Raw genomic sequence first — 72,089 nt, 5'->3', positions numbered from 1 at the left:
TGACCCTATAGGACAGAGGAGAGCTGCCCCATAGAGTTTTCAAGGAGCACCTGGTGGGTTCAAACTGCCTACCTTTTGGTTAGCAGCTTTTGCACTTAACCACTACGCCACCAGGTACAGCTTGGGAATCCCTATGGGTCAGTTCAACAATGTGACATGGAGTCACTATGAGTCAGGATCGAGTCAACAGCACCAAACAACAACAACAACACAAAACGCATCAGCTCTATATACTCTTCCAGTATTTCTAAAAGTTCTTGGGTGTGTTTGTGCTGTCATACTTCTAACTACTACCTGCTGAAAACCTGTTTTTGTGGAATGTTATATCTCCACTCTCTGCCTTTCGCCCATGCCTCCTGTCTTCTTTCTGCCCCATATCATCTCATGTGTGAACACTTGGCTGCTTTTTCCTCCTCCAAAATATTATCACAACTTACTTAAAACATTTCCTGAAGTTTTGATGTTTAAAAGGGTCAGGGATCTTACAGGGATTGCAGCCAATGTTACGAAAAATTTTGTGTATAAATTCTTTGAATGGGAAACTAATATGCCTTGTAAACTTTCATCTTGTAAAAATGGTATGGGGGTGGCGTCTGGCCGCCTTTAACTTCACAAGGGGGAAGACAAATCAAGATCAACAGTCCAAGGCTGATTCCTATGAGGCAGAGGTCAGACATACCTCCTATCTCTGCCTTCTTTACCAATTCTGACACCAAACATCCCTCCCACGGCACTCTGTACTTCTCTGCTGGGTTCGATAATTCATTGCAAGGGCCATACAGATCTCGCAGACAATACTCACGATTATGGGGTTTATTACAATTCAGGTTCAAGAATGCTCAGCATACAGTTCTTCCATCAGGACAGCCTCTTCTCAGCTGTGCTCACAGGCACGCCTGTCCCTGGCCCTCTGCCTCTGTCCAAGGGCACTCCAACTTCCTACATCCGTGGCCTGGGAAGCCCACTGCAAGGTCTCTCCTGCCACTGCTTCTCTGCCCTTCTCTGCCACGACTTCTCGCCTTCCTCAGGGTTACAGCTCACTCTCTGTCTCCAGGAGCTTCTCAGCACAAGGATCCTAGATCCAAAGGACATACTTTCCACTCCTGGTTGCTTTTCCTTGCTGGTGATAGGATCCTCTTTCCTGCCTCTGGGGTTGCTCATTTCAAGCCCAGTGATATGGCAAAACCGACCAATGCCTTTAGTGGGCTACAATAATCCTATCTGCACAGTCCTGCCCAGTCACTTGGATGGGAGTTACAAGACCATAGTGAGAAAGGCCACACGATAGTCATCCATAACACTGCACACATAAAGTATAATAAAATGTTTAAAGAAAAAAAAATGGTCAGGGAGGAATATATCCTGGCACAAGGCATAAAATAACTAGCAAATTGATCAAATTGAATATCCTTCTGCTCTCCTCCCAAGCCCCTCTGTCTGATTGAATTTCTATTTTTGTCTGTTTCTGTTTTCACCCTGTCACCGTGACTTAGTGCATACTCCTCTCTGCCCTGTAAACCTTTCCTAATTTTCTTTCTTTTACAAGTTTTAAATGCACCCATAAGTCCTTCTGAAATTTACTCTTCTGCCTCAGGCTTAAAGAAGTAATGAAAGAGTAGGCCAATAAAACATCCTTTCTCCAGTAATGAGGCAAGACTAGAAGAATTTTGTCCATTTCAGATTGCATGTTTCATTTATGAGCAGGAAAATAGAGCAAAGGTTTACCCTCCTAGCATCACTGCCTGGCCAGCCTTTGGTCCCCCAGTTCTCCTACTTGAGGTATCTTTGTGCACAAGCTGACCCCACTAAATAAGATTTGCACATTCGGCCCTTTTGGAGTTCAGACCAGTATTTTTCTTTGATCCTGCCTGCATTTCTGCATGGGAATGTGGCAGAGCTTTAGCACGTGAGCATATTGGTCTGTTTCATAGGCATCTTGTTCACATACTATAAGGAATGTAAGCCCAATTACAATAATTGGCACTAGCTGACATCTTATAATAAAATATACATGGAGAGTATAATTAAGTCTTACTACTATTACCCACTACCCACTCCCTTTTCCTGAATGCAAAAGCAACTGCTATTATTTCTTTTGATAGTGCAAAATTTTCTTTCCTGTCATATACCACTGTGGTTATAATTGCAAATGGGCCTAATGATGAACAGAAAAACATCCGGCACCTTTAGTAATATCTGATTAAGAGTAATGCAAGAGGCCTTGGTGATCTCTAGTTGGCAGAAAACTGTGGTGTGCTTTGGGTAATTTAGATTGCACTGAAAGATCTACAGTAGCTACAGAATTTCTTAAACTAGCAGCCTCACCATCCATCAAACATAGAGATGAGGGGACATTTAATTAAAAAAATTTGAATTTGGTAACATCTTTTTAACTGAAAAAATGACAACAATACTTGTACTATGCTATGGACTGAATTGTGTATCCCCAAAATATGTGTTGTAATTCTAACCTCTATGCCTGTGGTTAGAGCCCTTGTGGTGCAGTGGTTAAGAGTTTGGCTGCTAACCAAGAGGTCTGCAGCCGCTCATTGGAGACCTTGTAGGACAGTTCCTCTCTGTCCTATACGGTCTCCGTGAGTCGGAATCAACTAGATGGCAATGGGTTTTTTTATGCCTGTGGTTATAATCCCATTTGGGAGTGGGTTGTCTTTGTTGTGTTAATGAGACTGGATTGGTACAGGGTCTGTCTTGAGTCAATGTCTTTTGAGATATAAAAGAGATTAAAAACAAGTGAGCAGAGGGAGATGAGGTATGATAGATGCCAAGTCACATGGAGCTCTCCAAGGAGCCAGAAAGCAGAAGCTGAAGAGACAAGTACTTTCCTCCATAGCAGACTATTCCCCTAGAACCTGTGCTCTGAATTCAGAATTCCAGCCTCTTAAACTGTGAGAAAGTAAATTTCTGTTTGTTAAAGCCATCTACTTGTGGTATTTCTGTTATAACAGCACTAGATAACTAAGAAACACTATATTCTCAAAATACTTCTTGTTCAATATGATAATTTGTTTTATATGCCAAAGGCTTCCATTCTTGCCAAAATGGTGAAGGCTTCCTATTCTTGCCAAAATGGTGAATTGGTGAACTAACAGGCTGCCAATTCCCAAAATCAACTCTGGAGAAATAACAGAGATAAAAAGGAAATAAGTATACAAAGAATGCGTCACATCAGCGTGAGATCCCCTGTTGGGTAGCATGAAGCCTAGGTTGAACTGGTGAGTAGAGGGCAGTGGGTGGGGCAGAGGTTAGTGAGCGGTAGCAACCTGAGAAGAGGACTTCAAGGGAACTAAACGAAAGCACAGACTGAAGGAAACTTCTGATCTTTCCTTTCCCATTTATTTTACCATTTTATTTTACCACTTGTTCCTCAGAAATCTGTGGCAGCCATCTGAGCTACTTGTTTACTGTGTCCATGACTAATACCAGAGAAGTACAAAAGTGCTACTAAGGTAAGAAGTTAAAGAAAACAATAAATGCTCCGTTGCCCATTACTCATTGCCACCCCGTCAATTTCGACTTATAGCAACCCTATAGGACTGCCAATAATGTTTCCAAGGCTGTAATCTTCACAGACGCAGATTGCCACATTGATTAAGTGGCCCAATGCTTAACTACTGTGCTGCCAGGGCTTCTTAAGAAATAAATGGTAGGATGGATATAGACGAAGAACAAATTAGTTAGCTGGAATACTGCTTTGAGTAACTTCCTCAGAAAGCATGAGGAAAGGATAAAGAGGTAGAAAATATAACTGAAATGCTAAGGGAGAACAGAAGAAAAGCACCAGCATCCACTTAATGGAGGTCCCAGATGGAAACAAAATTGAAGAGGTGAAGAACCAATATACATAAATTTCACAGAATTAAAGAAAGATATATAAGGCCTATTTTAGTCATCTTGTGCTGCCATAACAGAAATACCACAAGTGGATGGCTTTGACAAAGAGAAATTTATGTTCTCACAGTCTAAACCCTTCTCACAGCCTAGTTGGTTACAAGTCCAAATTCAGGGCTTCGGCTCCAGGGAAGGCTTTCTCTCTCTGTTGGCTCTGGAGGAAAGTTCTTGTCCTCAATCTTCCCCTGGTCAAGGAGCTTCTCAGGTGCAGGGACACCATGATCAAAGGATGCACTCTGCTCCTGGTGCTGCTTTCTTGGTGGTATGAAGTCCCCAACTCTCTGCTTGCTTCCCTTTCCTTTTACCTTTTGAGAGATAAAAGGTGGTACAGGCCACACCCCAGGGAAACTCCCTTTACCTTGGATCGGGGAGGTGACCTGAGTAAGGGTGGTGTTACAAACCTAACCTAATCCTTTTAACCACAGGCAAAGATTATGATTTATAACACATAGGAAAATCACAAAATGGAGGACAACCACACACAGCCTAACAAAATTGATACATTTTTTGGGGGACATAATTCAATCCATGACAGGGTCTCAATTTGAAAGGGCTTGTAGATTGCCATTCAAGTTAAAAAAAAAAAAACAACAAAAAACCAAACCCGCTGCCATCGAGTCGATTCCCACTCATAGTGACCCTATAGGACAGAGTAGAACTGCCCCATAGAGTTTCCAAGGAGCACCTGGTGGACTTGAGCTGCCGACCTTATGGTTAGCAGCCACAGCGCTTAACCACTACACCACCAGGGTTTCCGGCATTCAAGTAAGATAAGGAAAAACAATCACACTTAGACAAATTATATAGAGAATTTAAGAATATCAAAGTAAAATTTCCAGAAAAAAAGAGAAGATCATCTGACAAGAAGTAAGAATCAGATTCACCCTAAACTTCTGGGTAGCAACTTTAATTATAAGAAGACACTAAAGTAATATCTTAAAAGAATTTTAGAAAGAAGAACTTTGAACTAAGTGAGGAAGAACTATCAGTTGAATAAGTCCACATTATAAAATACATATAATGCCATTGTTAACATAAGAAATTGTTAACATAAAAAGAAGCAGTGAAATTGAATTTAACAATAAGTATTACTGGAATTGAAATGCTATTCGAAGATCAAGCCTCAGTATAAAAGGCTGGCCTAGATGGTTTTATTGGTAAATTCCAAAAATCTTTCAAGGAATAATTACTTATAATTTTATACAAGTAAATAAAAAGAGAGAGAGAGAGAAAAAAGAAGATAAAACTCCCAGCTCATTTAAAGCCTAAAACCTGGTATCGACAACAGTGGTTAGGAGCTATGGCTACTAACCACAAGGTTGGCAGTTCAAATCTACCAGGTGCTCCTTGGGAACCCTATGGGGCAGCTCTATTTTGTCCTCTAGGGTAGCTATGAGTCAGAACTGGTTTCATTTTTGGTACAATAGATTACTACCATGCGTCTGTTTGTCATACTGTGGTGGCTTGTGTGTTGCTGTGATGCTGGAAATTATGCCACTGGTATTTCAAATGCCAGGAGGGTCACCCATGGTAGACAGGATTCAGTGGAGCTTCCAGACTAAGACAGACTAGGAAGAAAGACCTGGTGACCTACTTATGAAAAAACTGGCCAGTGAAAACCTTATGAATAGCAGCTGAACATAATCTGATATAGTGCTGGAAGATGAGCCTCTCAGGTTGAAAGACACTCATAATACGACTGGAGAAGAGCTGCCTCCTCAAAGTGGAGTTGACCTTAATGACGTGGATGGGGTTCAGCTATCGTGACGTACATTTGCTGATGTGGCACTACTCAAAGTGAGAAGAAATAGCTGCAAACACTCCTTAATAATTGGAACATGTAATGTACAAAGCATGGAGTGCCAGAAGAACGAAAAAATGCTCCTTCGAAGTGAAGATGGCGAGACTCCGTCTGACATACTTTGGACATGTTATCAGGAGGGACCAGTCTCTGAAGAAGGACATCATGCCTGGCAAAGTAGAGGGTCAGGGGAAAAGAAGAGGCCCTTCAAGGCACTGGATTGACACAGTGGCTACAACAATGGGCTCAAATATAGCAACAATTGTGAGGGTGCTGCAGGACTGGGCAGTGTTTCGTTCTGTTGTACGCAGGGCCTCTATGAGTTGGAACCAACTTGAGGGCTCCTAAGAACAACATAATAGATTATAAGAGTCCCTTAGTTGACCAAAAGGTTAATAGCTCAACTACTAGCCTAAAGATTGATGGTTCAAACTCACCCAGAGGCATCTCAGAAGAAAGACCATTTCCTTTTATTTTCATTTATTTAATTGCCACTCTTCCTTTCTACTGTTCCATAAAGATTTCCCCAATTATTCCAGGCCATGATGGCCTTTGCCTTTTTTGCCTGGGATTTTATTTTCTTAGTTGGATTAGAAACTCCCAGAGGGCAGTGGTTGGACCTCATATCTCTTGCTCAATCCAGCACATTTTAGATTCTTAGGCAGTGTTGTGATGGTGGTGGTTTCTCATTGTCTCTTTGGGTGAGAACCGGGGATCGTGTGGGCCTTGGCAGATAGAGATTGAGCATGAATCCTTACTCATTGCAACCCAATAGAACAGAGTAGAACTTCCCCACAGGGTTTCTAAGGAGTGCCTGGTGGATCTGAACTACTAACATTTTGGTTAGCAGCCGAACTCTTAACCACTACTCCACCAGGGTTTCCCTCCTGGAGCCGGTGTGTAATAAATCCTGGGATCTGGCAAAGTCTGTGGAGGCACATCAGCATCTGGTCAATGGTCTTTATTGGTCACCTTAGAGGGAGTTGAATTTAGACCAGGAATTGGGATCACTATGTTCATTGGGGACTGGTACTAGGTCAGAGTCATCCTTGAAGTGGTGGGCTGAGAATCTCTGGGGAAAGTGACTTGAAGCGTGAGAAATTTCTGCTTTAAGGGGCTCTTTGAATGGGGGAAAATGGATTGATCTAAATTCTTTGAAAAATGAGGTTTTGTTAAAACGGGTTCATGCAGTAGGTCAGGAATGCAGAGAAGTTCAAAGGAAGTTCCCTTTGTGAGCAAGACTGCTCTGTGTTCTTGTATCAGCTAATGTCATCATGCTCTGATCTCTTGGCTCTCTCCACACCTTGATTCCAGAGCTGTTGCCAAGAATTAAGGGAGCATGTTGTGATGATATTCAGGGAAACAAAACTGCCCAATATTTTGTTTAGTTTAGAGGACAACAATACTCCCATCTTGAAAAATAAGCTACTCTCTGCCCATTAACACATATGACTGGGGCAACAGTCTCATGACCCATGGACATACATTCCTGACATGAATAAGGATGGCAAGACAGGGAATTGAGAGCTTCTAGTGAAGGATCTTAAATCTCCCCTCAGAAAAATCTGTCTTTGTTCTTCCAACTTACATATTATTTTGCTGAGTAAGACTGGTTGTAGGGTTGAGAAGTATGGGGAACCAAGCCTTGCCCTTTGTACATAGATGTGGTTCTCATGCAGTGAGATGCTCAATCTAAATATCTGTGTAGTAGTCTACCCTGTTGCTTGTCTGGCCTGGTAATCGAGTATTTTGGGGTGAATGGAGCTTTGGTAGAAGATACCCTCACTCCTCATGCACGTAAACCTTATATGGTATGAGGCTTAGCTAATCACCAACCAGATCTTCATCTGTCCCATTGTGTGTGAAGCTGTGACTTCATCACCCTGATCACCTAGGTGACAGAGCTGGAGCAGAGAATTCCATGTCCTCTCCCAGATCCTAATGGCTGAGGCTGAATCAGGGGCTAGTTTATTCCCAAATGGTGTCCCTTGGCTCTATGTCCTATTTGCTATGCTGTTTGTATTTTTTCTCTTTGTCATGTTTTCTCCCTTTTTACTTGAGATTGACCAACATATAAAGAAACGTGAGTACTGTGATGGCCTTAGGGCACTGGGGACCTATAATGAGAGTGTGTGTGTATGAGGGAAGGAAAAGGTTTTTATTATAATGTGGGGACCATTAAACAAGGTTTCAATGACCCTGAGCTAAGAGTTCTTGGAAATCATTGGCTTATATATATATTAATGCCCCAAGGGGACATACGTCAGGACTGGGCTAGGAATTCCTCTCCTGGTCTACCTGTGGAGATGAAGAAATTTTTGGGCTCTGACTGGGCTGAGGATAACACCTAGGTATAATGATATGGGAGTCCTGAAGAATCTGGGGATACAAAAAGTAGGTTCTAGATGTTGGTCTCTGACTCAGACCACTTTGTTTTAGTCTTGCTCAGATGCAGGTATTCTCTGTGTAATACTGTGTGTAAGGACGAAGAAAACAATGAGATAAAGAAGGACCAACTTGGAAGGCCAGGTGAGTACATTTTGCCCTTATCATCTAGATTCTTCAGGCCATAAGCTGGCAGCTCAAGTCAGTTCCATGGTCTATGTGTTGGGTATCTGGAGACCCCATGCCCAAATCTGGTCTCAGTGAGACACCGTCCCCTCATATTCTGTACATGACTCCTCCTTCCTCTAAGCTTAGCCCAAGAGTGCTGAACCTTCTCTCTAGCAAGAACATTTTTCAAGTACAGGTTGGGTCTGAATCCTCATCGGCTTCCGTGGGTAAGAAAAGTTTCTCTTTTGTTGTCTATAGCTGTAATGTTTCTCTTCCTGTCAAAGTTCCCTCTGAAGTAATTCAGTGGCTGTTAACATTTTCATGTTAGACAGTAAAAAGAAAGGTGGCTCTGAAACTTTTCCAGGTAGTGCTTATACATTTGATTTTGTGATAGAGGTAACGGCAGAACTCTAGAGACAGCTATTTGCTATTAGGACAAATAGCATGGGGAGATTGAAAGTCCATTTTTTTTCTGGGTGATTTTCTGACCATCTGTTGACCATAATTCTTGCAGATGTGTGTATGCGGGGAGACTTGTCTCTCCAGTTAAAGTCAGCTCTGCCCTCCTTTGTGCTGTTCTATGACTCCCTGGTAACATCACAGAAGGGAACACTAGATTCAGGATTCTCTGTGTCTACCACATCACTCCCTCGCTATGACTTTTAAACGTCTTTCTTACAGATACTCTGACCAGGTTTCCCTCACACAGAATAGAAACAGTCTTTAAAAAGTTATTGTGTGTCTTTGAAACGGGCAAAACATGTTGAAAATAAATTTCTGGATAAATAAATATTTCAATTTGGGAACTTAAAAAGTAATTCCGGGGAAAAATGATATTACGTATTTGGATTTGTTACATCCCCAACACAACCAAAGTTTATGGTCATTGTAATCGTAGACAATGAGAATGTATAGTCCAACACTGCCGTTATATAAGTGATAATATTGTAGTTGGAAAAATTATTTGCCCAAAATTTATTATGAAGCCACTATAATTCCCGTCATTTGTGCAAATGTCTCCACTTCTCCACTGCATGCTCTACTTCATCAATCTGCTACTGTTCTTGCAACCCTTTTTTGCCCTGTTGTTGTTTTAGGTGCTGTCAGGTTGGTTTCAACTCATAGCAACTCCATGTGACAGAGTACAACTGCCTTATAGGGTTTTCTAGGGTATAAATCCTTATGCAAGAAGATTGCCAGGTCTTTATCCTGTGGAGCTGGTGGGTAGGTTCGAACTGCCAACTTTTTGCATAGGAGCTGAGTGCTTAACTGTTCACTACCAGGGCTCCTTTGTTTACCCTTGTTGCTGTTGTTACGTGCCATTGAGTTGGTTCCCATTCATAGTGATGTCACGCGGAACAGAATGAAACACTGCTTGGTCCTGAATCCACAAATCAGAAGAACCCTGAGTGATGGTTACAAAGACACTGAATGGGTGGCTTTGTCTGGAACTTTTCCTATTCCAGCAATGAGTGGGAGGGCTATCTACCTGATGGAGGGCTAAAGAGAAACAGGTTTCCTGTCCAGGGACTCTTGTAAATGACCAAGGAAAAGTGAGGTGAGCATAGCTATCTTTTATGAGAGCTCAGAATCTGGGTAGGTTCTTAACTCTCTCATGTTTCAGCTTTGCCCTTTTCAAGGCATTTCTCTGTATTCTCACTGAGAGTGGGTAAACCCTGGTTTTGTGGGTTATGCCTCTCCCCCCACCCTCCTTCTCAGATACTGATGCCCACATTTTGTGCTACCGTGACCATATTTCCCAAATTTGAATGTTACTTCTTTGGAATGTCAAATGACTTTTTGTGCTAATTCTGCATGTGAACTAAAGTGTGAAGAAGCAGGTGAGATGGTAAAATATGGATTTTTTTTGTGAAAATTTTTTACTTTATAATAACAATTGCACCTACTAGACTAATTTCCTAACTGGTATGTAGTTTCTTGGGGTTAGATATTGGATGTGAGAAGAGCATTATCTCAGATGTCTTTATAAACTCATAGAACATTAGAGCTGATGTAGAAAATATCTGCAGATGAGAAGACTCTTCTGTTCTTTCCTGTGTAAATGAAAGCTATGGGCTCTTTGGTGAAAATTGACTTTTAGAGCTCTGGTAACAATCTTCTTTTAGGAGCAATCTATAAAGTCTGGGATTACCTACATAGACATTTTGGGAATTAGGGCAAAATCACAAGAAAGAGTTGGTCTGACATGAATGCTGTGGAGCTGAGTTTTCTTCCCTTCCATTCCTTGTGTATTCTGCTTGATATGTAGTGGATGATCTCTTGGGACATTTCCCAGACTATGGGTCATGGGTCATATTGTCCTCTCCTGACAGGATTTTTCTAAGGTGTTTTATGATGTACTGAACTTTTTACATTTATGTTGTTTCTGCTGTCTAAAACGGGCGTTGCCATTCTTCTGGGTTGCAGGTATAAGCAAGCAATTTTCTTTTTGTTTCAGGCTGTCCTGTGCAGCCCCTGAGGAGAGAGGCTTTGGGAGGTAAGAAAGATGATATGGAAGAAGACTCCTCACTACAGGTGCGGGTAGCAAGAGAGTCCCGGGATTCTGAGGCTGACATCTGTACCCCTGGACCATCAGTTTGAGAGTGGCGGAGCCTGTAAAGAATCCCCTGTGACATCATATTCTAAAAGGAGAGGGCTTCTGAGACCCTCATTTTCTATGTTTATATTGAAAGAGCAAACGATAATAAATATTTTAAGACTCTCAGAAAAGTTCTGTGTTACCAGGAATTCTTTGTTGAACTTCTAGCTTCTTTTGCTCAATTATCTTTGGTCAATCCAAATCTCAGGCAAACTGCCTACATCCATGAGAAATCCGAGGTGAATGACCTATTTTATATTCTCCTAAAGCAACACATGGATTCATTCTTACAGGTGAAGAGAAAATCAGGGTCACTTTTGTTGTCGTTGTGTGTTAGTGAGTCAATTCCGACTAAGCAAATACTGAATTCGGGACCATAGCTGAGCTCACCTTTCTCAACCTCAGATGATCACTCTGCAAAATCACTTGAACATTCTAAAATGTTCTGTCTGGGTTGCATTGTTTTTCTCATGTAAGTGTCATGTTCTTTCCTTATCCTATACTAGAATATGGTTTCATGGAGACTGATGAGTGGGGAAGGAAATGCTCTAGATTTTCTTATTTTGCCCAAAGTCATAGCCCAAATAACATTGCTCCTTCACACCAAGTTAAACAATTTTTTTTTTTGAATGCTTAGTTGCTTAATGTTTATTTGAAAAATACTTTTATCGAGTTTTTGGTGAAAGTTTACACAGCAATTAGGTTCCAATTTAGCAATTTCTACACATATTGTTCAGTGACATTGGTTACTTTTTCCACATTGCATCAGCATTCTCATTATTTCTCTTCTGATTGTTCCATTTCCATGATTCTGGTTTCCCTGCCCCCTCCCCACCCTCATCTTCTCATCTTTGCTTTAGGGTAAATGTTGATCATTTGGTCTCAGTTGATTGTTTTATTTGTTAATTTATTTTTAATTTTTTTTTCTTTTGTAAAAGGAGCACAGTACTCATGAAGATATTGTTTTTTATGAGCCAATCTGTTATTTAGTTGAAAGGTGACTTCCGGGAGTAGTTTCAGTGCAAATTTTGAAGGGTATCTCAGGGCAATAGTCTTGAGAGTTCCCCGGGTCTCTGCCATTCCAGGAAGCCTGGACTTTTTATAAGATTTTGAATTTTTTTCTGTAATTTTTTAAATGTTTACTTTTAAATCAAATAATACGTTCATATAGTTTAAAGAGCTAAATTGTTCTAGATTTCTTTATTAAGAAAACAGCACTTAATAGCCCTCATCCCATTTCCTTCTACCATAGCAAATCTTTTTAAAATTAGTTTTTACTTGTCTTCTCCCACTTCAGGTTTTCTTTTCATGTAAATCCCAGCATATAATTCTCCTTGGCTTACACCTGGATCACACCACTTGGTTCTGAGCCCCACACACATGGGCTGTGGGGAGTAATGGTTTCCAAGGGGAAAATTATGGGCTGGAGAGAAATGAATGTGTTCTAGACAGCACAAACGAAAGTTCGCTCTAGCAAGATGTTTAATTTGACACAGAATTAGACATAGCTTTTTTTTGACCCAGTCTGGCATGGAGATTAAGTGCTACGGCTGCTAACCAAAGGGTCCACAGTTCGAATGTGCCAGGCACTCCTTGGAAACTCTATGGGGCAGTTCTACTCTGCCCTACAGGGTCACTATGAGTCAGAATTGACTCGACAGCACTGGGGTTGGGTGGGTTTTGGAAAGTGTAGCTTGGAGCCCTGGTGGTGCAGTGGTTAAGCACTTGGCTGCTAACCAAGGTCAGCAGTTCGAATCCACCAGCAGCTCCTTGGAAACCCTAGGCGGCAGTTCTACTCTGTCCTATAGGGACTGGCTGGCAAGGATTTGGTTTAAAGTGTAGCTTGAGGGCCTGAAGACAGCCACTCTCTCCTTCTACTTGCATGTCTACCCAACAGATAAAACCTCTTTCAGAAAAATAGAAGGGGAGGGAACACCTCCCAACTCATTATATTAGACCATCATTACCCTGCTACCAATATCAGACCAAGATATTCAAGGAAAGAGAACTAAATATCGATATCTCATATGAACATGGAAACAAAGATCTCCAATAAACTATTAGCAAATTAGATCCAGCAACATACAGAAAGGACAACACATCATGATCAAGTAGGGGTTTATACCAGGAAGGCATGGCTTGTTCAAATTTGAAAATTAATTGGTATAATTTGCCAGCTAAAGACAAAAACCATAAATTTTCTTAGTAGATGCAGAAAAAGCATATGACAAGTTACATTATCAACTTATTAATACTTTCAGTAACTAGTGTACTTTTGGAAAGATAAGAAAGAAGACAGTTTCCATAAAAAAAAAATTCCATACTTGGAATTAATTTCTAAAGGAACTGAATCTTACTGTAGTGTGTGGTCCATGCTAAACCCTCCTGACCCAGCACCCTGAGGAGTCATTGTGAAAAGCAGCAATAAAAGCCACTAGGGGAGCTCTGTCATAGGATTACCAGGTTTTCTGCTGAAGTAACCAGAGAGCTCCCCTTTGCACTAAATAAGCAACTGTGCTGCATTATCTCTTATCAATCCCTCACCATTTCTGTCTTCTTTTATTTTCCCTGCAGGACCAGGGCTGGGGTGGGGGTGTGTGGGGCTGGGTGGGGGTGTGTGGTAGGGGGTGGGGGAGTTGGGGGTGGGGTGGGGTGAGGTGCTGAGTGTCTGAGAACTACACTTCCCACAGTCTGTTACTGGAAGAATCTGGGTTGGGTTCCGCCAAAGAGATCTATTCATGGGAGACTTCATTTTGTAGGGGCCTTTGTGCTTGTCCTGGAAATTACTAGCCTTGGTGTTGTCTCATCTGTGACATTTAGCAGTGTGGTTTCCTGTGGTTTTCGAAACTTCCTGATGAGGATTTAGTAAGCACATAATTTCCTGTAGTAAACCCCTTCCTGCTTTAAATACCTAGAGGGCTTTCTGTAAATGTCCTTTTGTTGTCTAATAATTATAATAATTTGTGACCAAAAAAATAAAAAACTGTGGAAATCCCAGTTCACTCTGATGCTGGTAAAAATGTGTGGTTGTCTATTATTAAGACTATATTCAAAATGGCCGTGGGATACTGGTTTCTTGTGTCTGTATCTGTTTCATTTGGATGTATTGTACTTTGTCTGTCTGTATATCATCTTTTTTCTTTGTAGGCACCCCTGCAATTTCTGAGGGTACATATGTTCCTTTTTAAAATTTTTATTTTTTTCTGCTCTCTTTTTCTTTTATTAATTTTTGTTGATTCCTTTAAATGTCCTGATGCTTTAAAAATTTTAAGTCATTTTTTCCTGTTACTCCATCACTTTATGCAAAAACGAATTAAAATATTGAACAGAGTTCTGTATAAGGAGGCAAGAGCTTTTTTGAAGCAGAGGGGTGTGCTGGAGTCATTGAGAATTTTTAGGCCTGAAACATTCACCACCAGCAATCACGACCTTTCTGTGGAAGGTATTCAAAACAAAAACAAAAAACAAAGCCAGTAGATATTGTTTTAATGATTATCTTAGTAATGATAAGAGCAGAGTAGTATCAATAAGTGTTTTATGTTTCAGCTTCTAAACATGAATTTGTATCTCAATACAAAGTTTAAGAATTTAGGCTGGGAAATTTTAAATTTCTGAGAGTCTTCCACAGGTAAAGCAATAAAGGCAAAGAGGCCCCTTGATCCCGTGTTTCCATGCCCTGAAACCAGGAAGACATTTTGACCATTTTCTTTTAATTTTATTTATTAATTACTACTCTTCCTTTCTATTGTTCCATAAAGATTTCCTCAATTATCCCAGCCCATGGTGAACTTTGCCTTTTCTGCCTGGGATTTCATTTTCTTAGTCAGATTAGAAGCTCCCAGAGGGAAACAGTTGGGCCTCATGTTTCTTGCTTAATCCAGCATTTGGCACATTTTAGGTTCTTAGGCAGTGTTGTGGTGGTAGTGGTTTTTCGTTGTCTCTTTGGGTGAGAACCAGGGACCCTGTGGGCCTTGGCAGATGGAGATTGGGCATGAAGCCTCCTGCAGATGATGTGTAATAAATCCTGGGAGCTGGCAAAGCCTGTGGAGTCACATTAGCTTCTGGTCAATGGTCTCCGCTGGTCACTTTAGAGAGAGTTGAATTTAGTCTAGGTAATTGTGATCATCATGTGCATCGGGGACGGGTACTAGCGCACAGTCTTTCAGCCTTGTGGCAGTGGATTGGGAATCTCTGGGGAAAGTGACGTGACACACCAGAAATTTCTGCTGTAAGAGGCTCTTTGAACGGGGGAAAGTGGATTGATCTCAATTTTTCAAAAATTGAGATTTTATTCGGACAGGTTTGTGCAGTAGGTCAGGAATACAGAAAAGTTCAAAGGAAGTTCTCTTTGTGAGCAAGGCTGCTCTATGTTCTTGTATCAGCTAATGCCATGGTCTGAACCTTTGGGTGTCTCTACACTTGATTCCAGAGGTGCTATCAAGGAACAAGGGAGCATGTTGTGGTTATATTCAGAGCAACCCCATTCATTGCCTTGTTATGGATTGAATTGTGTCCCCAGAAATGTGTGTTAACTTGGTTAGGCCATAATTCCTAGTAGCATGTGCTTGTCTTCCATTTTGGAATCTGATGTATTTATCCTATGTGTTGTAAATCCTAACTTCTATAGGGTTGCTATGAGTTGGAATTGACTCCAAGGCAATAGATTTTTTATGATGTTAAGGAGGCAGGATTAGAGGTGGTTATGTTAATAAGGCAGGAAACAGTCTACAGGATTAGGCCGCACTTTGAGTCAATCTCTTTTGAGATATAAAAGAGAGAAGCGAGCACAAAGAAGAGGGCCGTTTTACTACCAAGAAAGAAATGCTGGGATTGGAGTGTGTCCTTTGGACCTGGGGCTCCTTCAAGAAGCTCCTAGAACAGGGGAAGACTGACAAAAAAGGACCTTCCCCTATAGCCAAAAGAGAGGGAGAAAGCCTTCCCCTGGAGCCGGTGCCCTGAATTTGGACTTCTAGCCTCCTAAACTATGAGAGAATAAATTTCCATTCATTAAAGTCATCCACTTGTATTTCTGTTATAGCAGCACTAGGTAACTAACACACCAATATTCTGTTTGAGATGACAGTACTCCCATTTCAGAACATAAACCATTTCTTCCTCACTGACACTTGTGGCTGGGGAGAGATTCTCAGGATCCCTTTGATGCACATTCCTGATACGTATAAGCAGGTCACAATAGGGAACACCAGGTTTCTGGGGAAGGAAAGAGAATCTTCCTTCAAGAACTTCTGCTTTTTCTTGATCTTCCTCCTTAAATGTCCTTTTATCTGAATAAAACTGGCTCTTGTGGTGAAGAGTTTGAGGAAACAGGCCATTTCCAATTTATATAGGTATGATTCCAACGCAGGGGCACACTCACTCTAGATATTTGTGTACAAGTCTTCCTTTTTCTGGTCAGCTTTAGATATTCTAGTGTTTTATGGGCTATTGAGCCTTTCGTAGAAGCAAAGCGACGTGATTTTCCTCAATGTTTCCTTTATGGTACATATAGGATAAGGCTTGGCCAATCCCTGCCCAGACTTTCATCCATCCCATTGTGCCTGAAGCTGTGACTTCATCATTCTGATCACTTAAGAGGTGACAGAGCTGGGGCAGAGAATTCCCATATCCTTATTCACATCCTCATGTGTGAGTCTGAACCAGGTGCCAGTTTGCACCTAAATGTGGGCATTTGGTTATACATCCTGGTAGCAATGACCATTCTTTTCATAGTCTATTTCTCATTTTTTCCCTTCTTCAGTGAGGTTGATGAGCACATAAGGAAATGTAAGTTCCCAGGTGAAGCCTGTTGTTAGTTGCTGTTGAGTCAATTCCTGTTCATGGCAATCTCGCATGGTACTAAGTAGAATTGCTCCATAGGGTTTTCTGCTTAATAGAAGCAGATCACCAGGCCTTTTTTTCACTGTACTTTTTGGGTGGGCTTGAACCACCAACCTTTAGGTTAGCTGTCAAGTGCAAACCGTTTGTGCCACCCAGGGTCCTAGGTGGAGCCTAGATAATGTATATAGGGAAGGAGGAGAAGGAATCAATTTAAATGTGAGGTACTTAAAAATATATTCGTTACTGAACGATCTGGGAAATAGTTCCTCTTCTCTGGGCTATAAGGCCTTCCAGTGACCCTATAAATTCTTAGAAATTATAATCCCATATATGCTAGAAGTACTCGTGGGACACTGTACCCAAGGTCAGAGGACTGCGTTAGGAAGTCCTATCATGGTACCCCCATGAATGAGAAAATATTTTGGGCCCTGACTGTGCTGAAAATAGAGTCCAGGTATAAGGATATGGGGAGGCCTGAGGAATTTGGAGATACATGAGTTTCTAGATGTTGGTCTCTGACCCAGAACACTTTTAGTCTTGCTCAGATGCAGGTATTCTCTGCGTAGTGCTGTGTATAAGGACAGAGATGACAACGAGATAAAGATGGACCAGCTGAGGAGGCCAGGTGAGTACCTTTTGCCCTTCTCCTCTGGGTTCTTCTGGCCATAAGCTGGCAGCTCTAGTCAGTTCCACGATCTCTGTGCTGGGTAGCTGAATACCCCATGCCCAAATCGGTCTCAGCGAGACATCTACTCATGTTCTGTACATGACTCCTCCTTGCTCTAAGTTTAGCCTAAGAGCGCTGAGCCTTTTGTACCACCAATTGCCTTCAAATTGACTCTTCCTCATGGAGACCCCATGTGTGCTAGAATAGAGCTGTACTCCACAGGGTTTTCAATGACTGAGTTTTTGGAAGTAGATCACCAGGCCTTTCTTTTACTGCCTTTCTAATACATTTGGCTATTAAACTTTCACGTAGCAGCCAAGCATATTAAGCATTTGCACTATCCAGGGACTCAGAGCCTTCTCCCTAGGGAGATCTTTTTTCAAGCTGAGTTTTGGTTCTGAGCCCTTTCTCTTTCTAATAATGGTCTCTTTCAAGTAATTCAGTGATGAAATTTCTGTATTGCATGCTAGACAGTGGAAAGAAAGATTGCTCTGAATCTTCTCCAGGCAGTGGTTACACATTTGATTTTGAAATAGGAATAAGGATAGAAGGAATCTGTCATCTGTGTGGCAAAGACTATCCAAGAAAAATTGAAAGTCCATTTTCCTGAGGAACATTCTGACCATCTGTTGACCATAATTCCTACAGATGTGCATATGTGGGGAGGCTTGTCTCTCCATTTAAGGCCAGCTCTGCCCTCCTTTGTGCTGTTCTATGACTCTCTGGTGACATCACAGGGAGGAAACACTAGATTCTAGGATTTTCTGTGTCCACCACATCATCCCCTCTCTATGAATGTTAAATGTTCTATATACACTCCAACCAAGTTTCCCTCAAACAAAAATCAAAATGCCTAGTGTGTAAGAAACTATAGTGTTGCAAAACAGGTTGAAAATAAATTTCTAGCTATAAAAATATTTGAGTTTGGGAATTTTTTTTTTAATTCAAGGGGAGGATAGTATTATGCATTTGTATTTGTCACATCTCCAACTTAAACAAAGTATGTAATGGTGACGAGTAGAATGTGTAGACAAGCAGATTGTCCAGCCCAACATTGCCATTGCTTAAATGAGAATATCATAGTTGAATAAGTTAAGTGAATTGCCCCAAATTTATCGTGAAATCACTGCAACTCCCAGTCATTTGTACTAATGTCTCTACTTCTCCCAACCCATGTTCCACTTCACCACTGTGCTACTGTCCTTGAGACCCTTGTCTCCAAATCAGGAGAACAGTAACCTGAGTGATGGTTGCAAAGGGATTGTGTGGTCAGCTTTGTCTGAAATTTTTTGCTGAGGGGTATCTACCCCATGGTTGGGTAAAGAGATATGCAGTCTTATTATCCAGGGACTCTTGTAAATGACCAAGGAAAGGTAAGGCGAGCACACCTATCCTTCATGAGAGCTCAGAATATAAGTGAGCTCCTAGCTCTCTCATATATCAGCTGTGCCCTTTTCAAGGCATTTCTATCATTTATCCTCACAGAGGCTGGGTAAACCCTGGGTTCTTTGGGCTATGCCTCCCCTGCTTCTAGGTAACTGATACACATATGTTGTGCTTCTATGACTATGTGTCTCCAATTAGAATGTTAGTTCCTTGAACAGTCAAAAGATTTTTTTTTTTAATGCTTATTTCTAGGTGTGATCAAAAGTATGGGGAATCAGTTTAGGTACTAATACACTGGCATTTCTTGACATTTTTGTACTTCATGATGACCTAGTAGTTTAGATTAAGACTTTCTGACAAATATGTAGTTTCATGGACTTAAATATCAGGTGTGAGGACAGAATTATTCCAGATCTTCCTGTAGTCATAGACATTATTTTAGAAATTTAGAGCTAGAAGTAACCACAGAAAATATAAGATGGATTGAATTGTGTCCCCCCAAAGTATCTGTCAACTTAGCTGGGCCATAAATCTCAGTATTGTGTGATTGTCCACCATTTTATGTGATTTCCACAGGTGTTGAAAATTCTATCACTATGATGAAATGAGTTGGATTAGTGGCAGTTATATTGATGAGATATACAAGATTAGATAGTGTCTTAAGCCAATCTCTTTGAGATATATAAAAGAGAGAAGTGAGTAGAGAGAGGGGGACCTCATACCACCAGGAAAGCAGTGCTGGGAGCAGAGCCCATCTTTTGCAGTTGAGATTGTCCCAGACCGAGGGAAGGCTGATGACAAGGACCTTCCTCCAGAGCCAACAGAGAAAGAAAATCTTCCCCTGGAGCCGTGCCCTGAATTCAGACCTCTAGCCTACTGGACTGTGAGAGAATAAACTTCTCTTTGTTAAAGCCATCCACTTGTGGTATTTCTGTTATAGCAGCACCAGATGACTAAGACAGAATTTGGTACTGGGAGTGGGGTGCTACTCTAACAGATACCTAAAATGTAGAAGCAGTTTTGAAACTGTGAATGGATAGAAGATTCAGAAAGAAGTGAGGAGAACTATTAATACTGGAGAAGGCACAGATGGTGAGAAACAGCATCAGAGGACTGGCAATGGCAATGAATTGGGAGCAGCAGAACCAGGAGACCAGCACCAGACAGTGTTGGAGCCAACCCACAGAGCGAGAGAGCTGAGTCCCTTCCAGCCAATGTTTACTGGTGGAGTGGTGTGCCTCCAGGCACTTACCGGTGGAGCTAAGAGCTTTGGAACACTTGCCCCAGCAGGGCAGATGCGGATGTGAGGCCCAAGGAGCCAAGAGGCCAAGAAACAAGGAAGCAAAAGCTGAAGAGACAAGGAACACAGGAAGCCAAGCTGCCTCAGTCTCAAAAGGTATGGCCTGGACCTCTGGGGTTTCAAAGGGTGAAACCATGGCCTCTGGTGTTTCTAAGTGGAGTTGCCATTCAGATGGACTAGCAAAATGGTGTACCTAAAGCTGAGGGAGCAGGGTTGCCATCCCAGTGGGCCTGGAAGGTGAAGCTGAAGCCCAGGGCCGAGGGGCCTCCACTCAGAATCCGGAGAGTGTGGGCAATACCCAGAGGCTGGAGGGCAGGGTTATTGTGTAAATCGTCTCAGAGAACAGAAGATTATTTTCAAGCCTTGAGGGCTAATGTAATGCATTCTGCTGACTTGCTTGGTGCCTGTTATGCCTTCTTTTCCTCCAATTTCTCCCATTTGTATTGGAAATGTCTAGCTTGTGTCTGCTTGTTGTACTATTGTACCCTTGGAAACTGGTAACTTGTATTCTAGATTTCACAGATCAAGGGGAATTTTTGTATTTTGGATTTAGAGTTGACTTAAGACTTTGCTATGATATGATGTGGTGAATACGTTTTATATGTGGCAAAGACATGAATTTTGGGGGGTCAAAGTGTGAAATGTCATGGATTGAATTGTGTTGCCCCAAAATATCTGTCAATTTAGCTGGGCCATGGATCCCAGTATTGTGTGATTGTCCAGCATTTTATGTGGTTTTTGTATGTGTTGTAAATCCTATCACTATGATGAAATGAGATGGATTAGTGGCAGTTGTGTTGATGAGATATACAAGATTAGATAGTGTCTTAAGCCAATCTCTTTAAGACATAAAAGAGAGAAGTGAGTGGGGGGGGGGGACCTCATACCACCAAGAAAGTGCCAGGAGCAGAGCTCATCCTTTGGACCTGAGGTTCCTGTGCTGAGATGCTCCCGGACCAAGGGAAGACCGATAACAAGGACTGTGGGTAGGATGAAAGTGGTGTGATTTTTGGTGGCATTTTACTCTTGGAGCTCAAGTAACCATTCATATTTGGGGATAAGTTAAAGCTGAGAATTCCTGTGTGAAATTTTTTGGAAATCAGGGAAGAGCCACAGATAAGGTGTTAGCCTATCATTCAGAAATGAGGGTTCTGGAGCAGTGTTTTCTTACCTCCATTCTTTGTGAATTCACTCTATTAGTATTTTGTACAGTGAAAGGTTCCCCACCTCTTCTCTTTTCCCAAATTCTTGCTGATTATGTAGGCAGAGAAATAGTTCTGCATACAACTGCTGTCTGGCAATAATCTCTTGGGACAATTTTTTGCCAGAGTTTGGCCCATGTGCCACATGGTTCTATCCTGATATGAATGTTCTGAGATATTTGCTAATGCTCTGAAATATTTGAAACCTGAATCCCTTGAAATTTTCTGCTACCTGAATGTGGGTCTGTCATTCCACTACATTAAGCTATAATCAAGAAATATTTTTTGTGTTTCAGGCTGGTTTCAGCAGTCCCCTGGGAGAGAATCTTTGAGAAGGGAGGAGGTTGGGATGAGAGAAGACCACTCACTTATCATGGAAGTGGTAGGAGAGAGAATCCAGGAAGTCTGCCCAGTAACATCAGTTTGAAAGTGGCTGAGCTTCTAAGGAATCCCTGTGATGTCATGTCTCAGGAGAGTGCCTCTGAGAGCTTCATTATCTGTGTTTGTATTGAAGGGTAATTGCTAATAAAAACTTTGCCATGTTATAAGGAATTCTTTGTTGAACTTCTAGCCTATTTCATCTAATTTCTGTCAGTGAATCAAAGTCCCAAACACATTTTCTTTTTCCATGTGAAATCCCAGGTGAGTAACCTGTGCTATTTTCTTTTCCTAAGGCAATAAGAGAGAACCCTGGTGGTGCAGTGGTTAAGATCTATGGCTGCTAACCAAAAGGTCAGCAGTTTGAATCCACCAGGTGCTCCTTGGAAACACTATGGGGCAGCTCTACTCTATCCTGTAGAGTCACTATGAGTTAGAATCGACTCAATGGCAATGGGTTTGGTGTTTGGTCTTTAAGGCAATAAGTGGTTTCACTTCCATAGGTGAAACGATGTTTCTGGTCTTTACCAGAATAGGTCACAGCTGAGCCCTTCCTCTCTCCAACCAAGGTGATCACACAGCAAAATCATCTGAACATTCTAAAGGTTCTGTCCAGATTGAAATGTTTTTCTTATATAAATGCCATGCTTCTCCCCCATTCCACACTGGAATAAGGTTCCATGGAGATAGATGTGTGAGAAAAGAATTGCTACAGATTTTCTTATTCTGCCTAAAGCTTTATGGTCCCCACAAATTGCTTTTCTATTAATTTAAACTAGTTTTCATTTCTCCTCTCCCACCTCAGCACGTAATTCTTCCTTACCTTCACCTACCACATACGCTTGTTTACCATGCCCTACAGTAGCCTTATGAAGGAAAAAAAAAAAAAAAAGCAAGCAATGGAAACTGTCTCTAAGTGGGCCCAGATGCTGGACTGAGCAGACAAGGCCTTCAAAGAAGCTATTATGAATGTCTGAAGAATTAAAGAGTCATATTTAAACCATTAAAGGAAAGTATGATTACTATGACTTAATAAATAAAAAGATAAAATCTGTAGAGAAAAAGAAACAAATAGAAATACTGGAGTTGAACAATAACATAAATGATAAATTTGCTAGAGAGACTTAATAGCAGTTTTGAAATGGTAGGAGAAAGGATCAGAAAATTTGAAGAAAAATCAATAGAAATTATCCACTCTCCTTGTTGTTAGGTGCCATCCAGTTGGTTCCGACTCATAGCAACCCTATGTACAACAGAATGAAACATTGCTCGGTCCCACTGTATCAGACAATGTTCCACTGCTACTCATGAAGTTTATACTGGCCACTTTTTTTCAAAAGTAGACTGCTAGGTCCTTTTTCCTAGACTGTTTAGCCTGAAAGCTCCCCTGAAACCTGTCCACCATAGGTGACCCTGCTGGTATTTGAAATACTGGTGGCATACGTTCCAGCATCACAGCAACATGAAAGCCACCACAGTACAACAAACTAACGGATGAGTGGTGGTATCCACTCTTAAGAACACAGAAAAATAGGTTGTAGAAAACGAACAAACCTGCCTATAAACATCCCTGTAATTGGAGTCACAGAAGGAGAAGAGAGAAAAAGGCAGAAAAATATTTGAAGAAATAATGGTTGAAATCTTCCCAAATTTGATGAGAACGTTAATTTACAAATCCAAAAAGCCAATGAACTCCATGGAGTTAAATTTTGATATTTTAACATAAAATATTATATTCCCTGGCAATATTTACTGAAAACAATATTGCATAACTAGGTCAAAATATTCAAAGTACAATATAAGATTTTACTCCCTCTTGAGCAGAAGCTTTCAAAACAAACTTCTCTTGGCATTGGGCTAATTATTCTTTCTGATCAGGTTTATAGACCAAAGTCTCCTGATTCACAGAGTCTCCAACTCTTTGAGGTGAGAGATGCTAAGTGAACAAAAGCAATTTGGGGGACTTAATGATTTTTGGGTTTTTTTTAAATGATTTAAAATTTTTCTTTATGATAGGCCAAGCATTCTTTTCTATTTCACTTCCCTTATAAGATCACCATGAAATCTAATTCTTTTCTCAAAGTCATTTCACTTTTGAGATAGGTATTTATTACTGTAATATATTTGGTACAATTCCTATGGGAACAATAATATACTTAAAACCTGAGCAATCCAAACAAGAAACAAGGACAATTGAGCAAAGTCATCATAAATAAATCTAAGAGGGATAAAAATTAAACTAATTTTTCTGACATTGAATTTTGAAAATGCTACTTTCTAGAGGCAAATCTTTATGAAATTAAACATATTTGAGCCACAAGGACAGTCATAAGTCAGCCTCAAATAATGGTGTTCATTGTTCAATTTATTTCAGCAGTTTTCTTAGTCAGTGGTACACATAAAGTAACTTATGTAATCACCCTTTATCAGTTCAGCTCTTTTATTATGGTCGAGAAACAACTTTCCACACGGCAAATGACTTTCTCTTCGCTCATTTAAAAGTCGCTGTCTCCTTCAAAGACATTTTGAGGCTGATCTGAAGTTATAAAAAAAGAGAAAATTAGTTCCTATTTTTCTAAATATAGCTGCTAGCTTATGTAAAGACAAAGATACACATACAGACACAGAATGAGTTGATCAATTAGGATAGACATTGCAGTGTTACATTCTAATATACGCTTCTTTAGGCAATTTTCTTCCTGCTCCCAGAGCGTTCTAAGCTTAGAATGTAATAATTAATTTGTCAAAGGAACAGAGTTAAATAAACTAAAATGAAAAAGAAAGGCAAAAACTACATATGTTTTTGTTTTTAGACTGCCTCTGGAAATTAATCTTTCAAAATCTTTAGTTTGGACTCTGCTAACTCAGAATTTATGATTAATAAATTCTTAATAAGACTAAGAAAGGGCAAAACTTTTCCTCTGCTAAGCAAATAATTACTAAACAGAATCGCTGAAGGGAAATGCTTTCTCATATAGAACCCTCGTTGCAAGTACTTTAAAAAAGAAATTTTCAGTGTCTATTTGCAAAGAATAATTGTGTTAATATAAAATACACAGCTGCCATAGATCTCTGGCATGATGACCTTATGAACAGCAAAATGAAACGTTCCCTGGTTCTGCGTCATCCCCACTATCTCTGGCATGTCCTTTAAAAATGCCTGCAACATTATCACATACTGAGTACTTATTTTTTTACTTCTCTACAGCATGATGCCACCGGTTGTTATGTTAATGTCTTTTCATCAGCCACAAAGCCATTTGTATTTAATAAATATTGAGCATGTATCATACGATAGGAACCAGAGATTAAAACAATAAAAAATCCGTTGCCGTTGAGTTGATTCTAACTGTAGGACAGAGTAGAAAAACAATAAAGGGCAATATTAATGCACTGAATCTGGGTTGTACCTAAAGGAATTAAATGTGAGCATCCCACCCTATGTAATAAAAATCAGCAGAGATATTAGGGATGAAATTATTGAGGAACAACATTTGAAGATGACATCTAATTATTCTCTTTCTTAGTGAAAGAAATCCAGAGCCTCAGCCTAAACTCAATATAATCCTTCTGATAAAATCTGGAAGCTTTCTATAGGAACAACTTCCTTATCATCAACTCTCTATTCCAGAGGTTATTTAACAGATTGAGGATATAGGCCATACAATACATGGTAACATAAAAAAAAGTGTTTAATTCTGTGAGAGCTGATTGTTAAATTATTACTTTCAGTGACAGAGTAATGTGTCTAAACTTACTTGGTGGATCTTTACAGCCCCAAGTCATTTTTCAGCTTCCAAGGCAGGAAGAACTTCAGGCACTGAAATTTGGCTAGTGTCTTCACAACCTTCGCAAGCATGGTTGAGGGCGACATCTAAAAGACAGGCGAATCGGTATTATTGCATAGGAGAAAACCTCCTCCCTGCAGAGGAGAGAGCTGTTAGGTACCGTCTCTGAGGAGCTGGGAAAATACAATAGAGCAAGGAATGCTTATTAGGAAACTGAAGAGATGCTTAGTTACTGTTTTGAAGACATTTAATAATTAAATGGAAAAGAGTAAACAACTCATTATCATTACTGACAGTGTAGCTCTAATCAGGTTTTCATATTTGCTTCCAGATTCTTAAAAGTCTAGAACTGGTATATATATACATATATATATATATTTTTTCTCCTACCGTATGAATCTATTTAATTATTTTACCACCCAATACATATTTCCCCATTTTAAGTGCAAGGATGTTTATTGAGTTAATTAATGAATAACATGAATGAGTGAATGAAAAATCAAGCGACAGAATGAATATGGTATTTGGACCTGTCAACTCAATCACTATCCTCAAAAAGTCAGTTTGCTTAGTTGGATGTCACTCATTCTGAATGAACCAAAGGAGGTTCCTAGTGATTGCTTCCTGCGGATTAACGCGTCGTGTTTCACTATGCATCTTCCTCTTAAGTAAAGCTTGCAGTCCTGCCCTCTAGCACAATATTTCTATTGTGGTGAAAATATACATAACAAAGCATATGCCATCTCAACAATTTCTACACGTAAAATTCAGTGACATTGATTACATTCTTCAAGTCGTGCAACTATTCTCATTAAACTTTTCCAAATCGTTCCACCACGGTTAACATACACTTACTGCCCCCTAAGCAAAAACTGCCCCCCGCTTCCCGCAATAATTTCAGGTTTCTGTAATTGCTTATTTCTTGTAAGTGGTATCATACAGTATTTGTCCTTTTGGGACTGACGTATTCCACTCAGCATAATGTTTTCAAGCTTCATCCATGCGGTGGCATGCATCATGGCTTCATTTCTCTTACGTGAGAGTAGTATGCCATTGTGTGTATATACCACATTCACTTCATCCATTCATCTGTTGATGGACATTTTGGTAGTTTCCACCTTTTGGCTATTATGAAAAGTGTAGCAATGAACATTGGTGTACAGGTTTCTATTTGTGTTCCTGCTTTCACTTCTTCTGGGTATATACCTAGGATTGGGATTGCTGGGTTATACCGTAGTTCTATGTTCAAATTTATCAAATACTGAATTATAAAATGGATAAAAATATATACAGTGGTAGCAAATGTGTAGTGAAATACATTCTCATTCATAACTTGTAAATTTGTTACAAATACTGGAAAGTCACTTGCCAGACTGTGTTCATTGGGTTGTCACAGCAATTCCACTTATGGTGATGTATTTAATGAAATAATTAAAAATTTTATGCACTGTTTTGTACATGTTATCTACTATGATATTTTTAAAGTAATCATAATTATGCAAATAAAGATAATATCCATTGAAGTCAGGTACCACATGTAAAAAAAATTGGGAATGTAATAAAATTGGAAAACGAGTATTAATGCATTGTTTTTGTAATGAAACTGACAATGGGGTATTTGCTTGCATCTGAAGGAGCTAAATACTTTTCATTTTTGTCCTCTCCTCTTGGGGCCTCTGTCATAGACTATGATACTGTGGATGGAATGAGGCAGGATGCAGATTCTAATTATCTTCGTTTTGAGTCATATTTTACTTCATCTACTCCTGCTTTTGCTTCAGTTTCATGAGAAATATATATTTAAAATTTTTTTTTTTACTGTGTTTTAAGTAAAAGTTTGCAAATCAAGTCAGTCTCTTATACAAAAAAATTTTATCCACCTTGCTATGTACTCCTAGTTGCTCTCCCCCAATGATACAGCACACTCCTCTCCACCCTGTATTCCTGTGTCCAGTCAGCCAGTTTCTGAAGCACTCTGTCTTCTCATCTCCCCTCCAGACAGGAGCTGTCCACATAGTCTCATGTGTCTACTTGAACCAAGAAGCTCAGTCCTCACCAGTATCATTTTCTATCTTGTAGTCCAGTCCAATCCCTGTCTGAAGAGTTGGCTTTGGGAATGGTTCCTGTCCTGGGCTAACAGAAGGTCTGGAGATCATGACCTCCGGGGTCCTTCTAGTCTCAGTCAAACCATTAAGTCTGGTCTTTTTACATGAATTTGAGGTCTGCATCACACTGCTCTCCTGCTCCATCAGGGATTCTCTGTTATTTTCCCTGTCAGGGCAGTCATCAGTTGCAGCTGGGCACCATCTAGCTCTTCTGGTCTCAGGCTGCTGTCGTCTCTAATGTAGCCCTTTCTGTCTCTTGGGCTCATAATAATCTTGTGTCTTTGGTGTTCTTCATTCTTCTTTGCTCCAGGTGGGTTGAGACCAATTGATGCATCATAGATGGCCACTTGCTAGCGTTTAAGACCCCAGACGCCATTCACTAAAGTGGGATGCAGAATGTTTTCTTAGTACATTTTATTATGCCAATTGACCTAGATGTCTCCTGAAGCCATGGCCCCCAACCCCCCACCCCTGCTATGCCGGCCTTCGAAGCATTCAGTTTATTCAGGAAACTTCTTTGGTTTTGGTTCAGTCCAATCGTGCTGACCTCCCCTGTATTGTGTGTTGTCTTTCCCTTCACCTAAGATAGTTCCTGTCTACTATCTAATCAGTGCATAACCCTTTCCCTCCCTCCCTCCCCACTCTTGTAACCATCGAAGAATATTTTTTTCTCCATTTAAGCTATTTCTTGAGTTCTTATAATATTGGTCTTATACAATATTTGTCCTTTCACAACTGACTAATTTCATTTGGCATAATGCTTTCCAGATTCCTTCATGTTATGAAATGTTTCACGGATTCATCATTGTTCTTTATCAATGCATAGTATTCCATTGTGTGAATATACCATAATTTATTTATCCATTCATCCATTGAATGGCATCTTTTTGCTATTGTAAATAGTGCTGCAATGAACATGGGTGCGCATATATCTGTTTGTGTAAGGGTCTTATTTCTCTAGGATATACTCCAAGGAGTGGGATTGCTGGATCATACAGTAGTTCTATTTCTAGCTTTTTAACGAAGTGCCAAATCAATTTCCAAAGTGGTTGTACCATTTTACATTCTCACCAGCAGTATATAAGTGTTCTAATCTCTCCACAACCTCTCCAACATTGTTTTGTGTTTTTTGGATTAATGCCAGCCTTATTGGAGTGAGGTGGAATCTCACTGTAGTTTGGATTTACATTCTTTAGTGGCTAATGATCGTGAGCATTTCCTCATGTATCTGTTAGCTACCTGAATGTCTTCTTTAGTGAAGTGCCTGTTCATATCCTTTGCCCATTTTTTAATTGGGTTATTTGTCTTTTTGTTATCGAGTTTTTGCAGTATCATGTAGATTCTAGAGATCAGACGCTGATTGGTAAATTCATAGCTAAAAACTTTTTCCAGTCTGTGGGTAATCTTTTTACTCTTTTGATGGAGTCCTTGGATGAGCATAGGTGTTTTATTTTTAGGAGCTCCCAGTTATCTAGTTTCTCTTCTGGTGTTTGTGCTTTGTTAGCAATGTTTTGTATATTGTTTATGCCATGTATTAGGGCTCCTGGCATTGTCCCTATTTTTTCTTCCATGAATCTTTATTGTTTTAGATTTTATGTTTAGGTCTTTGATCCATTTTGAGTTAGTTTTTGCATGGTGTGAGGTATGGGTCTTGTTCCATTTTTTTGCAGATGGATATCCAGTTATGCCAGCACCATTTGTTAAAGAGACTGTCTTTTCTCTATTTAACTGACTTTGGGCCTTTGTCAAATATCAGCTGCTCATAGGTGGATGGATTTATGTCTGGGTTCTCAATTCTGTTCCATTGGTCTATGTATCTGTTGTTGACTATTGTGGCAGTATAACATGTTCTAAAATCAGATAGTGTGAGGCCTCCCACTTTGTTCTTCTTTTCCATTGATGCCTTACTTCTCTGGGGCCTCTTTCTCTTCAATATGAAGTTGATAATTTGTTCACCATGTCATTAAAAAATGTCACTGGAATTTGGATTGGAATTGCATTGTATCTACAGATAGAAATATTTTATATAGGAGGTTGAGGTACATTTCCATCAAGTGGGAATTTCTAAATATAAATGGTATTTCCTCATGTGCCCATCCTCTCCCTGGAGTACAGCCCCTGGAGTCACAGACCTAAGTTGCTCATCTGTTGTGGGTCCTCTCTGCTGACACAGGTATCCATCTCATGGAACAGGTTGTCTCGTAGAGAATCCCTTCGTCTGGATGAAACTGAGAATAGATACCCCATGGTTAAGATTCAAATTCAAACGGTTTATCCTTTGCACTAGGACACAAGACTGTAAAGTGTGACACAGCAATCTCTCTGAGTTAAAATCCAGTGTTCCCTTCAGCACCCATCTCTCCTAGTGAAATTTTTTTTGGGGGGGGCACTTTTTTGTTTGTTGTAGTAAAAATATAAATAACACATTTGCCAGTTCCACATTTTCCATGTGTTTAATTCAGTGACAATTATATCAGTCATGTTGTGCAACCATCACCAATGTCCACTGATAAATTTTTTATCACCATAAACAGAAACTCAGTACTTCCTAAAAGTCCCCATAGTATTTGGTTACCTAGTGAATTCCTGATGTTTTTAATATTCATTTTTCTCTTGCTGAACACTTGAAATTCCTCCACTTTTATTAGCAAATCCTTCACTTAGCATTTACTATTTGCCTGGCACCATTCATAAAAAAAAAAAAAATTTACAGATGATTAATTCATTTAACTCTCATAACAACCTAATGAGGTAGCAATATTATTTTCTCTGTTTTACAGATTAGGAAATTGAAGCTCAAAAGTAAATTTTCTATCCCAACAGGTTGGGTTCAAACTCTTTTAATCATCTTCCCTTATAGTTTCACACTTTTTCATTGATCTGCAGTCTACATACTGAACCGAAGCACACAATTACCTTCCTTCTATCAGCTAGAATCTTTGCCCATCTGACTGACACATTATCTGTATCATAGGCTACAACTTCCAAAGGACTGCATTTTCACAAATAGAAATTGTGGATTGGCTGATCCTTAATCCTTCCACATGCTTCTCCATTTGACCTGGCACTTATCAACAAAACTCAGTCAAAGTGGCAAATGCTTTTCTTCCTCTCTGCAGGAATCCTCCATCCCACGTGCCCTTGGTCTTGGATAACTCACATTTTATACAGCCCTATGGGGGCTCTTACCTCTGAGCAGATGTTTTTGTTTCTGTACTTGAAAACGCACAAGAAGAAATACAATGAACAGAACCAGGAAAAGGAGCCCAAGGGTAACAGATAAAATAAGTGCTGAGTGACCTGTAAAGAAATTAAACATTGATAGATATTTAACTAATCAATATCTCTTGTGGGTTTACACACTGGAAAAAGAGCTGATTCCATAGTTACTGAGAAGAATGAGGGTTATATGCCTTACCATATTCATGAATGGTAGATAATATCTAAGAAAAATTTTGGATGAAAAATGTCTCTATTGCCCTAAATTTCCTTCAGTTATATACAAGAGCTTTGATGATAATATTTTTTCTCTTGCATTGATTGCATTTACCATTAAAACACTAGCCCTAGAAAATACCTAGGGCTTGAGTGGTTTCTGCCAGTGTCATTAAAAATATTTGAGAACTTATGGAGATAATTCTTTTTCTAAGGTAGCATGAGTGTCGTTTATTCTACTCCATATGTTAAACGGATTTTTCTAGAGAGAACATCTGAACAATAGAGCAGAGTCATAGAGATGCTGATACCAACCACTGCCATAACTTCATGATTTCTTAAGTCCCCAACCTCCTTTGTTTGTCACTGTGGTTTGTTCCCTACCTCAATTGCCCGTATAATCATAGTTATTTGTGATGTTACAGATGGGCAGGACACTGTACCTGAGCCATTAAGTGATTTCAGAGATTCTCCTGCAAAAGAAAGAGAGAGTGGGAAAGAAAGAGATGTAAATAAAATGCAACTCAAATTGGAATTCAAAGAAAAGGACTTTCTGGGTATTTCTTGTTTCACTCCCTGAGCATATTGGGTGTCATTTAAATATCATTTACAATCCTCCTGATTTCCTCCCCATAAAATTGTAGGAGCTTTTATATAACTGTGGAAAATTATTTAATGAAGAAAAGGGTAGTTTAACATAGCCTTTCATTCTTATCCTCTGGCCCAACTATGTGAGGCTGTTTCTCAATGCCTTTTACCCTTAGCAAAACTCCAAGTTTAAGTTTAGTCTTTTCACACTTACCAGAGCACCTCACACCAGCATCTTCCTTGTGCCCACAATCATTCTGTCCCCAGTGCTCGGCATGACAATCCCATAGAAATGATTCGTTTCCCCTGCACTGCATCTCATCCAGCCAGATTGGTCCAGTGCCCTGGCCAAAAGCAGCCTCTCCTGGGGCAGCCAGAGCAGAGCCACAGCCAAGCTGCCGACACACCACTTCAGCCTCCTGCAGGCCCCAGGAATCATCGCATACTGTACCCCAAGTGTCTTTGTGCCAGATCTCCACTCTCCCAGAGCACTTGGTGTCTCCTCCACTGACTCTTATCTTATCTAGAAAGACACAAAAGCAAAACAAACAAACAAAAAATGGCTGTTATTACTCCTGAAAGAGATTGTAGGTGAATGCTGTTGGAATTCTTCTTCAGTAGGAGATCTGAAAATACTACACATGATCGATTAACTATGCAGGTGCGATAAGAAAGGCAGAGTTTCAATGCCACATGAATCAGAGAATAACTGTGAAGTGAATGAGCCCCCTACTCCCCATGCCTTTGGTTTGTCCTACTTATGATCAAGAGTTGAAGCATCTCCAAACATGTCAAAAATCAGGCATTCATTTTCTACTGATGGATGTTTGAAAATAAAACACATCGATTTTATCTTCCAAATTCCCATGTGCCTCTATCTGATCAAATCCTTCTATCTTGCCCCTTTCATTTTCATAATTACTCCAAATGTGACATTTGTATGACTTAAGTCAAACCTATAGGCCATTGGTTATTTTATTCTCTCCAATTATCTGTTGTTTCTTACCTTTACTTCCCTGCTTATATGGTATGTTTGCTATGAACATAACTACAATTCTTTTGCCAAAATGAAAGATTTCTTGACCTTATTGATCTCCCATCAAAAAAAACTACATAGCTAATGCATAAACGCAGTATAAACCTAACCGTCCAGTTCCTTTGAGCCAGTTCCTGAAATGTTGAGTATCATTGCAGATAATTAAATTGGTGCCATTATAAACCTATTGTTAAATTCTTCCAGACTCTCAAGATGTTTTAACACTCTTACCATTTTTCTAAGTGACTTTATCTCCCATTCTTCATTACTTTGTCAAATGTTCCCCAGTTTTCTAAACCTCTACCTTACCTCACCTCTGCCCACCAACCACATGAAGATCAAGAGGAAGATGTTAGGACTTCTTTATTGGATTTCAGGTTAACTAACGGCATAGGCCACTACTCATGGATAGGATATGCACGCGAGGACTGGACAGTGAATAAGGAAGAATGAAGAATTGTTGCATTCGAATTACGGTGTTGACAAAGAATACTGAATATACCACGGACCGCCAGAAGAACAAACAAATCTGTCTTGGAAGAAGTACAGCCAGAAGGTTCCTTAGAAGTGAGGATGGTGAGACTTTGTCTCGCATTCTTTGGACATGTTATCAGGAGAGACCAGTCCCTGGAGAAGGACATCATGCTTGGTAAAGTAGAGGGTCAGCGAAAACGAGGAAGACCCTCAGCTAGATGGATTGACACAGTGGCTGCAACAATGGACTCAACACAGCAATGATTGTGAGGATGGCGCAGGACTGGGCAGTGTTTCGTTCTGCTGTACATAGGGTTAATATGAGTTGGAAATGACTCGATAGCACCTAACAACAACACACACATATGTATTAGATATCGTGTGGTACTACGCATGCATATATAATATTATAGTACACATACTTGTACACAAATATATATAGTATCATCCTCATTTGCTAAGTAAAATTTCATGTACACAATGATAAATTTAGTTAAATTTTGTACAAAAGGAAGACCAATAGTCAATACTTCCAAAAATTAGCAGTAGTTATCCTTGATGGTAAGATTAAATGTGGAGTGCATTTTCTCATCTATAGTTTTAAAATTGCCCAAATTTCTACAATAAACATGTTAAATTTTAACTGAATAAAGCTATTTGTAAAGTAAACATTTTATAATTAATCAACTTTCCATAGTGCAAAGATCTCCAGGAAAAAAAAGGGGGGGGGCCATTTTAACCTCCGCAGTCAATTCACCTGCTTCCCAAAAGTTCTAGAGTTTGTAAGACAAATTATACATACTATATTTTTCATTTTCTAAAACACTACAATTCTAATGAGATTTGATATCTTTTTATGTGCTTCTCAGCTGCCTCAGGGAGCTTAAAGGAAGAAAAGAGACAATGCCAAAAAAACCAAACTTGTTGCTGTGGACTCATAGCGACACTATAGGACAGAGCAGAACTGCCACATAGTGTTTCCAAGGCTGTAAATATTTACTGGAGCAGACTGCTACATGTTTCTCCCACAGAGCATCTGGTGGGTTAGAACTGTCAACTTTCGGTTACCAGCCAAGCACTTAACCACTGCACCATCAAAAGAGACAATACATACAAAAAACAAAATGAAAACAAAAACCCCCACAGAACTGTAAAATACTAGCTCTAAATAATGAAATTGCAATATAGGACCGAGTGATAAATAACATTTATCATCATATACTTTCCAGTGAGTCTTCCATGTGCTCCAAAACTCCTAAATTGAAAGATGAGATATTGGCAAATTATATTTCACAGGGCTTCAGACAGCAGCCAGTTTTCAGAAAGACACCCACCTTCACATGTGATCCAGGCTTCCTCTGCTGGGCTGGACATTCTCCACTCCCATGGGCCAGACGGGCAATGCCATATGGAGATATGCATATTAGGACACTGAATATCATTCACCCACATGAAGCCAGAGCCTGTCTTACGTGAAGGGGCAAGGCTGACAACTCCATTCTCTGCACAGCCCAGCTGCCTGCATACAACCCCAGCTGTGACTGCTGTGATGTTACTCCTGCCAATGCCACCCCACATCCCATTGTAGAAGACCTCCAGTCTCCCAGCACAGCTCTCAGTTCCAGCTTCGCTGTAGAGCCTCAAAGCTGTGAATTCTGGAGAGAAATACAGAAGTCAATATTAAGTATTTTCTCTGGAGTTTCAGAAAACTTCCTCCCTGGGGATCCAATTTTTTTTTCTTGGAAATAGTAAATTTGGGCTCTAAATAAAATTTCATAAAGAATTCTAACGTATTAACATAATATAGTCAATGGAAACTAAGGACTTGTGTGATTTCAGGATTAACGTGGGTTTCCAAAGGCTGATATTTGAGCTTTAAATATCAAATTAAGTTAAAATATAACTTTTTACTTTCTACTCGCTAACATAAATCAGAGTAGAAAATAACCAGAGTTTAATCTGATTTCTGTTTTTTATTAGATTGTGTTGTTGAATGCGTTACTTCTTATGCCTTCTTAACAGAGTAGATGGAATGTAAGGTCCCTTTCTCGGGATCTAACCTCTGATTCTAAGAAGACCAACTCTAAAATTTCCTAAATTATGAAACGTTGTTGTTGTTAGTAGACGTTGACTTGATTCCAACTCATGGCGACCCCATGTGTGCAAAGCTGAATTGCTCCAAAGGGCTGTCAAAGGTGTGACCTTTTGGAAGCATTTCTGAGATACCTCTGGGTGGGTTTGAACCTCCAATCTTTCCACTAGCAGTTGAATGCTTAACCATGTGCCACCCGGGGACTCTCTATTATGAAATGACACACAGACAAATGAATGTCTTGGGAAAGGTAAGAAACTGGTATAAGAACAGGATTAAAATCAAGCTCTCAGTATTCCGAGGTCAGTGCACTTTTTCACTATATTTTGTCTTTGTACTTTCTCTCTCTCTGTGTAGAGGAGGACATAAGGATTACAGTGTAGACCTGAGCAGATGACACCTGTGTCCTCCTTGTGCTTGCAGTTGTGCTGCTCCCAGCCCTGGGATGGGCACCTCCAGAGATGAGACTCATTTCCTGTGCAGTTTAGGTCGTCCAGCCAGATGGGTCCAGATCCCTCCCCAAAGTGAGCAGAGACCGTGGCATTAATGGCCCATCCACAGTCCAGCTGCCTGCACACCACGTGGGCATCACTCAGGTCCCAGCTGTCATCACAGACAGTGCCCCAGGAGCCCTCATGATAGATCTCCACTCTCCCAGCACAGCGACCTCCTCCATTCACCAAGTGAAGAGTTTTCTTCCCTAAGAGGAGGCATTAGGTCACATTCTTTAAAGTTAATAGGTCACATTCTTTAGAGTTGCAGTTTTCTAGGACTGTTTGATTTTCTTACCTGAATAGTGGGAATCAATACCCATTGGGACTTCAGACACAGGTGGGTCAGACGAACTCTCAGGGGATGGAAGCTGTGGCTGGGTCTGGTTTCCTGGTTTGAGGGGTGGCAAGAAAATAGGGTAAAAGTAAGGTTGGAATATATAGAAAAGTTTGAAGAGTTCTATGATAAATTGGAATCAGCGATCGTGGTAAGGATTCTTCAAATCCTTGTGATCAATTAAAATTGTCTTTATTAATAATGTCTACTCCCTACCCCTGGAGCCCTGGTGGCACAGTGGTTAAAAGCAACAGCTGCTAACCAAAGGGCTGGCAGTTTGAATCCACCAGCTGCTCTTTGGAAATCCTATGGGGCAGTTCTACTCTGTCCTATAGGATCACTGTGACGGAATACACTTGGTGGTAAGGTTTTTTTTTTTTTTTTTTGACTCCCAGCCCCCAAAGAAGAGATGAGTGAGTTACCTTCACCTTAAGAGTGGCTCCAGTTCACCCTTATTCCTCACTTGTTACTCTCTGATTGTCATGCATAACCCCACCTCCCTATTTTCTTCTCCATCTTTTCTTTAATCCCTCACCCCCTTGACCACATAAAGGCTATATTACCAGTAGGTGACCATAAGCTGCGGCCTCTTACCTGTGCAGATCACAGAGGCAGTGTTTCCATGGGCACATAGAGGTGCCCCTAGCACTGTCATTTGACAAGCATCCAGAAAATACTCATTCCCTAAGCAATGAAACCTGTGTCTCCAAATATGACCACGTCCTTCTTCAATATATTTTCCTCCTGTGGTTGAGACAGCAATCCCACAGTTGAGCTGACGGCATAGGACATTGGCATCTTTCAGGTCCCAATGGGAGTCACAGAGGGAGCCCCAGTATCCGAGCACCTTGAGCTCCACTTGCCCTTCACACTGGGATCTGCCATTCACAAGTCGGGCATCCATATAACCTAGGAGGAGACAAAGCCTTAGAGAAGAGATCATGACTTTCCAACTCCATTCTCACATTTGTCCCCTCCAGCCCCAGCCAATTAAAGTCATTTAAAATCTCACGAGAACAGACAATGCCAGCTTCTCTGCGGGGATTACAATTCTCTTCTGGACGGGGTGCTGTGGGACACATTGCCAGGTGAGCTTCATTTCCTTCACACTGGAACTTTTCAGCCCAAAATTGACCATTCCCTTCTCCAAAGCGAGCCCCCACAAGAGATAAGGCTTCTCCACAATTTAATCCTCTGCACAGTACATTGGCAGTTTGGAGAGACAAGTCGGAATCACAGACAGAGCTCCATGTGTCTCCATGTTTCACTTCAATACGTCCAGAACAGGGAGTACCACCTCCAACCAGCCGGGCCTGCCTGTGGGCTGCAAATAAGATTTCAGAGGTTAGTGTTTGTAGTTTTCCAATATCTAGTCTTATCTCCAGTCTCCACATGCAACTTCAGAACACTTCTCTATTCATTATTAGAACATCCCATTTTCAGGGAGCAGAGAATGATGTCTCTGCAGTATATCCTGAGCTTATAAGATCTGGATCACATGCTTACAGTCCATGTTTTGGTGACACACTAATCCTGGATATAGAAATCCTCTGGAGGAAAATAAATGGCACAACTTCGTATATATATTACTATGTTATATATCCCACCCCCCTGACCTGATCCTTTGCCAGAATTCTGTCAGACAATGAAACTACTGTACATCTGCTCGTTTAGTTCAGAAGCGTGGGAGTCATCTCTGAGTCCTCTTATAACCTTGGCATTTATACTGATTGGTTACCTCAGCATTAAACAGCAGATATTAAGAGTTGTAAGCATTTAGATAAGGTGAAGGGTGTAGTTTAAAAAGATAGATGGTCATCATTATCTACAGGTTAGATCCAAGTGATACATCTGAGTAATTTAAAATCAACCAAACAGGCATACATATAAAAAAAAAAAATACTGCTCTGATTTCCCCGACTCAATCCTTTGCAGCAAAACTGCTGTATTAGTAATCTATGCTGTCGCCAACTCAGGCATTCTTTCAAACTCCTGACTCATTTATCCAACTGATAAATGAGTTTTACCAGTTCTCCACTTGAATTTCTCATAGACATCTCAAACTGAACTTTTTATTTATTTATTTACTTATTTTTAAATTTTATTTTGTTCTTGTTTTTGGGAATGTACACAGCAAAACATACACGGATTCTACAATTTCTACATGTACAATTTTGTACATGTGCAACTATTCAAATTGTGCAACTATTCTCACCCTCCTTTTTTGAGTTACCCCTCCCCATTAACATAAACTCACTGTCCCCTAAAGTTCCTATCTAATTTTTCAAGTTGCTGTTGTCATTTTGATCCCATATGGATAGATCTTAAAAGAGCACAAAGCTCGAGGCAGGCATTTTTATTAGTTACGCCAAACTGTTGTTTGGTTTTAAGAAGATTTCAGAGGATATATATATATATATATTTTTAAAGATTTCAACTTTTATTTTTCTCCCTTCACACAAAGTAGAAGAGAGAATATAGGATTAAACTGTAAAAGTGGTTAATCAGTAGAACATATATACACACAAAAAAATCCAGATAGGAAGACAGGTTTATTCACAATGAGGAAACACATGTAAAATTAAGGTAATTTTCATATGAAACATTAAAAAAAAAATGTGCTACAGCGGTGCGGCTGTCGACAGCAGTACAGAAGGGGGGAAACATTTATTTAGGGGTAGATATATCACAAGGTCCAAGGTGTAGTTTATCAGTGTAATAAATTCACAAGACTATATGACACTTAATTAACCAGAGTTTAAGAATTGTTCCCAAATATGTCACATTTTTGGCCCTCAGAGGATCACTCTTACAGACTGCAACTACTTTAAATTTCTAGTTACTGAAAGGAGAGAACGATTCTAAGAAGCTTTCCAAGGAGTTAGAAAATCTTTGTAGACCAGAGGCCAACAATCATCACCACCAGTTAGCTCTAACCAACAGCCCTTGCATTCTTCAGAGCAGTATCTAAGAAAAAAGACAGACACCAGCATAGTCCCTACTTCCTATTCCAAATCTATGGGAACCAAAACAGCCAGTACTGCCATAAAATGAGACTCTTGAGGCTTACTGTTAAAGACTTATTCTGGTCTTGAAAAATTAGTAGGATCAACTATTTTCTACAGAAATGAATCCTTACTAAACCTAAGAAGACTTTTGTCCTTCATTGGCTGGTCTTGGAGTGAAGGTCATAGACGTGAGTCTTAACCTACTAACCCAAAAAACCAAACCCAGTGCCGTTGAGTTGATTCCGACTCATACCGACCTTATAGGACAGAGTAGAACTGCCCCATAGAGTTTCCAAGGAGCTTCTGGCGGATTCAACCTGCTGACCCTTTGGTTAGCAGCTGTAGCACTTAACCACTATGCCACCAGGTTTTCCTCTTAACCTGCTATGTACTTCAATTTTAGTTCGCTGAAAATCTGCAATGAAAACTACGTTAAAAATCCTGAATATAATCTTTTGGAAGTCTGCTAGTAAACTGAAGTCTACATGGGAGGGGACAAGAGCTCTAAGCCTGTCAGAGTTCCCATTTGGGACAAAAGATCAATGTTTCCTACAAATTGCTAAGCTTTGCTCAAGGGAGAAACCAACACATACCAGGGGCATGGGATCAGTTTCATTTTATCCCATGGGGATTCTTCCTCCACTGTAAAGAAACACAACGCGGAATGGCTCTTAACTGGTCTCTTCATCAGAAGTGGTAAAAATGGTTTCTGTATTCACCAAGCCAAACAGTTTCTGTAGGCACACTGGGGAAGCAGACCACAGAACCAGCTTCCTGTAGCCACAGGCCACAATCTTGTATCTAGCCCAATCAAAGATTAAAGTGAACAATTATCAAGAGTCTCTGGTAACTGTACTAAAGGATAAAGTTCACTGCTACATTACTTTAAAGGAAAGTGCCTAAAAATAAGAATTCAATTAACTGTGGGTGAGAAAATTCAAACAAGTCAGTACTCACTAATGATTTGTTCATATAAGGTCAACTGCTGAGAATGTACCCAGCTACACTGAACATGAAGACACTATGCACAAACCCTTACTTGTCAAGTCTTGAATTTCTATTAACTAAGGGCAGAATGAGGGAAAGCAAAGAGCTACTTCTGTAACATTTTAGTCTACAGATAGCATAGTAGAAACTGTTCCCAGGGGCAATGTATACACTCCATCAATCACCCTGAAGAAAGTAGCTACATTGTTCTTTCTTTTTGTTTGAGAAGCTTGTTTATCTCCCTCTTGGCCATTCCAATGTACTTCGACATAATTCCATGTTGGTTTAGTCCAGGAAGCACCAATGCAGAAGTATTCCTTTAGTGTGAAGAGGCGTTTTCACCAGCCCACAGCTCTGCCTCGAGCTTTTACTAACCCACCACCCACCGCAGTTGAGTCTATTCCAACTCATAGTGACCCTATCGGACAGAGTAGAACTGCCCCATAGAGTTTCCAAGGAGCGCCTGGCGGATTTGAACTGCTGACCTCTTGGTTAGCAGCCGTAGCATTTAACGATTATGCCACCGAGGAGTTTCATGGACTCTTTGCTATTGCTCAGTGGTCCATTTATTGGAGCCAAAAATTCTAGGCGCTAAAATGGGAACAAGGTAGTCAGCCAAGCACAGAAACATAACAAAACAGGAAACACCTGACAGAACAAATGGATCTAGACAGATCGTCAGAAATACCAAAGAAACCACGCCCATGATAGCAGGTGGGAACCAGGCACTTTCCCATTGGTGGACTTGGTCGGCCATCAGCATGACTGCTCCCCAGCCTTGCCGCTAGTGTTCCAGACTTGTGTCTCTGCAGCCAGCGGGTTGGTGCTGCGCATTATCGCCCTCCGCTATCGTCCCTGAGGTGCCGCCTCAGCGAGCTCAAGCCGCCTTCCAGAATAACCTCTCCTCCTGAGCTCTCACCGCGACCTCAGGGCGCCAGTGTAAGTTTTAAAGACTGTCAGGTTTAGGGCTGGCCCTCTTGTCTCCAGAAGGTCTGGAGCCCATAACAATTTTAAATTTTCTTCTGCATTTTCTCCCTTTTGATCAGGATTCTTCTATGGAATCTTTTTTTTTTTTTTTGAATTGTGCTTTAAGTGAAAGCTTACAAATCAAGTCAGTCTCTCGTACAAAAACTTACGCACAGTTTGCTACTTACTCCTAGCTACTCTCCTCCTACTGAGATAGAACACTCCTCTTCTCCACCCTCTATTCCTGGTGACCATTCAGCCAGCTCCTCTGCCTTCCCCTCTGTCCTCCAGACAGGAGCTGCCCACAGAGTTTCGTGTGTCTACTTGAGCCAAGAAGCTCAGTCCTCACCAGTGCCGTTCATTGTCTTATAGTCCAGTCCAATCCCTGTTTGAAGAGTTGGCTTCAGGAATGGTTCCAGGCTTTGGTAACAGAAGGTCTGGGGACCATGACCTCAGGGGTCCCTCCAGTCTCAGTCAGACCATCAAATCTGGCTTTTTATGAGAATTTGAGGTCTGCATCCCACTGTTCTCCTGCTCCATCAAGGATTCTCTGTTGTGTTCCCTGTCAGGGCAGTCATTGGTTGTAGCCGGGTGCCATCTAGTTCTTCTGGTCTCAGGCTGATGCAGTCTCTGGTTTATGTGGCCCTTTCTGTGTCTTGGGCTCATAATTACCTTGTGTCTTTGGTGTTCTTCATTCACCTTGCTCCAGGTGGGTTAAGACCAACTGATGCATCTTAGATGGCCACTTGCTAGCATTTAAGACCCCAGACACCAGTCACCAAAGTGGGTTGCAGAACATTTTCTTAATACATTTTGTTATGTCAGTTGACCTAGATGTCCCCTGAAACCATGGTCCCCAGACACCAGTCCCTGCTACTCTGGCGTTCAAAGCGTTTGGTCGTATTCAGGAAAATTCTTAGCTTTTGGTTTAGTCAAGTTGTGCTGACCTCTCCTGTATTGTGTGATCTCTTTCCCTTCACCTGAAATATTTCTTGTCTACTAATTGGTGAACACCCCTCTCCTTCCCTACCCACTCTCATATTTTTTTTCCCTCCCCACTCTCATAACCATCAAAGAGTATTTTCTTCTGTGTTTAAACTTTTCCTTGGGTTCTTATAATAGTGGTCTCATACAATATTCGTCCTTTTGCAACTGACTTAATTTCACTCAACATAATGCCTTCCAGATTCCTCCATGTTATGAGATGTTTCACGCATTCATTGTTGTTTTTAATTGTTGCGTAGTATTCCATTATGTAAATATACCATAAATTATTTATCTGTTCATTGGTTGATGGGAACCTTGCTTGCTTCCATCTTTTTGCTCTTGTAAACAGTGCTGCAATGAACATGGGTGTGCATATATCTGTTCGTGTGAGGGCCCTTATTTTTCTAGGGTATATTCCAAGGACTGGAATTGCTGGATCATATGGCAGTTCTATTTCTAGCTTTTTAAGGAAGCTCCAAATCGATTTTCAAAGTGGTTGTACCATTTTACATTCTCACCTGCAGTGTGTAAGTGTTCTAGTCTCTCCACAGCCTCTCCAGTGTTTATTATTTTGTGCTTTTTGGGTTAATGCCAGCCTTGTTGGGGTGAGATGGTATCTCACTGTGGTTTTGATTTGCATTTCTTTAATGGCTAATGATCATGAACATTTCCTCATGTATTTGTTAGGCACCTGAAATGTCTTCTTTGGTGAAGTGGCTGTTCATATCCTTTGCCCATTTTTTAAATCAGGTTATTTGTCTTTTTGTTGTTGAGTTTTTGCAGTATCCGTAGATTTTAGAGATCAGATTTGTTGTAGCCAAAAAAATTTTCCCAGTCTGTAGGTAATCTTTTACTCTCTGGTAAAGTCTTTGGATGAGCATAAATGTTTGATTTTTAGGAGCTCCCAGTTATCTAGTTTCTTTTCTGGTGTTTGTGCATTGTTAGTAATGTTTTGTATACTGTTTATGCCATGTATTAGGGCTCTTAGCATTGTCCCTATTTTTTCTTTCATGATATTTATTGTTTTAGATTTTGTATTTGGCTCTTTGATCCATTTTGAGTTAGTTTTGTATGGTGTGAGGTACGGGTCTTGATGTATTTTTTTGCAGGTAGATATCCAGTTATGCCAGCACCATTTGTTAAAGAGTTTTTTTTCCCCATTTAGCAGACTTTGGGCCTTTCTCAAATATCAGCTGCCCATATGTGGATGGATTTATGTCTGGATTCTCAATTTTGTTCCATTGGTCTATGTATCTATTATGCCAGTACCAGGCTGTTTTGACTATTGTGGAGGTACAATATTCAAACTGAACTCTTGATGTCCGTCCAAACGTGCTCTAAGGCCAAAGTCTTCCATATTTCAGTTGATAGTATTTCAATTATTTCAGATGTTCAGAAATATTGGAGTTATTCTTAACTTTTGTTACATCATATGAGGGTCGTGGTGGCTCAGTGGTAGAATTCTCACCTTCCGTGAGGAAGACCTGGGTTTGATTCCTGGCCAATGCACCTCAAGGACAGCAACCACTCATCTGTCAGTGGAGGCTTATGCGTTGCTATGATGCTGAACATGTTTCAGCAGAGCCTCTAGACTACAATGAACTAGGAAGAAAGGCCTGGCTATCTACTTCTGAAAATCAGCCAATGAAAACTGCATGGGTCACAACAGTCCAATCCCTTGTGCAGTGGGTTGTCATCTGGGGCTGACTCATCAGCAACTAACAACAATGTTTACATCATGTTTCCTAACTTTCAGGAAATCTTGTTCTCTATGTCTTCAAAATATGCCCATAATCCCAACATTTCTCACCCCTTCCATTGCTGAATCAGACTGAACCTCCACCATCTCTTGTCTGGTTTACTGCCATAGCCTCCTATAGATTCCCTGTTTCTGTTATTGCTCGTCTACAGTATATTTTTAATAGGAAGCCAGAAAGGCCGTTTAAAATTATAAATCAAATCATATCAGTCTCTGCTTAAAATCCTCCAATGGCCCCCCATTTCTTTCAGAGTAAAAGCTTAATTCTTTTAAAGGCCTACTAGTCCCTGCATAACCTGTCCATAGCTTCTTACCTCTTTTGGTGCCATGTCCTACTGTTCTATTTCTTGCTCTTTAACCACACTGGGACCCTTTCTGTTCCTCAGATGTATCAGGCATAATTATGTTCTGGGGCTTTTGAACTGAAATGCTCTTTCCCATGTGTGAACATAGCTAACTCCCTCACCTCCTTCAAGTCTTTGCTCAAACATCACCTGTCCAGTAAGTCCTATCCAAACCATACTATTTGGAATTGTATTCTTTCCCATAAGCACCCTGGATTCCATTTTTCTTTTTCTTTTTTTTCCTATAGTCCTAACACCTTCTAACAGTATATATTTTATTCCATTGTAGAAAGTTCTACTGAGTAGCAATGCTCTAGAATCTCTTGTCATTAAAGAAATAAAACATAAAGTAAGTTCCTTGGAGATCATATTTCTTTTTAACCATCTCCATTTCTATCTTTTCTCCTTTTTTCAACTCTTTGAAAAATAGTCTACACCTATATCCCGACATCCTTATCTCCCATTAACTCTGTGGCTTGAAAGCATCTTCTCTTTTCACTGCAGGAAAATTGCTTTCATTAAGTTTACTAATAATTTCCAGACTGCTAAGCTTTGTGGACAATGTTCAAATTCATGTAGATTTTTCAACAGTTTCCTTTTTGAAATATCCCCTCCCCCTTGCTTTAGTGACACGACATTCTCTGACCACTACTACTCTTCATTACCCTTTTACAGCTTCTTGTATGTCAATAAATCATTAAATATTGTTATTCCTCAGGGCTTTTTACACTGAATTTGCATTTTTTCCTTAAATTTTAGTTACCATTCGCATGTCTAAAACCAAGCCAAACCCACTGCCATCGAGTCAATTGTGACTCATAGCAACCTTATAGGGCAGAGCAAAACTGTCCCATAGGGTTTCAAAGTAGTGGCTGGTGGATTTGAACTGCTGAACTTTTGGTTCATATCTCCATCCAAAACAACTTTTCTGATCACCTAATGCTTATTGATATCCAAGTTCCCATCAGTCTCTCCACTTGCTGTCTCACGAATACCTCAAACTCAAGATATCCAAAAGTGAATTCGTCATCCCACCCCCTCTGACCTGATCCTCTGCCAGAATTCTCTTTGTTAGACAATGAAACTGCTGTACATCTGCTTGCTTAGTTTGGGAATGTGGAAGTCATCTTTGAGTGCTCTTTGTCCACATTCCCAAATTCAATGAATTATCAAGTGTTATTGATTACAGCAGGTAAATCTTGAATCTGTAAACTGTTCACCATCTCCACAGTGAGCATCCTAACCAAAACTTTACTAGAATCATCTAACAACATGACCTCCTGCACCCAGTAGCCTCCTCTCACCAACACGCGCGCACACACACACACACACACACACACACACACTTACACAGGCACTCTCTCTCAGCCAGAGTACTCTCTTTAAAAGGCAAGTCTTATCATGATTACACCCTTCAATGGCTTCCCTTTCACCTTAGAATAAAGAACAAAATGCTTAATTCATAAATAAGCTAGCCCTTGCCTACATCAGAAGACTTTAATAGAGCTTTTCCCCTTTGTTCTCTTAGGTCTAACACCTTTTCCCCTCAGCCATCTTTTTGTTTCTGGAATCAGACAAGCTTATTTTAAACTTTGAGACTTGAATAAAATACTACCTATTGAATAAAACACTACCTTTTCAAATGGTCTTTCCAATACTTCTTTATATGATGAAATTACATAAAACTTTTCCTTAAGTATCATTTCACAGGAATATTCTCTGACCCTCCAAGTAGGTAATATCTTTCTATTATGCATTTTCCTTTTGTATTGTACTTCTACTTAATAGAACTTTAAATAAATGATTATTTTACATTTTCATTAAAATAATTGCATCTTTTACTAGATAGGAGGGTAGGACTACTTTTATCTAGTTCATCTTTGGCCTAGTACTAATAAATAGCCACTCTATAAATATTTATTAAATAAATGACAAGGTAAATAATTGAATAAATGTATTTATCTTAGTCCCAAAAATTACCTGAGCAGATCAAATGAACATCGCTATTAAAAGGACACCTAGTCCGTTTCCACTCCCAGCGTACACAATCCCAGAGAGAGTTTTCATTTCCAGAGCAGCCAGATACAGATAGAAAGATGTGTAACATTTCTCTTGTAAAACGAGGCTTGCTGGAGATATTGATTGGAGACCCACATCCAAGCTGCCTGCAAACAACTGAAGCAATGTTCATTTTCCAGTCGTGAATACATGGGAAGGCCACAGTGCCCTGGACTGTCACCTCAACTCTGCCAGCACACTTGCTGCCTCCACCCACAAGTCTCAGTTCCATATCTGATTCACCTGAAACAGATATATCAGAATGACTTCAGAAAACCACACTACTTAAGACATTTAAGATACTTCTCTACTCATATACCCTACTGTAGACCAATGGCCATAAATTGGGAGATTATCTAGATCTTGACCTCTCTACTGTGTTTAATAATTTTATTTTCTGCTTTCCTTCAAAGTTTATGCTTCCTTCTTATTGGATTAAAAAAAAAAATCCACAAAAGTATCACCGAGGTGTGTTTCAAACTCATGAGAGTTTCTGGGTTGGAAAGAAAGGGTATCATTTTGCCTGCGAAATCTGATCAGAACTTGGGCTAAAAAAATGTTGCTTAATGGCTCTAATTCTTTCCTGGATTTTGAGCATTTAAGATTATCTGCTACAAACTGAGGCGAATATTAGGGAAGGTGATATATGAGAGGAGTCACTGGATGGTGCAAATGACTACCAGCTGAAAGGCTGATGGTTCGAACTCACCCAGAGAAGCCTTGTGAGGCAGGCCTGGTGATCTGCTTCTGAAAGGTCACAGCCTTAAAAACCCTGTGGAGCACAGTTCTCTAACACACATGGAATCGACTCTACAACAACTGGTTTCATTTGGCTTGGATATAAGCAATCAAGGAAGAAATGCATAGGGCAGTGATATTACAAAATCTGGGAAAAGTTAGAAGAAATTTGCCAGTTGTAGATACTAGATAAATATAATTTAGAAAGAAATTGGACCACAGGCAAACATGAAATTCTCTGTATGTCACATGAGAAGGAGGTAATTTTTCAAAGAATTAAAAGATTGGAAATTGATTCTAAGGCAAATTGAAATAGTTAAATTTTGAATGGAATTCTTAGAAGAATTGATGTGAAATGGAATGGGATGAACCAGTTGTAGAAAGGCTAATTTATCTATTTCAGTGTTCTGTAGCATGAAACACTTAAGTAATGTTGGCTGTTGACATGAAAATATACTTAATTATTTTAAGAATGTGTACTTCTTTATCTAATTAAAAATAATGGATTCTATTAGCTTGGTTTGCATTGATTTTAATTAAAGTGGAAATTAATATTATTAAATATCATTTGTTGATTTCATGCAATCATTCCCTGTGTGTTTCTACTTTATTTACTGAATTATATTAATAGATTGATTTACTTCTCAATATTGAAGGATCTGACACGTCAGAAAACAAACTCTGTTAGTCTAAGTTACCTCCTCTTGGCCTTAAGAAAAAGAACAATGTAATTAACACGATCTAGAAAAAAAAAAAAATTTTTTTTTTTTAGAAGGCATAGAATGTCCACCCTTTCCTATCACTGTAGCCCCATTTCCTGCTTCCCAAAACACTGCTGACTGAGATTTTACTACATGAGTTATTTTGACATATCTATGTCTGAGTACATATGGGGTGATTATCTATAAAACTTCACATTCAGTAGAGCATTAAAGTTGCTATGTATTTCCATTTTAAGCTTATATGTTACTCTCTGTCACTGGATCTCAGTGATAGAGTTTGTGAAGGAAGAGTTAAGATCTTTTCTTAGTTGTCAGAGGTTTTAAAACTGTAATCAATTGAGGGTGGTAGAGCAATTTTAGCAACTTTGCCATAAAAGTAGAAAAGAAATTTTTAAAATGGGACTTATTTTAGGTACTGATGTGTAAAAAAAAGATGTGTAGAGGGCTGTTTTTTGGATAACTATATGTCTTGTAAGAATCCCTACAAAAATTGAAATTCTCTGAAAGCTGTTCAGGAATAGGTGAAATATTGTTGCCCTAAAAGTCCTCTAAATATAGGGGAAAACATATCTCAGTGTTTTGTAGCTATATAAACCCACTCTGAGAGAGTGTTAGGTAGGAAAACAGAGTTGTAATAGATGGTTCAACCTAAGAAGGTGATATCAGATTGACTCATAAGTTTCCCTGAACTAAGAAATATGTGTGTCTGTTTACAACAGCAAAAAGATGGAAGCAGCCAAGGTGCCCCTCAACAGATGAATGGATAAATAAATTATGGTATATTCACACAATGGAATACTACTCATCGATAAAGAACAGTGAGGAATCTGTGAAACATTTCATAACATGGAGGAACCTGGAAGGCATTATGCTGAGTGAAATTAGTCAGTTGCAAAAGGACAAATATTGCATAAGACCACTATTATAAGAACTTGAGAAATAGTTTAGAAAACATTCTTTTGTGGTTACAAGGGGGAGTGGGAGGGGGTAGTCACTAATTAGATAGTAGATAAGAAGTACTTTAGGTGAAGGGAAAGACAGCACACAATACAGGGGAAGTCAGCACAATTGGACTAAACCAAAAGCAAAGAAGTTTCCTGAATAAACTGAATGCTTTGAAGGCCAGCGTAGCAGGGGCAGGGGTCTGGGGACCATGGTTTCAGGGGACAGCTAAGTCAACTGGCATAATAAAATCTATTAAGAAAACATTCTGCATCCCATTTTGAAGACTGGCGTCTGGGGGTCTTAAAAGCTAGCAAGCAGCCATCTAAGATGCATCAATTGGTCTCAACCCACCTGGATCAAAGGAGAATGAAGAACACCAAGGACAAAAGGCAATTATGAGCCCAAGAGACAGAAAGGGCCACATGAACCAGAGACTACATCAGCCTGAGACCAGAAGAACTAGATGGTGCCCGGCTACAACCGGTGACTGCCCTGACAGGGAACACAACAGAGAACCCCTGAGCAGGAGAGCAGTGGGATGCAGACCCCAAATTCTCATAAGACCAGACTTAATGGTCTGACTGAGACTAGAAGGACCCTGGTGGTCGTGGCCCCTAGACCTTCTGTTGGCCCAGGACAGGAACCATTCCCGAAGCCAACTCTTCAGACATGGATTGGACTGGACAATGGGTTGGGGTGGGATGCTGGTGAGGAGTGAGCTTCTTGGATCAGGTGGACACTTGAGACTATGTTGGCATCTCCTGCCTGGAGGGGAGATGAGAGGGTGGAGGGGGCTAGAAGCTGGCGAAATGGACACGAAAGGAGAGAGTGAAGGGAGAGAGCAGGCTGTTTCATTACGGGGAGAGTAATTGGGAGTGCGTAGCAAGGTGTATATGGGTTTTTGTGTGAGAGACTGACTTGATTTGTAAACTTTCACTTAAAGCATAATAAAAATCATTAAAAAAATGAAGAAATATGTGTGTATAATGTAAGCAAACAATTATATCTCCCTATTTTTTTATAGTTTTCAGTTTATATAACAGATATAAGCAGGAAAAAATGAATATGGGTACGTTTTATGAACTAAAGCGGGGTGTCCTATTGAGGAACCCTGAACTCTTCTAGTGAAAGACACATTGATACTCATGGCCCATGGAGAGGAGAACTTCCCTTTAAAAGAAGATTAGTGGCAGAATAAGCTTGGAGAAAGCAATGGCAAAATTCAACTTGGGAGATCTTTCTTTGAAGAAGGATTGTGATAATTTGTAAATCATAACTATAAATTTACCTAAATTGAAAGTCTGAATAGAAGGGTGGAAGCTTAAAAGGCATATTTCAAATTTATATTGGAGGTTAATAATTCTTTAAAACATAATCCAATGTCTTCACCACTCATCTCAGAGAAAAAGATACAAGGTAAGAGATAAAGATGTTGGGATTGACTGAAAATAAGTGAAAAAAAAAAAAGAAATCAAACCAGTCACTACTGAGTTGCTTCTGACTCATATCAACCCTATAGGACAGCGTAAAACTGTCCCAGAAGGTTTCCAAGGCTGTAATCTTTATGGAAGCAGACTGCCACATCTTTCTCCCGTGGAGCAGCTAGTGGGTTCAGACAGCTGACCTTTCTATTAGCAGCCAAGTGCAAGACTAATAAAATACTAATAGGTAAACTAATAGGTGTATATAAAATTTTCCTTTGTACCATTTGAAAGTTGTCTAATGAAAACTTTGGCCTCAGAGAAGGCATCTGCAAGCCAATTCTTCCCGTTTAAGAGAATGATATAAACCCTAAGCCCAGGCCTTTAGATGAAGTTCATTTGTTCTATTTTTATTGTAACCTGACCCTAATAAGGTCAGTAAATTTCCTTTAGTCCTTAAACTAGCCCAAGCCAGATTTGGCCTGCCTCACATGTGAAGAAGGGTCAGATGTGACCACTAACTGACCTCAACAGAGGATGCAGCAACAGGAGGAATGAATCAGCAGGAAAATCATCACCCAGACCCTATTTTGAAGTGAGATGTCTGACAAGAATCACATCACCTCCTGGTTCCTGGACACTTTCTAGCATTTTTCCCTCTCTGGAACACCTTCTTGCTGCCCAAATCACGTATAAGCCCTGCCTACCCACAGCTCAGAGAGCTGGATCTGAGGAACTTCCTCCCAGCTCCTTGCTCTGTGCATTGCAATAAAGTTACTTTCACTTTCTCAAAGCCTAAAACCAAAAACCAAACCTGTTGCCATCTACTCAATTCTGACTCATAGCGACCCTATAGGACAGAGTAGAACTGCCCCCATAGAGTTTCCAAGGAGCGCCTGGTGGATCCAAACTGCCGACCTTTTGATCAGCAGCCATAGTTCTTAACCAGTATGCCACCAGGGTTTCCTCTCAAAGACTAGTGTCTAGATAATTGGCAAGTCTGAGCACGCTGGACAAGGACCCACCTTCTAGGGTTTGGTAACATTATTGGTACCAATATTATATAAATAAGTTTTTCAAGTACACATGAGTATTTGGGAATCTTGGGAAAGAATTTTTAATATGTGGGTGCTTCAACACAAGTGTTTAGTGTTCAAGTGACTGAACTCAGATTAGTTTGTCCTAAACTGATTTGACTATGGAGAACTAACTTTTTTTTTGCTGAATATATTGTAATACTACTGCTTATTGAACTTAACTTTGGGAAAATTTGGATAAATATTAGAAAATTAGGTTTTATTTCATGAGGGAAAGCAGTTTTGATCCTATGGTAAGAGACATTAAAAATTTGAATTGAGGATATGAGGGATCGTTAGTTCTGAAAAAGTGAGGAATGAGTACTATGCCATGAATGCACTCATCAAGAAAAAAATGAGTATGGTAGAGAGCCCAGGCACTTTCATTTAGAGTAAATCCCAGTTTGAGTGTCTTACCAGTACAGGTCACTCCAACGTCCTCTTCATGAGTGCAGTCATGATATCCCCACCCACGGTGCCTGCATTCCCAGAGACTTGACTCATACCCATAACAGGAAACATCATCCAGCCAAATTTTCCCAGTTCCTCTAACAGCATTTCCAAGACCACTGCCAATGATAGAAAATGGACAACCTAGCTGGCCACACACCACGGCGGCATCAATATTGTCCCAATTGTCATTGCACACTGTGCCCCATTGTCCTGCAATTTTCACCTCCAGTCTTCCCGAACAGCGGTCATTACCATCTGTCAGCCTCAGATTCCAATTTGATTTATCTGCACAGAAAACAATGGGAGAGCTTGAAATTAGAAATAAGATGAGGTAAAACGACTGTAAGGAACCTAATGTGAGGTGAAAACAAAGTCATTTATCTTAATGCACAGGAGAGGTTTTCAATCAGAAGGCAAGTAAATCCATGAAGAATAAGCAAAGAGCCTAGGAATGTCACAGGGCTTCAATGAGTAATTTTATTTTAGATTTTCAGGTCATCTGGCTTGTATAAAAATGTCGTTCTGTAGACAATCAATGAACCTCTCCACTTTACTCAAATCTTCAATCTTCATTTTCTACTACCAAATACATGAAATTATATGCATCCCATTTCTCTTTTTCCTCCCTGTAGCTTCACTGTCTCCCTCTTCTAACATGGTCCAAAATACATTTAAACATGCTCAAGTTATCCCTTCTTACCAAAACAGTCAAGCTCATAACACTACTCTCCGTCACTTCTCAGCCTGATGCCTTTTCAGTCTTGTCCAGGGTTTCTCAACATCAGCACTATTGGCAGCTGAGGCTGGATAATATTATTTTGTGTGGGAGAAGGGATGCCTGTGTGTTGTAGAATGTTTAACAGCCTTCCTGACCTCTACTCACCAGAGGCCAGTAGCATCTCCCCAGCTGTGGCATCCAAAAATGTCTCTAGACATTGCCGGTATCCCCAGGGTTGAGAATGACTGGCCTAGTCCAACTGTCAGCCAAGCTCCTAAGAAGAGTTGATTAGACCTGCTTTATTCCCTATCACCTCTCACTGATACCTAAACCTTGAAGATTTCTAAACTATTATCCCTTCACGAAACCTTCTTTTGCCAAGTTCATCTATACCTTCTTCCTTGCTAAATACAACAGATAGACTGTAGTTTTTATCTTATTTAACATCTTTGTAGCACTTGACATTCTTGACCACTTAACTTTTGAAACATCCTCTTCTCACCTAGTTTCTGACACAATTTTCTCCTGTATTTCTGATATTATGCTTATTTTTCTGCTGGTCTCCTATTGGGTTTTCTTTTCTTTCTTCTCTTTCCCCGCCTCCCTGCTTCCCTTTTTTCCTCTCTCCTTTCCTTCTGTCTTTTGGTTCATTTTACTTGGTCCATGCCTTAAGTGTGTTATTCTAGGGGGCTTTCTTAAGACCTTTTGTTTTCACTTTCTCTGGAAGATTTTGTTCACTTCTGTGGTTCCATTACATCTATTTCCCCCATCTAGATCTCTCCTCTGAACTGCAGGTATGTGTATCTAATTATCTACTGGATGTCTCACAGGTAACTTAAATTCTACATGTTTAAAATTATGTTCATGAGCCACCTTCCATCCCTAAAGTCTGCCTTTCCTCCCATGCTAAACATTTCAGTAAATGTAACCATCGCTTACTATTTATGCCTGACTCCTTTTTCTCTCTGGTCTTTCACATATAATCATTCATAAAACCCTACTGTCTCTAACATATAGAAATAACAACTCTTTATTCGCTTCTCCATTATCTGTCAGTTGGGCTACTGGGCAGTGACCTCCCTACCCCCACTGATCTCATTGCTTCTAGTCGTGCGCCCACTCAAATCCTTTCTCCAAATGTCAGTAAGCGTGATCTATCTTAAATATAGATATGAGCACATTTAGTTTCCTGCTTAGCTCACTTAAATTATTTTCCCTTGCCTTGGAATAATACCCAAACTCTCTGTCATGGTTTAAAGGCTATATATGAATTGGCTCCTGCTTTTCTCTCTGGTCTTACCTCTAGTCACTGCTTCTCCACATGGTGAACTACAAATTCAACATAACAGCCTTCTTCAGGTATTTGAACAACTCTGGGCTATCATACATAATCTTCCTACTGCTTGAACACTCCCTTCCCCTAGAAACACACACACACCACACTTGCCAGAACAACTTCTCCTTATCTTCGAATGTCATCCAGATGTGATTCTTTTCAGTAAGACTTGCTCAAGCACCCCAGCTGCTCACTGCCTGACATTTCCCAGTGCTGCTGTCAAGCCCAAGGCAAGACCATTGCCATGGAGTTGATTACGACACATAGTGACCCTACAGGACAGAGTAGAACTGCCCCATATGGTTTCTAAGAAGCGGTTGGTGGATTCGAACTGCTGACCTTTTGGTTAGCAGCCAAGCTCTTAACCAATTCCTGCTATTATATCTCTAACCAAACAGTATTTTCTCAATACTACCGTAGGTTCCTTTATTTTCTCCTATTATGCCTCTTATCAAATAGTCTTTTGTTTATGTTTCTCTTTCCTAATAGACTCTAAACTCCAAAAGGATGTGGGATGTTTCTAGAACATAATAGGCACTTAGTACATATTTTTGGATGAATAAATCATCTGAATTAGTTCCTGATACCATAAACATTTCTCTGTGAGCTAAGAGAGCAAGGTAATTATCAGGAAATAAGCCATCCTTAATAATAATGATATTGTATTGAGGTATTATAGAAAAAAATAATAAAATTATCTCTTTTCTTTGGAGTCAAGATTCAGTTGAATTTTTCTTTCCATTAACAGCCTGAGGAACAGAGTACAGTATCAGTCATTTTATATCATATGGGAATAACTACTGGGAATGACTGATTTGGATTGCATTTAAGTACCAGAAATTTTCAGAGTTCTCATACCAGCAGACAAACACTGGAGTACAATCTGAAATTCCCTAGGTTTGTAATTTAAATATGAATGGTGTCAGAGATTCCTGAGTCTATAATAAATTTATGGCTACCATGTTGAAATCAGCAGGTGGATGGAAATTCACAAGTCTGGTATATATACCTCCTTTGAACTCTTCCCCAGAATCTATGAGTGAGGCATGACAGTTTTCAAATCTGATTTTCAAATACTTGAAGAAGAATCTAGAGAGTAGGTTTAACTTATAAATACTATGTAATTGCTAAAATTATTAAATATAAATTATCTAATAAGAAAAAAGTTCTATTTAGCTAATTTATATTAAATGTTTCATTAAAATGATTTAGTTATTATAAAAATTAATTTTCAGAAAAATGCCTCTTTGTGTGGGTAATGGTGCTCTAGATAATGATACTGATTTAAAATGTGTAAGGATATATCCACAGAGCCCTGGTGGTGCACGCAGTGGTTAAGAGCTTGGCTGCCAACCAAAAGGTTGGCAGTTGGAATCCATCAGCCACTTCTTAGAAACCATATGGGGCAGTTCTACTTTGTCTATAGGATCACTATGAGTCAGAATCGACTTGATGGTAACAGGTTTGTTTTTTGGTAAAGTTATAGCCTCATTAAAATATAGTATTTGAAAAAGGTATTTAGATTTCCTTTTAGAAAATGTTACGAAGCTATGAATATTTGTAGTTTATTTTGAAATGGCTGGGTCAGTGAAAATAGATATAAACTAAGGGGCTTGTTCAAGTAATTAAGAAATTTTTTTAAAAAATTGAATTAATACTTAAATAATTAAGAAATGTCATAGAAGTATAGTTACCTGAATTTTGAATAATATCAAACAAATATGATGACTTTCCTCCTATCTCTGTAAACACACTCATGTTTTTTAGTTCCTACTGGACTCAATTAGGACCCCTGAATAGGATGGAAAACACACTGGACTTATGGGACAGTGGGAAAATAATCCTGGAACTTATGCAGGTGCCCAGATAACCAAGTAATATCTCTTTTAGCCCTAGAATATCACTGAAAATATTTCCTCTCTTTAATTCAAATGTGTTTCTTCAATTCCCTCTTTCCTTCTTTTACTGCTGTTGGGCAACTTCCGGTTAGACAATCTTCAAAAACTATAAAGCTATAGATACCAGATGTTTTAAGCTCAAGGCTGAGAATATAAAAGGGACTGGTGGTGCAGTGATCAAGAGCTATGTCTGCTAACCAAAAGGTCAGCGGTTCGAATCCACCAGGTGCTCCTTGGAAGCCCTATGGGGCAGCTCTACTCTGTCCTATAGGGTTGCTATGAATCAGAATCAACTCAAAGGCAACGGGTTTTTATAAGCAGTAAAGCAGTAAGTGCGGCAAAAATAGAATACAATAACTTCTCTCTTCAGACAAGAGGCTTTTGCTAGAGCTTTCTCAGTTAACTGTCATAATTTCTAACTATATGTCCCCTGCTATAAAATCCATGGATTTTTCTTCCCTTTTTCTCTTCTACCTCCACTGCAGGAAGTTCTATTCCTATCATGGTTACTATTTCTTTTGTCAGGACAGAATAAACAGTACCTGAACAGGTCACAATTACATCTTCTCTGTGAATACAGTTATGCTTTCCCCATCCAAGGTGTTTACAGTGCCAGAGGGCTGACTCATTTCCAATACAAGAAACATCATCCAGCCAAATAGGTCCAGATGCTTCCTTCAAACGGGTCTTGTGAAATAAATGGACAGGATTCCCACATCCCAATTGTTTACACACAACCGCTGCATTCTTTGTGCTCCATTTGTCCCGACACACAGTCCCCCACTTTCCTTGGTTTTTCACTTCCAATCTCCCATAACAATGACCATCTCCATCCGTGAGTCTTATGTCCAGATCTGACCCATCTGCAAACAAGACAAAACCATGCGTATGAAATAAAGATTTAATTGCGAGGGTCTTTTTAGGAAACTAAAGGTGATGTTTCCTTCAGCTTCTAAATTCACCCACTCTTAGACTTCAGCCTAAAAAAAAAAAAAAAAATTTTTTTTTTTTTCCTAAGAGATGATTTACTGGGCATATTTCTTGATGAAAAGTTTGCTTTTCATTCTTGTGATAATTTCTTATTCAACTTTTGGAGAAAGAGTGTCCCTGTATCATGAAACAAAAGGAAATTTACTGGAGTAAAGTCTGAGGCTATTATAAAGCCTCCCAGAATGACTGGTTTGGTCAATACGAGCAATGTGGAATCATGGGCAGGGAATTTTCAAGGTGTGGATGGATTCAGAAGATAAAAGCTCCGGCAGAGCTCTGTAGTGGAGTCCAGCGTTGGCACTAAAGCTCATCTGCTGACAGTTTTCCTTTTAGTTTGTCTACCAATGTCTTATACGGTAAAGGGAGGTGCAAGTAAATGAAAAAGTCCTTTCACGAACTAAATTTATTTTTTTGTCTTGATCTTTTCAATGTTCCAAGAGGGTCTTTGAACCTGAGAAATATTTTCTAACCAGCTGGTAATATTAGGTATAATATTTTATTATGGACCACTTTAAAAACTTAAAAAAATTTTCAGTTGCTTTACTGGGTATACCATTAAGACAAAAGTTTTATGTATATACAATAATGTTGTGTTTTCTTCAACATAGTGTATATATGTATTTTTTCATCTTTTCCCTAAAACAGTGTTTAATGGCTTCATAGTAGCTCATCATATGGGTGTTCTGAAAGTTGTTTAATCAGTACCCAATTTTGGTTATTTATATTATTGATAATTTTCTATTTTCATAAATTATGTTGCCATGAACATTCTTGCACATAATGTTTTGAGTGTGTCTTCAATTATTTCCAAGAGAAATATAATGGAAACCAATGTGCTCAATGATATAATTTTTCCCCAAATCAAATCAATTCATATATTTAATACTGCCTTAAAAACAATTCCAATTTTAACCTTTATTTAGAAGAACAAAAATGAAAGAATAGCTATTGCATTTCATAAAAAATAATTAGGGGATATATACCTCAGTACATATTTTTAAAAATACACTTTAGTTTTTAGAGCAGTGTTAGGTTTATGGAAAAATTGCATAGAAAGTAAAGAGAGTTCCCATATACCCCCTTCCACCCTCTCAGTTTTCCCATTCTTAACTTCTGGCATTAGTACGTATGTTTTTTACAATTGATGAACCAATACTGATACATTATTTTAAACTAAAGTCCATATTTTACATTAGGGTTCATTCTTTGTAGAATTCTGTGGATTTTGACAAATGCATAACATTGTGTTACATCATTACAGCATCATACAGGATAGTTTCACTGCTCTAAAAATGCCCTGTGCTCCATCCATTCACCCCTCACCTCTCTTTCCCTAACTTCTGGCAACCACAAATCTTCTTAGAGTTCCCATAGTTTGGTTTTTCCAGGATGTCATGTATTTGGAACCACACGCTGTAGGCTGGCTCATTTAAGCTTCGTTCATGTCTTGTCATAGCTTTATAGCTCATTTCTTTTTATCACTGAATAATATTCCATTGTGTAGGTGTACCACAGTTTGTTTATCTATTCACCTATTGAAGGACATCTAAGTTGCATCTAGCTTTGGGTGATTATAAAAAAAGCTGTAATAAACATTCATGTGCAAGTTTTTATGTGGACAAAGAGATTGTGGAGAACTAGTATCATTTCTTCCTTAAATGTTTAGCAGAATTCACCAGTGAAACCATCTGGGCCTGGTGCTTTCTGTTTTGAAAGGTTGTTAATTGTTTATTCAACTTTTAAAATAGTTACATGCTATTCAGATTATCTATTTCTCACTGTGTGAGTTTTGGTAGATTGTGTCTTTCAAGCAATTGGTCCATTTCATCCAAGTTATCAAATTTATGGACATAGAGCTGTTTATAATCTTCCTTTATGATCCCTTTTAATGTTCATGGGATCAGTAGTGATGATTCCTCTTCATTTCTGATATTAACAATTTTGTCCTCTCTTTTTTTCTTGGTTTGCCTGGCTAAAAGTTTATTAATTTTATTGATCTTTTAAAAAAATCTAGCTTATGGTTTCATTGATTTTATCTATTTATTTTCTGTTCTCAGTCATTGATTTCTGCTTAATTTTTATTATTTATTTTCTTTTGCTCACTTTGGATTTAATTTTCTTTTTTGAATTTCGTAAGATGGAAACATAGATTATTGATTTTAGATCTTTCATCTTTTTTAATTTATGCATTTAACGCTATAAGTTTCTACCTCCCAGCAAATTATTCCCGAGAATTCAGATTCTTACACTTTTATGATCTTTGAACCTTACCAGAGCAGGTCACTTCAGTGTCTGATCTTTGGGCACAATCTTTCTTAGCTTTTTCATCATATATGCAGTCCCAGAGAGCAGATTCATTTCCAGTACAAGATACATGGTTTATCCAAATTTCTCTAGAGTCATTACTAGGTTTAGCATGGTTACTGATATGGGCAGCAAATGGACATCCTAGTTGTTTACAAACCACAGTAGCTTCTTCATTATTCCATCCATTGCTACATATTGTCCACCACTGTCCATGCGTTCTCACTTCTACTCTCCCTGAACAATTGCTGCTTCCATCTACTAGCCTCAGGTCCAAATCTGCTCCATCTAGAACAAAGTCACAGAGAAACATCTGGGTTGGGTTTAGAACAGGGTCATCCACTTTCTGCCACCCCTCATAATCTTATGAAGGTTAGATGTATCCTTTATGTACCAAGAAAAGTAAGTAACAAGAATGCAGTTTGTTTTGGAATTTCAACAAAAATAACCCAATATTGAAGTGTATGTCAATTTTTTTGGGAAATAATCTTCTCTTCAATATGGAAATTGAAATGATAAACCTTTAGTGTATAAAATATATCTGTTGTAGGAAATGGAATTTGTTCACTTAAGTTATAAATGAGCTACAATTTTTTGATCCATCCAAAATATACTGTGACCTCTTCATCTTACTGTGGCTGCTTTTTCATGCATGCAAGTAAATAGACTAAGTCTAAGGAAGTGAAAATGTGGAAAATTCTTTCTTGAAAAAATTGAGGAAAGAAGATACAATTTCCATATTTCTTGTCTTCCCATGATTCCAGCTTTTTATACATTAATTAGGAAAATATTTTGACTACCTGGTGCAAAATTTGATGCACTTTGAATAGGTTAGTTTCAGGAAATTTAGAGGTTTATGTTCTTATAAAAAAATGTGAGTCACAATGATGATAATAAACATACTTGTACTATTGAGCACTACCTGATTGCTAGGCACATTTCAGCTAGTTTCCCAGGGCTATTTTATCTAATTCTGCTATCCTGTTCACAATGGGAGAAACCTGAAGCTTAGACAGATTCATTTGTACAAGTATCCATAATTATCAAGTGACAGATTCTAAACTCTAAACTGTGTCTCTTAGATAACAAAATCCCTATGACTATAGGGTAGAGGAGAAGACCAGTGTATCTAACTATCCATCTTTCTATGCATTGACCATACACATCTGTCCTCACTATTGGGACTGTTCTCCAACTTTATTTTTGCCCATCTCCCTTCAGGGCCCTCCCTTGCTCTTTCAGAGACAGATCATTCTAGGGATTCCAGAGTTTGGATATCAACTGTTCTTACAGTTAGGGATATTGTATCAAGTCAGAAGTACACTGTTATGAACTCACTTTATTGTAAGTATATTTATGCTAAATCAAACTAATTAAAATTTTCTCTTTCCTTCTTCCACTTTCCTCTTATCTCTCTCTTCTCATATATTACTCTTCTCTCCCCCACTCCTTTTCTTCTCTTTCTGTTTAAGGGAGGAAAATCCTCCTCAGAAATGATGGACTGATTAAGTATACTGTGGGAAACTCCCTGTTGCACAGTGGAAGTGGTTGGTCCCTAGATAAAACATTCAAGTGAACTCATATAAAAAGGAAGAAAAGGATGAAATGATATGAATTTCTTGAATGTATTCCCTTTCCCAAATATCCTGTGAGGAAGATTCTGGGTGTGTGGCTAGTGGAGAGCTATTATAACCAATAATTGTCTGTTATGTTTTTCTATGTGCACATCCTCCTGTTGTAAGCTCTAGACTTAAGTGAAACTATTTAAAAGCTACAGCCAGATCTCAAACTACACAGGAAATAAGGCAAAGGCATCCTGTGTGTGGGGTCAGTGGCGTAGGGTCAGTAATAGGCATCCTCCATCATGACAAAGGTGACTCAGGAAAATAGTTGAGTCTACATATAGAGATTCTTTCATAAGAATCCTAGAAGATGTAGGTTTAATTTTATCAAGAAAGTGGACAAGTTCTCTTACAGCTTTCAATAAAGAATACTGATCAGATAAATACTGTGGGAATATTTTAAACTCCAATCGTACAAATTATAAATAAACAACAGAGGGAATAAGTGCTTGTAGTTGAACATCCAAATCTGGAAAAGAAATGATTGCAGTACAAGGTATAAAGTAATTAGCAAAGTCATAAATTTTTAGATACTCAACAAAAATAGTTTATTGTAGTGAAAAAAGGTGCTAACATAAACTTAATTATTACATTATATAGAGATATTTTGAAGTTTCTATGAATATACTAGGAAATTAGAGTATACTTTTTAAAAATGATACTGGGTTTTAATATGACCCATACACTTGTGTAGACTAACAGCTATTTTGACTGGATTGGATGTTTTGTTGAACCAAACAGAATTTAGTAAAATGGCATCAGAGGCTATAAATCTCACTCCCAAGAAGGGAGGTTAACAATGAAATGTGCCCCAAAGACACGCAAACATATTCTCTGAGGAAAAATTGAATGTGCCAATTCCTCCAAATCACATTGGTTTTAACTTCTTCAGGGTTTGGTCCTATCTCCTCAAGAGAGGTATTACATCTGATGTAGTCATATGGATATAGGTCTTACCTGAGCAGATCACAGACACATCTTTATGGTGAAGACAATTCTGATTTTCCCGTCCAGAGAGTCTACAGTCCCAAAGAAAGGATTCATTACCGAAGCAAGAGACATCATCATACCATATAGGACCAGACCCTGATCCTACATGAGGCAAGCCAGGGAAACGAAGTGCTGTTCCACATCCTAACTGCTTGCAGACTACATCAGCAGCAGCATGGTTCCAGTTACGGTTGCATATGGTACCCCAGATTCCTTGAACTTTCAACTCTACTCTCCCCACACAGTGGTTACTTGCTCCCACAAGCCTCATATCTAGATCAGCCCCATCTGAAACAGAGATGCAAACAAAAAGCTCAGGTGATGTTTTGGTCAGACACTTCAAATTCCAGATCTTTGTATACCCACTTATATAAAATCTGTCTAAATCCAGTACACAGAGTTCAGAACCTATCAAATGGGAAAGCTTGGTAAATTCACAGACTTGGGGAAGTTATCCCAAAGGTTATACTCCTAGAAGTAAGGAGTAAGAATAGACTGACCTTTGTGGGAATGGAAGTATATATTCAAATTATCTCTAACAGTGATTGAATAAACATTGTCTAAAATTGCCTCCTGTACAAAACATAAGATGAAACTCCAATTACCTTTATACTTTTTCATAAACCATGTATGTCATCTACCATAAATAATAAAGGTATGAGGAGATAACATGAAAAAAAAAAAGAAGAAGAAAATCAAAAGACCTACGGGAGGTACCAGAAACAGATTTAAAAAAAATGTCCAACAAAATAAAGGACAAAACTGTTAAGTTTGGCAGAGAAATAAAAACTGTAAAAAGGAAGCAAATGGAGATTCTAGAACTGAAAAATGTAATCACTAAATTAAAACACAACAAATGGGTGAACAGTAAATTCATCTCAGAAAAAAAAACTATTAGTGCCTACACACAGAATGAAGTACAGAGTCAAATGTATAGAAGATATAGGAAAAGGGTTTAAGAAGCATAGGGCATAGAGCAAGAAAACCTAATATATGAGTAATCGTAGTCCCAGAAGGGGAGAAGACAGAGAATGTAGTAGAAGAAATATTTGAACATCTAATGGTTAAGAATTTTCCAAAAATGAAAAATTTACAAATACAAACTCAAGAGGCACCATGAACTGTAAGCAAGAAAACTACAAAGAAAGAAAGAAAGAAAGAAAAAACCTAGGCACCCACCCACCCACTGCTGTTGAGTCAATTCCGACTACCCCACAGGGTTTCCAAGGCTGTAAGTCTCTGTGGAAGCAGACTGCCACAGCTTTCTTCATGGAGCCACTGGTGGTTTGGAACCACTGACCTTTCAGTTAGCAGTTGATCACTTTAACCACTGCACCACCAGGGCTCCTTTACCTAGGCACATAATGGTAAAAAAACTAACAACACAGAAAAAGGAAACTTTAAAGTAACCAGAGACATAAAAAGACAGATTGCCTTCAAAGAAAATACAATAAGAAGGACAGTTCACTTTTTGAAAGAAAAGGTGGCATTCATAAAAATTGGAACACCTTCAAGATTTTGAAAGGAAATAAATACCAACCTGGAAAATACCCAGCCAAAATCTTCAAAAATAAGGACTAAATAAAGACTGAGAGAATTTGTCACCAGAAAATCTGCATTAAGGAAGATAATAAAGGCTGTTCTTCACGCAGAATGAAAATAATTTCAGATAGAAGATCAACAATGCAAGAACGATTCAATATTAATGAAAAGGGCAAATTCTAAATGACTAATAAAATAATGTTGTCTGAGATATTGCATATATTCTCCGTATTATATATGACATTATTATATGTAATTACTATTATGTATATTATTTAGCTTTAGAACCTGACTTTTCCAAAGACAGAGTTCCATTGATTGAAAATCAATATTTGTACAAAATTCCAGAATACCTATAGAATTATGAGATAATCCTTAAGAGTGGTTTTCTTTTTTAAAGAACAAGTAATTCTGAGATATTTGAACAGTTTTCCCTTTTTTGGTTTAAAGGGGATGGTAGTCTTACCGGAACAGATGACTCCAGCAGCCAAACTATTATAACAACTATTTTCTCCCCATGCATGGGGTTTGCACTTCCAGAGTGCTGACTCATTTCCAAAGCAGGACATATCATAAATCCAGATTTTCTTAGATGAAACACTAGCATTAGGATAAAAATTTGTGTGAATCACAGAGGGGCAACCCAGCTGATTGCAAACAACAGCAGCATCATTAGTATCCCATTTATGATGACACACAGTGCCCCACTGATCGTAGACTTTGATATTCACGACTCCTTCACATTGGTTACTTCCATTCACCAGCTTTAACTCTACATCCTTTTCATCTGCAAAAGAGACATAGGTCTAGGTCATAAGTGAGACCAAGAAGACTCAGGCTTCCTGGATCTGAAAACATCTTTCATTTACTTATTTCTATAGAATGTTTCTTCTTAACTCAAGGATTTGTGGCTCTAATGCTATAATATTGTCCTCTCAATTCATTTACTAGAAATGACTGTTATTTCAGCTCTAGAACAAAGGAAATTCACAAAAATGATGTGTTTTATTCACTTAAGGTACATATCTTTTGGCTTAAACTTTGAAGATTTACTGCCCACTGGAGGAAAATAGGTCTTCCAGGAAATAGATTTGAGGAGAAATCTGGGGGAGAACTTTATATGCTGTATTTTGCAGGGTACTAAATTATATAAGTAATTGAGAAACCTTCCATGTTATGATCCTTAGCCAGTGGAGAAAAACAGGGTTGAAGTAAGCTTCTCATAAAGAACTATTTGAAATGGAAATCCATGGATTGAAAGGCTGACCACTTAGGTACATGTAACTAAAATATTTTAGAAACATACAATCCATAATCACAATGATAAGGTTGTAATCTCAAAAAGTAAAGGCCAAAATATGTTGTAAAAGGAAAAGAATGTTGCACACTGTCTGGCAATTTTTAAGCATTTGTTTAATTTTTGTTAAAAGATGAAGACCGCAACAAAAAGTGCACCACCAGCATAGTGTTGAGATAAAGGAAGGCCAGATAGCAAGAATTTGACAATGTGAAACTGGGTGAGTGTGAGCCCTAGTCAGTGCCAGTCCATCCCACCCTGGCAGGTATATTTATAAGTTGTGGATGTTTCTCATTGCCTAGATTTAGTGACATTGGCCATTCATTACTTCTAACTGACATCTCTTATTTCTCTTGCTCTTGGTTAACTCTCCCTAAGTATTTCTTAATAAACATAATACATTTGTATATAAATTTTTCTGTAAAGTGTGTATGTTCTGACCAGCCATCAAACACATTCTGGTCCATTTGGTAGGTTATATTTCTTATTGTAAAATAATGATTTGGAGGCTTGTTTATATGTCATTCTATTATAAATTTTGTAACATCATAAGTCCTGAATCAAATAAATTTCTGGTTGCCTTGACAAACTTGAGTTTCTGTAGCTGAAAAATCTGTAAATAAAACTGAGTTCATGTAATGGGAACTTTAATATCCTAGAATATTCTGATTGCCAAGGTATCCCCTTTGTGATTCTGACTACTATCTAGAAACTAAAACAGGAAGTGAAATCAGAGAATGTGTTATATTAAACTATACAACACAGTCAATTGTTGTTGCTGTTAGCGGCCATCAAGTCGGCTCCTTAAATCATGGTGAGCCCACATACAATGGAACAAAACAAAGCTCAGTTCTGTGCCATCTGCACGATCAGTTGTGGATCAGACTGTTTGTGTCCCTAAGATTTTCACTGGCTGATTTTCTGAAGTAGAATGCCAGGCCTTTGTTCCTAGTTCATCTTAGTATGGAAGCTCTGCTGAAATATGTTCAGCATCATAGCAACATGCAAGCCTCCACTACCAGATGGGTGCTGGCTGTGTACGAGGTGCATTGGCTGGGAATTGAACCTGTGTTATCTGCATGGAAGGTGAGAACTCTACCATTGAAATACCACTGCCTCCAGAAAAAAAGTGTACACACACACACAAAGAAATCAATGGAATCCATTTAGTATGAAATATGTATTCACTTTCGATGTTTTTTTAAGTGGTATATACGCATGTTCTTAGAGAGTGCTGGTGGCTCAATTGTTAAGTGCTTGGCCGCTAACTGAAAGGTCGGCAGTTTGCTCCATGAGAGAAAAGAACTAGCTACCAGGTCCTGTAAAGATTACAGCCTAGGAAACCCTATGGGCAGTTCTACTTTGTCCTACAGGTTACTGTGACTTGGAATTGACTCGGTGACACATGACAACAATATCATGCATGCTCTTTGCCCAGTATATCATTTGTTTACAGAACAAGCTAGTTTCTCATTAAACAGTTAGTACACACATTGTTTTATGACATTGGTTAACAACCCCACGACATGTCAACGTTCTCCCTTCTTGACCTTGGGCTCCTATTACCAGCTTTCCTGTCCCCTCTTGCCTTCTAGTCCTTGCTTCTGGGCTGGTGTGTCTGTTGTTTTGTTTTATGGGCCTGTCTAAACTTTTACTGAAGGGTGAACCTCAGGAGTGACTTCATTACTGAGCTAAAAGGGTGTTCAGGGGCCATACTCTCAGGGTTTCTCCAGCCTGAATCAGGCTACTAAGTCTGGTCTTTTTTTGTCAGTTAGAATTTTGTTCTACATTTTCCTCCGGCTCTGTCCAGGACCCTTTGTTGTGATCCCTGTCAGAGCAGTCTAGTTGTACTGGACTCAGTCTGGTGGAGGTTGTGGTGGTTGTGGTCCATTAGTCCTTTGGACTAATCTTTCCATTGTTTCTTTAGTTTTCTTCGTTCTTCCTTGCTCCCGAAGGGGGAGGCCAGTGGAGTATCTTAGATGGCCACTCACAGGCTTTTAAGACCTCAGACTGCACTCACCAAAGTAGAGTGTAGAACACTTTCTTTATAAACTATGTTATGCCAATTAAGCTAGATATTCCCTGAGACCATGGCCCCTCAAGGAGTTTGGATACATCTGTGCAGCTTCCGTGACCTTGCCTCGTACAAGTTGTGCTGGCTTCCCCCTTACTGTGTACTGTCTTACTACTCATCAAAGTTACTACTTATCTATTGTTTATCTGGTGTTTTCCATCCCCACCGCCCCCCTCCCTTGTAACCATCAAAGATTGTTTCTTTTTGCATGTAAACCTTTTCATGAGTTTTTACAGTAGTGGTCTCATACAATATTTGACCTTTTGTGATTGACTTATTTGACTCAGCATAATGTCCTCCAGATACATCCATGTTATGAGATGCTTTGCAGATTCATCATTGTTCTTTACCATTGCATAATACTTCATTGTGTATATGTACCATAGTTTGTTTATCCATTCATCTGTTAGTGGGCATCTAGGTTGTTTCCACATTTTTGCTACTGTGAGCAATGCTGCAGTGAAGATGGGTGTGCATATGTCTATTCATGTGATGACTCTTATCTCTCTATGATATATTCCTAGGAGTAGGATTGCTGAATCATATGGTATTTCTACCTTTCTAAGGAAGAACCATACTGTTTTCCAAAATGATTGTATCATTTTGTATTCCCACCAGCAGTGCGTAAGAGTTCCAATCTCCCTGAAATCTCTCCAACATTTCTTATTTCCTGGTTTTTTGATTCGTACCAGTAATGCCAGGGTGAGATGGTATCTCATTGTGGTTTTGATTTGTATATCTTAATGGCTAGAGATCATGAGCATTTCTTCATGTGTCTGTTGGTCACTTGAAAGTCTTCTTTGGTGAAGTGTCTGTTCATTTCCTTTGCCCATTTTTTTAATTGGATTATTTGTCTTTTTGTTGTAGAGGAGTTGGGTTTTCCTGTACATTTTAGAGATTAGAACTTTGTCTGATTTGTAATAGCCAAAAATGTTTTCCTATTCTGTAGGTTCTCTTTTTACTCTTTTGGTGTTAAGTCTTTTGATGAGCATAAGTGTTTAATTTTTAGAAGATCCCAGTTATCTAGCTTATCTTCTGGAGTTTGTGTGTTATTGGTTATGGTTTGTATCCTGTTAATTTTGTGTATCAGGGCCTCTAGCAATGATCCTGTTTGGGTGGGTGTGAACTTTATAGTTTTGGCTTTATATTTAGGTCTTTGATCCATTTTGAATTAGTTTTTGTGTATGGTGTGGGGTATGAGTCCTGTTTCATTTTTTTGCAGATGGACATTCCGTTTTGCCAGCACCATCTGTTGATCATTTGTTTCTTGAGGATAAAATATATAAGGTTTATTTTTTTCTTATCCCTCACAAAATCTATCATTAGTACATAATACTTAGTACATAACATGAAAAGACCCTAGAAAGATAATGTCTTTGTCACCTATCACTTCTTTCTTTAGTAAGTACCCTTTTCCACTCAGAGTAGTGCCCTCTCTCCATAAGCTGTGTTTTGACACTATTTTGACACTGTTTATCAACTTCTAGACTACAGACCCCATCCTCACTCCTTCATTCCCCCATTAAACTCTGCAGTGCCAAAAGTAGACTTGCTCCCCCCTTTTTTTATACCTGTGCACCACCCTGGCCTGTTCTCACCTAGCCAATATTTTGGCAAGAATTTGATATTTTGTTTCACAGTGATGACCTGAGGACATTTGTTGTCACTTAAAAGTATTGAAAATACAAAACCAACCATTGCTAATTCTGCTACTGATATTGCTTCCTAGATCCTAGGTAACTGGAAGAATTGAATGAATGATGTTTGCAAATTTAAGTAATCTAGCCAAATTATTGAATCTACTCCACTTTCAGGAGCCCTGGTGGTACAATGGTTAAGAGCTTGGCTGCTAACCAAAAAGTTGGCAGTTCAAATCCACCAGCTGGTCCTTGGAAACCCTATGGGGCAGATCCTCTCTGTCTTATAGGATCACTATGCATTGGAATAGACTCGATGGCAATGGGTTTGGTTTTTTTTTTGGCTATGGACAGAAATACCAAAATAAATGAATAATAAATATTCAAGCTTCTTTTACAAAACAGAATTTAAAAAATTTAATTATATGTAAAATTTGTTGTATGCTAAAATTATTAAACATAAGCAGAAATATATTTAGCAATGTTTATAAACAGACGCATCCGTGTAAAATAAGTGTACCATTATCTCATATTGGAAATTGTAACCTGGCACTTTGATCTTTCCCATTTTGTCTTGAGGAGAAAAAAAAATTTTTAAATCCTTATAACAACTAAAAGACATTTTTAGGTTAAAACGATAGAATTAAAAAAATAACACTATGGTATTTCTACATCAAAATAAAATGTTCGTCATCAAAATTCCTTGGAATTTGCCTTTCATAGTAAATTTGCAAACCACAGAAATATATCCATCTCAATTCCTCTAAAATCTCCGAAGAGTTTATCAATTATTCCAAAGGCTACTATCAAGTATTATCAACAGTATCAAGTACTACTGATAATACTGACAACTACCAGATTTATATCTCCAGTCCAAACCTTTCTTCTGAGATGTCCCAGTGGTAATATCCACCTATATACCTCCCAAGTACCTAAGAAATGGTCTGAAACTGACATAATCATCTTTCTTTTAATTGGTACCACCATCCATTCACCTGGTTGCACACATAAGAAACTTGGGGAGAATTCTTACTCCTCTTTCTCTCTCACCTGTATTTTTAAATCTCCTGGTACTATCAATCCTACTTTGTAAAGATAACTCAACCTATCCACTTATCTCTCTTTTACTATCACAACCCAAGTACTAACCACCACTATCTCTTACCTGGACTCCTTTAAGAGCTTAACTTGCTTCTCTTCACCTAAGCGTAAAACCAAAAACCAGACCCATTACCACAAGTCAATTCTGACTCAAATTCACCCTGTAAGACCCGGAGGAATTGCCCCATAGGGTTTCCAAGGAGTAGCTGGTGGGTTCAAACTGCTAACCTTTTGGCTAGCAGTCAAATTCGTAACCACTGCACCACCAGAGCTCCATGTCTAAGTTTAGTTCCCTCTAATCTATTCTCCATTCAGTCAGTTAGCATACTATTTTAATAATTAAATATTATTATGATAATTCTCTGTATAAAAGCTTTCAAATAATACTCCTTGCATTTAGCATAAAGTCTAAAATTCTTACCATGGCTCCCCAGTCTCTTGCTTTAGCTCTCAGCCATTTCATTTATCATTCACCTTGCTCATTAAGCTCTAGTCACAACAGTGTTCTTTCTATTCCTACTTCAGGAACACTGTGGTCATCCAACCGCCTGAAATGCTCTTCCCTGAAAATTTGTTTCTCAGTGATGTTTATTCTGAATGCCCACACTACATAAATTCTCCTGTTAAATAATCTTTTAGTAATCTGTATCTTTCTTTACAAGCACTCATCAGAGTTTAGAAGTCTATGGATGTTCGTAGAAGAGTGAATGGGGAAATAAAAAGACCTCACAGTGGGTTCTAAGTACTTTTCTTGGTTTTGAGCCACTCAATGGCTTTCAATTCTTTCAGATTATTATCCACTGTTTTGGAAGAACTTTGTCAGCAAATGGGGGATAGAAATTAAAAAACCTAGTAGCTTCCTGTCATTCTAAGCTTAACAAGTGGAATAAAGAAAAATTGGATTCTAAGAATAAGAACTAAGATAGATGATGTCTTTCATGCCTCCCTTACCTCCCCGAACTTCTAACTAACAAATCGATCAGTTAAAACATAAACAAATATATATTGATCATCTGAAATTGCTGGAAACTGTACTAATTATTAGGCATAAAGCAGTGTAAAAACAAATGGTTTCTGTCCTTCCGGAATTTATATATTGCTGTGAAGAAGAGAAATTAATCAAATAATTAAAATATGACAAACACAATAAAGGATTAGGATAGAGTGTTGTAATACCATATAATAGAGCATAATATTGTCTGGGGAAGGCTTCCCTGAGGAAGTTCTCTTTAAATGATACCTGAAGGATGATTAATAAAATTTATCTAAGAGAAATAAAGGAGACAGAAGTTTTTTTTTTTTTTTTTCTAAGCAGAGGAACAGAATATCTCAATGTCTTGAGGTGGGAGAGAGAATATCATGCGCATGAAAGAAAAGAGCAGAGCTAAAAGAGAAAAGTGGAGAATAGTAGCAGCTTGTAGAGCATCTTAGAAATTTTGTGTTTTACTTTAAAGCCAACGGAATGTGCTTTAAAAAATTATCATTTCAGTTGCAATGGGGAGAATGGATTAGGGAGGAGTAATAATGGAGGCAGAGAGGCTATTTGTGAGGAAGTTGCTATACTGGTACAGGTGGTGGATGAGAGTGGCTGGATTCACACTGATAGCAATGGAGATGAATAAGAGAAGCCACATTAATTAATACCAAAATGGTGAAATCATTTCATTCTGGCGATATAGTGAATGTAGGGTGCTAACAGGGAAAGGAAGAACTTAAAGAAGACCCCTACATTTCTGACTTGAGCCAACTGAGTGGGAGATGGGGCCATTTAGTGAGCTTAGGAAGATTGGAGGATGAGAAGAGGGAAGATAAAGTTTACTTTTGGACATGCTTAGGTTTGGATACATTGTGGACTTCTCATAAACCCATTGTTGCCAAGTCAGTTCTGACTCATAGCGACTCTAAAGGAGAGTGGAACTGCCCCATAGAGTTTCCAAGGAATTCCTAGTGGATTCAAACTGCCAGCCTTTTGGTTAGCAGCGGTAGCTCTTAATCACTAAGGTTTCTGGACATCTCATAGGCAGTTGGATATATGTATGTAGAGCTCTTAAAGAGATACCTGGGCTGGAGTTTTAATTGAGATGGGCTAGTCTGAAGCTATGAAAGTAGAGGTTATTACTGACAGATAGAGTGTACAGCGAGAAGAAGATCAGAGGTCGTTATTGACAGATAGAGTGTACAGTGAGAAGAAGATCAGAGGTCATTATTGACAGATAGAGTGTATAGTGAGAAGAAGATCAGGGGCTTAGTTGTGGTAAAATCCATGTTTTGGTAATTGAAGAACAGGTAAAGTGGGAAAATAATACTGAGAATGAGTGACCATGGAGAAAGAAAGGAAAACTATGATACAGTGTCAAGAAGAAACTTGAAAAAGATTTTAAGAAGGAACAGGTCAATGTGTGGAATGCTGCTGAGCAATCAAAAAATATTAAAACTCTAAATGTACCTTGGATTTGTTAGGAGAGTAGTCCAGGATAAAACTAGAGTGGGATGATTTGAGGAGTAACAGAAGTTTCTTATAACCAGAGAAAATTCTCTCCAGGATATGATTGGCCTGTCTCTTTTTATACATATTCTAATTAAAAAAATTATTCCTTTCTTCCAATGATATCACAGCCTTGGGCTCTTACCAAAACAGGTCATCATGACATCCTCATTGTGTCTGCAGTCATTGTTTCCCCACAGACGGTGACGGCAATTCCAGAGAGCTGACTCATTGCCATGGCAGGAAATATCATCCAGCCAAATGGGTTTATAAGTAGCAGGGCTGTTAACAGCTCCAGGAAGAAAGAAAGCAGATGGACATCCAAGTTGCCTGCACACCACAGCAGCAGCTTTTGAGTCCCAACCATCATCACACACGGTCCCCCACAATCCGTGGAAGTTCACCTCCACTCTCCCTGAGCAGCGATTGCTTCCGTCCGCTAACCTCAATCTCAGATCAGCTTCATCTATAAGAAAGACAAATAGACATATCAGAGATGGTCCCAACTTTGAGTCTGAAGTGATACAAAAAGGATACTTAGGAGGTGGCCCTGTTATGAATGAAGTTAGCAAGAATTTTTAAAAAAGAAATCTCTTTAAAAACTTCAAGGGCAGAGGGATATTAAGGACTTTTTTCCTAAACAAATACACAG

The 72,089-nt window shown here is 39.1% G+C and overlaps 1 protein-coding gene across 1 annotated transcript; it reads right to left on the bottom strand.

The window, feature by feature from the left end:
* Nucleotides 1–23,871: 23,871 nt before the first annotated feature.
* LOC100676704 (scavenger receptor cysteine-rich type 1 protein M160) lies at nucleotides 23,872–61,594 on the bottom strand. The gene is made up of 16 exons (XM_023549069.2): nucleotides 61,269–61,594; nucleotides 58,657–58,977; nucleotides 55,938–56,258; nucleotides 51,408–51,728; nucleotides 46,011–46,331; nucleotides 36,992–37,303; nucleotides 36,574–36,888; nucleotides 35,941–36,033; nucleotides 35,537–35,851; nucleotides 34,394–34,714; nucleotides 31,764–32,072; nucleotides 31,405–31,434; nucleotides 30,716–30,826; nucleotides 29,659–29,754; nucleotides 25,392–25,507; nucleotides 23,872–24,169 (listed from the first exon to the last, which is right to left on the bottom strand). Exons 1-15 carry the CDS (start codon nucleotides 61,570–61,572, stop codon nucleotides 25,416–25,418), a joined length of 3,582 nt encoding a protein of 1,193 aa, XP_023404837.2. The 5' UTR covers nucleotides 61,573–61,594; the 3' UTR covers nucleotides 23,872–24,169; nucleotides 25,392–25,415.
* Nucleotides 61,595–72,089: the final 10,495 nt, after the last annotated feature.

This window comes from Loxodonta africana, chromosome 4 (assembly GCF_030014295.1).
Source record: "Loxodonta africana isolate mLoxAfr1 chromosome 4, mLoxAfr1.hap2, whole genome shotgun sequence".
NCBI classification, from domain to species: domain Eukaryota; kingdom Metazoa; phylum Chordata; class Mammalia; order Proboscidea; family Elephantidae; genus Loxodonta; species Loxodonta africana.
This window is presented reverse-complemented; position numbering and strand designations above follow the sequence as displayed.

What these genes read in the sequence shown, in the direction of transcription:
- LOC100676704 (XM_023549069.2), bottom strand. Translation starts at nt 61,572, where the DNA reads ATGAGGCTTGTGGGAGCAAGTAACCACTGTGTGGGGAGAGTAGAGTTG. An exon ending in TGTAATTGTGACCTGTTCAG is followed by an intron (nt 51,729 to 55,937) that starts GTACTGTTTATT and finishes TTTTCTGTGCAG; the next exon opens with ATAAATCAAATTGGAATCTG. An exon ending in ACAAAAACATCTGCTCAGAG is followed by an intron (nt 29,755 to 30,715) that starts GTAAGAGCCCCC and finishes ATCTATTCTCAG; the next exon opens with TTTCATCCAGACGAAGGGAT.